We start from the raw sequence: 72,089 nt of genomic DNA on the forward strand, positions 1-72,089 counted from the left end.
TCATCAGAAGGAAACATTACTCGCAAACTCATCACAAAAGGCAACTTCTGAAGAATGGAAATTGCTTTAGGGCAGATGAGGTAAAACTGAGCTCTATGGAATCAAAAAAGGTGTGCTCGCTCCTTGCCAACTGTTGAGCGTTGGGGTGGAAATATTCTGCTGTGGGTTTGAGTGGCAGCCAGTGGCAGACGAAACAAATATTATCCAATCAGTCAAGAAAGTGAAAATGAAAAGAAGCTGGCTTCTATAGCAGGATAAGGATCCAAAGAAAACCTCAAAATCCAATAGGAGCTACTTCAAGAAACACAAGCTGAAGCTTTTGGAACGGTCCTCAGTCCCCTGAGGGAAACATCAGTGAATTTCCGTGGGTAGATCTCAAACATGTTGTGCTGCAGGACAGCCTAAATTATCTCTGAACCTGAAGTAATCTACAGGAAGATTGGCCGAAAATTCCTCAATCAATGAGAGAAAGAGATTTAACTGGCTACAAAGGTGTTTAACTGTGATATCTGCCAAAGGGGGGTGGGAACTATACTGACTTAGTAAGGTGTCCAAACTTCTATACATGTCTGACTCTTTCATTTAAGTTCATGGAGTAAAAGCATTTGATGAAAGGCCAATTCTTACCTCAAAAGTCAACAAAATATGTTATTTTCCCAGAGTTTCCAAAACCTTTGCATGCAGCTGTGTTTTGATTTGCAATACATTTATATCAAACAGCGTTTAAGATCATGTTTTAATAGTAGATAGTATGACTTGGAAAATAATGGTAGTGTAAGTAATCTTTTTATGTCAAAGAAAGACTAGGGTAACTTTACTCTTTCAAATTCTCAGGTTTACTTTGAAACCATAAGTTAAGACTGTAACACTGGTTGAACATTTCTAAGCCACTCAGCCATCAGACACTTAGATCAGAAAATGCAAGCACTTATTGCTTCTAGTAAAGACATTTATTTTTCTTTTTATAACCATGGTTTTTATACCATTCCCCCATACAGTCTAGTTGCAGGTGATGGAGGAAAACTAATATTTGGACGATAGCATCCTCTTGATTTAAAGTGGGAGAGCATGGATAAAAAAAAGATATTTCCTAATTTAGAAGCCTAATTTACATGGAGAATACACAGACACATACTTGGCTCATACTGAAGTGTTTACACTTAAACCTCAGATGATTTCATTATTTATAAGAACCCCTTGGCTGTTTCAGAGGACTGCTTAAAGGGAGTTGAGAGATTAATAAAAATAAGAATTTTTTTGATGTTGCAAAATTACCCCCGTCAGGGAGAGAAGAGAAGAGCATCATGAATTTGGAATTACGTGCATGTTTGAGTGCTTATTCATTACTATAGGAGTATCAATGTCACTTTTCAAGTTATTGGACTGCTGTGCTGTTCACGCGCATGTTTTGTTGTTGTATAATCAAATTTTTGAGGACGTGTTTTAATGCTACATGACTGAGAGGCAACACACTACACAATCTTTCATCAGGAGAAACCCCCGACTGGTATGTCTGGTCTCCAAAATATGGTCCATCACAAAAACACACGTGAGAATTGACAGTGAGTCGACAGAAAAAGACAAATCAGGGTTCATCACAGTTCAGTGGACGATTGTACAGAAATGGAACATTATGGTTATTATTGTCAACTTTTCCATTAGCATGATAATAACCACTAACCCTAACCCAATCGCCAAAAATGACTGAATATTAGATAATTCGGTTTATTCCTGTTACTTTGTGTAACTCATACTCAAACTTAGGCTACTACCAAATTCATTACTATAGTACATTGCATATAAGCAATATGCAAAAGTCAGTGGGGACTCACCACTACATCTACGATTTCTCTAGATATTTAACTTGCTAAAAATGGAGCCGGATGAGGAGAGCCTTTCATATTGCATCTTTGAAGATGAAAATGTTGATCAAACGCAATTTTGACTCCAACCCTTGAGAAGGCGACTTCCAAAATTTGTTGTTAAATGGAATATCAGGCTTAAAAGGGAAAACATTAGAAAGCGGACACACTCCAAGTGCCAAGCCTCACATCTCAAATGTGTTTGACATCAATGCCAGAGCCAAACAGATTTTATTAATTGCAGGATGTGTTGGATCAAACACACATCTCCCATATCATGTTGACAGCAGGAGGAAGGAGAACAAAGTGGAACAATTGAAAGGATGTTGAAGACAAAAAGCAAAGGGAGGGAAACATTAACATGTGTCATACATGCTGTCTGAAACATCTGGAACCACAAGAAACAGAAAATTAAGTTAGGCTGTGCTTGGATTCAATCTTATAATTCTGAGAAGAACAGGTGGACCCTTCAGAAACATTGGCAGCTAATGCATGAGGGGAAGCCCGATTAATAACAACACTTAATGCTTTAAAACATCCCTGTGATTTACATATGATGTCATAAACATGTTCCACTCATGGTGATCACTGTCCAGTGTAAAGCCTTTTTTTCCCAAAGGAACATGACAGTAATGGCTGTACTTTCACCATATTCTCACCATCACACTGTGCAGGTGGGAGGAACACATCCAGGGCAGTCCTCACTGGTGCACCTCCATTAGTGCCCTTGCATTTGCAGTGGGGTCATCAGCAGGGAAGAAGCAGACCTCCACATTTTTATTCTATACCCTGGTATATTTCATGCATCCTTTCCATCATGAACAAGAACCAAAGTCACATGTAAAACAGATTCTGAAACGTTCTTGGTTGGAGACTCCAGTCAGTTAAGGCTGCATATTGAAGTTTTATAGTGATGTCCAGACCGTGTCTGTTGCAACTAATGAATTACTGAAAGTTGGCATCTTTGTTTCTTTGTTAACTTATGAGATAGGTCCTGATTCAAATGCAAAATAAGATTGTAGAGCACTAAAACAAACAAGGCAATTCAAAGTGCTTCACGTAAAATATAAAGGGTATCATCACAACTTGTGAAAGCAACATAATGAAGTACAAAACAGAAGAATTTAGAGATCATAATGACTTATTTGATTTATTGAAAAGAAGGCTGGGAGGTCGTGAGCATTTATTTAAAAAAACTGACCTGCAATTCTCTAGGAGTTAGGGGAGCATAACAACGTGTTGCTGTTTGTCCATGTTTAGATTTGACACTAGGCACAAAGCAGATTCAACATTTTGTATCTTATTTAGACATATTAATATATATATTAATATATATTTGTTGTACAATAATACAATATGATATAAGATATAATATGATACAATGTAATAGGAAATTAATCAATATGATACGAGATACTTTAATGGTCCGTTATAAATAAGGTAGATAAGGTGGCAAGTGTCAAGTTTGTTTATCATGAAAGTTGTAATTCATGACGTGTTTAACAACTCTTTCTTAACTCTACAGTGTCACCAAACAGAAAGTCAATCAGCAGCCTGTTTAATTTGAGTGTTAGTTTAATTTGATTGGCTCTGGATCAGACGGTGCAGAATGGTCAGCAGAGGTAGAAGCAGTTAGGAGCTGGAGCTTTCTTGTAACAGTCTCACAAATAAACCAGTGTGGCAGGAGATCCTTATTGATTCATCTGCCAAAGACCACAAATGGACAGCAGGAAGCCTGGCACCATGTAGTTCACAGACCACGCTTGTAACCTTCACATGCAAAATTTGTCTGGTTCACTGATCAAAGACTTTGGAGATGCAGGACATCCTCCGTGTTAAAGATGTGAGTTTGGGTCTATCTGCAGCCTTTAGAATACCTTTTGTTCCTGGGCCTTACAGTAATTGACAGACAGCACGTGTTTGTCTCTGCTCTGTGTTTAGGATTAACAGGTGCCGGCCTGTCCAGGGGTTTCAAGTCTTGACCTCTACTTAACTTGAGCTCCTGTGAGAACCACATGTTCCTGACCGTCATTTCCATAATCACAAAACCATGACCCCACGGCGTCACGGCACTGAGACGCCAATGTTATCTTATGCCTGAAGTTGACCGCAATAATATTGACAAGTCTAATGGAGGTCAGAGGATCCCCTGTGCTAACAGGTTTGGATTGGCTCACCACAATCCTTTTCAATAAGCCTCAAACGCTGCAGTGCCGTCATTAAAAATATACACAGGCACAAAGCACTGGGGCGAGAATCTTCACTGTATGTGTGCTCTCAAAACATTGATGCTCCCTTCACTTTATTTGGATAGTTTCGCAGCGGGATCCTTGCTTATTTTCACTCATAAGTGCCCGGGCGTAATCAAATCCCAACTGAAATATTTTCTTTGCCGCCAGTACCTTTCTGCCTGCCGTTTACAAACCAGGGATTTAAAGAAGATTAGGGAAAACTATGTAAATGACACTGCTCCTGCGGAGTCAAGCGTAACGTTAGACCCCGAAAGATGGAAGCTGGGAGTCGGGAGGAAAGGGACGAGGGAGGGGGAGGTGGGGGCATGGGGGAGAGCACATCCTCGGGAATTTCCCTCGGAAATCTGTGGATTATCCCACCCGTTTTAATGAAAGTTGTCAGGATTAGACATGCCAGAGTCCACCGACGCTGGTGCTGGGGTTAGGGATAGGGACGGGACCATGGAGGAAGAGAAGGAGGGAGTAGGATCAAACCAGGAAACTATTATATTCCTACATCACCCCATTTGAGGTAATATTTCCATGAAGGGGCTTAGTGATGGGGACTTTGATGAGATGCAGGGGTAAACACATGTGATGATGGAGGAGAAAGTAAAAAAAGGGGCAGACAGATTTGCACAATTGTTGCAAATATCACACATCAATCAAACTTGTGTCTCGCTGAAATGGCTCTCTGGCGAAGGACGGCGGTCCTCTCAGTCATACTGATTAGCTGAAACATCTCTCATCCCACCGCCCTCCATCCTTCTTCCCCTCTCTGGTCTCTCTTACTCCTTTTCCCTCCCTCGCTCCACCTCTCCTTCTGTCTGTGATGAGACGGTCACCTCGGTGTCAGCGGTGATGGCTAAGTGGGAGCTTGAGCACTTTCTTAATCAGCCTGGGTAATAGAGAGGCGCATGCCGACCCCAAACCCTCGCACACACACACGGCCTTAAAGACCTGTCTGCTCTCATTCTCATTTATCCCCACCCCCCCACTGATTAATTGAGGCATTGAGCTCTCGCTCATACACAATGGCGAAGGAAGTAAACAGAAATTACACATTGCTGTTGATACACCTGCACAGCCAAACAGGCACATCACGGACAGATTAGCACAGTGGTGCATGAATTTGCTAACACACACTCCTGTGCCTGGAGGACCCACTCAGACATACACACTCCACTGACAGAGGGACAACAGCTGGGAATGTCATGCATGCACATTCAACAGACAATCCAATAAAAGAGGGGACTCAGCAAGGGTGAATACCTTGATAAGCTTTTCTGTGCTTTGTGCCGGCCTCTTTTAAAGAAGGAGCATTTTGGACATGAAGGAAAGTGTTTGTTTGTGCTGTTATGATGAAGTAGGAGGGGGCAGGAATCAGACGCGCATCAATATCATGGAAATACACAGCTGTGTGAAGTGTGTGCATGTTCTGGGCTCCAATGAAGACGTTCCCCTCAAACCCCCTGCTGTCGATATCCAGCCACATCTGTCCACTTTCCTCAATATACTTCCTAAATCCTGCTTTCTCTCCCTCTGTCAGTTTGTATTTGTGACTACTAACTCAGCCAACTCTTATATGTCTTGAAGTTTTCTCCCCCTTCTCGGTGTCTGTCTTTAAACAAACATGTCTTCCTCTCTTCTTTGCTCACTTCATCCCTCCATCCTTGTCCTCACCCTCTGACCCAGTCCAAATGGCCTCAAGATGTTGCTGCTACTCATTTGCATTTACTTACATCTCAAGTTCAAAACACAGCCAAGAAAAGGAGAAGTGCTGACCACATACTGTATGACCAGACGTGGCTGTGCTGCAGACCATAATGTGTGATGTCATCTGAGGATTGGGATTCAGAAAACACAACCCTGACAGTCCTGTGAAAACACAACCACATAGGTCGTCTGTGAAGGCGTCTTATTACAACCAATAGTTAGTGTTGTTGGGAGACCACAGTGATTATGACGGCAGCAGTGGAGACAGTCATCTGACGTAGTCCAGTCGACAAGAAACTGGACTGTCACACTGGAGACGTTGTTCATTTCATGTGTTGCACAGATAATCAGTGTCGTTTCTTTTATCCAGTGTTGTTCTACGACTTTTTATTCAAGTGGATTTATTGGCGTCTCAACGTAGTCTAGATTGAAAACAAACCTCTCATAATGTCTGCCAAACAGGTTATGTTTTCATCTGCTTTTTATTTGTTTGTAAATTAGCAGGATTATAGGACAGATAACCTCAGAATTTAGGGTAAGGATGTAGAACAGGTCAGGCTCATTTAATTTTGTATCCAGGATTTTTTTTTTTCTTTCTTTAACATAGTCATTTTTTTTTTTTACATTTTAGTTTATTAGAGAATAATTGATAAATCTTGATCGAAGAAAACAGATCGGTTTAGGGGACAGATTTTTATGAGTGTGTGCAATTTTGTGCAGATCCAAATAAAAATCCAGACCTTGTGAATTTTTGTGGTTACATAGGGGAATGTTATGCACTCTATTGAGTGACACTCACTATTGCTTTAATTATTTAAAATATGCATTGTTTCACCATAAAGCATATTTGAATCCATGTTTGCTCGTAAAATTACAATACGCAAGACATACAAGTTTAATTCAGTTAAAATGTGTACATAATTGATTGTAAATACAATTGATTTGAATTTGGAAGTGTATCATGGGTGTAAGATTAGACAGCACCAGAGATAGTGTTATCAGACTTTAATTGAATCCTTAATTTGCTTAAAGTATATAGTGAGCTGGCTATAGAGAGTTGAGTTACTCAGAAAGATCAGTTTGTAACATGACAATATACATTTGTCTCCCAAAATCATGGAAAACAATTATCTTTACATTCCAAGCCAGAATACACTGTACATAGCTGGGTAAGTCTGTGTTTAAGTATTTGAAATGCAAGGACAACAGACTTCAAAACTTTTGGGTTGCTGTGTTTCTGCAGCTTTCCCCATAAACTTCTGATAAACAAAATGATAGTGTTATCCTCTGTCTTACATCAGATAAGTCTGCTTCCAGGAAAACAGAGGATCTTAAGTGGTGACTTCATCAGGTACTAAAAGTTGAGCATAAAAATTCAAATTAAACCTTCACAGATTTTGAACAATCCCACCACTACATCTCACCCATCAAATAAAACTGCCTATCTCTGGCTGAATTCCCGTGGCTCTCGATGTCCAACAATCCCTCCCCCGGTTCTATCCTAGCCAGCATACGGCTTCGAATGGAGGAAGTACACTAAACCAAGGTGTCTTAACAAAGTTATTATTTTATGGATTTTGCCAAGTTCTCAGAGCATGAATGTATTTTGCATGTTGGCAAGAAGGAAAGCCTCATCACCAAACAACGCCTCATTGTCCAGCTGCTCAGCGGGGTTCAGGCTTTCTGGTTATCATGTTTGGACTGGAGAGGCGAGTCAATACAAGCGAGCTGAAGCAACGTCTCGATGCTGATTTAGATACTTCTGGCTTCGCCTTCTCCTCCTCATCCTCCCTGTCCTGGGTCTGCTGTGTGCCAGTCTCCCCTCTCCCAGGGAAGAATTCTTCCCTGTAATCCATCCCAGCTGCGGCAGATTGCACGGCCAATTAAAGAAAAAACGTTTGGTTCGCCCCCAAACGAGCCGACCACATGTTGCAGCTCGCCCTCCGCTTTGCCTTCAACCCCCCCTCCCCCCCCCCCCCCCCCGGGGACCTCACCTCTGAGGGGTCAGGGGTCACAGCGCCAGCCATTTCTTCCACAACGGAGCGGGGAGGAAAACACAGAGACTGCAGACAAACAGGACAATTAGCCCCAAGTCTGACTGAGCGTCTCCCAAACCGGCTCCTGCAGGGTCGCTGAGGCTACAGGTCCGGTGTCTACACTTACAGTAGAGGGCAGCTGTCAACAAGGTGATTTACCCCCCCTCCTCTTCATACTTATCACTCTGAGTCATGTTTTGTTGGTGGGGAGGGGGGGAGGGGGTGAAGGTTGAATCCACGGGCGGACAACAGGGCTGATGGCATGGATTGCTCTGGACATTGAGTAAAACAATGTCTGGCGCTGTGATGAAATTATAGAGTTATTGTCTGAGAAAGTTTTGGAGGTGAGGATGGGATGGAATGTGCACGGCTGGGGACAAGGTTAAGAAATGGAGGTCAGTCGCTCGCAAGCAAGGGCGTCACAGATGCTGGTTAAATGAGTTTATGAATTTATAATGATATCGCACAAGGACAGGACGGGGTATCCCTGAAGGAAAACAAACACAGGGCAACAGATATGGGGCGGTTCAGTCCTCTTATGTCCCTTTGTGAGTGTGCACCCCGGCTGGTGCCTGCATCCATGTCGACCACGGTGTTTGTTTTCCCTTCTAAGCCCGGTCGGCGCCCCTCCGCCCTCCTTCACATCAGGGGCATGAAATTAAAGCAGTGCACTTTCTTCCCATAACGCACAGCATAAACAGGAAATCTAATCACTGCACCGGAGCAACGCAAACCCTGGTATTGTAAACACACATAAGCTTACAGTATGTATACAGCAGCATATATGGGGATATGGGAAAGTGCCCAGTATAGACAGACTCCAAAAGACACTAAAGCATTCCTGTGCACTGAGGTCTACACAGTCTCATGCACGCTAGTAGAACCAGATGCGTTCCATGTAACCATACAATACATGCGTGGCTCTTAGTATGAAAAAGTAAGAATTACCTTCCAAATACAGAGCAAGGACACATGATGTAGAACACAAGCACATTGGGTTAAGGTTGTCCTTTCACAATACAAGCTACATAAAACACAGTAGGATACGCACACTGGATGCAACTTTGTCTGTTGGCATGAGGTAACCCTTAGCGGCCTGCCAAGTAATTTAGCACCGGACACTTTATAAAGCAGTGCTTCAAACGCAGAAGGAAAAAGCAAAGCTATCAAACGTTTAAAAAGCAAAACACATTTAAAACAGCGGCTACAGCTAATGGTCACAATACAGAGTCACAGACGGACAAAACCACCCAAAAGAAAACAGACAGTGTTTCTTTCCCAATTACTGTCTGAGATTTTGATATGAACCAGAGAAGGAAAGCAGTGGCTTGTATATCAAACCCAGATCCCTCATTCCTTGCCTCATTTTTGCAGTCATCTGTGTAATAGCAACATCAATGCGAATGAAATCAACCAACTGTCTCTATTATGACTGTCCTTCTGTTAAATCTCCAACGAAAACAAATGCAGTTCGTCAAACTCTCCCGGGGAAACGGTTTAAGCTGCGGGCCAACTGGTTGACATGTCTGATTCATTCAGCATGCTTTTAAATTGGAAAATGTCCTCCTTTCTGTATCCCTGCACAAATGTCAGCGCCCCTGATTCTTCCCTCTGCAATTCTACTTTTTTCTTCTCTAGCGCTCACTCTCAACCCGCTTTCAATTCCCTCCGCGTGTTGACAGACGCTCTCATCTGGGCGACCTTGCTTTCTTCCTGTGTTTCCAAGTTTGGGGGAGGTTGAAGGGGGGTGAAAGGTGAAAGGTCGGCCTTGTGCTCAGTGCTGTCTCAGCCTCTGTCAACACAACCTCTGCTCTGTAATAGCATTTCTTCTGGATGTTACTGAAAGGCGGGCGATGGGGGGGAGATGGAGAGCGGTCAAGACATTCAATTAGCTGCACTGTTGTTAGCCGACATACCACAGAGTGAGTGGTTCACATTATGCCATACATGCAACGACCTGTGTTATGACCGTTCGTGTACACATAATGCTTACTGATGCATTTTACTGACACCCGTTAAATATCACAATGATCATGTGCTCAAATACAAGAGGAATTTATGGACAACACATGAATCGTATGGAGTAAGTCTGCAAAGAGTGTGACGCTTCTGCAAATGAGGCCAAACGTTGCTTTTTGACACATGTCATCACTGCTCCTGGGGTAAACATAATAGTTAGGATCCCTTTGGAGAAGGGAACGTTAATGTGGGACAGCGGGTAATCCACTAACAAGACGGTCGGCAGTTAGATCCCAGTCTCCCCCAGTCCTTGGGCCGAAAGTGTCATTGGGCAGGACACTGAACATAAATTGCTGCTGACAGGGTTGCATTCTTTTACCGTCTCTACTCTCCTAAATTATCCACCCATAATAAAACCCAACTGTTAAGCAATTACAACCACTCTGTGATATTAACCCAAACACATGAGTAGGACCCGGCTTCTCCCCTCAGCCTGACTCTAACCTGTGACCTGGGCTCATCTGTCGGGGGGGAGGTAAAGTCTTGTTTGACCGCCTGTGTCTTTTCAATCTGACGTGAAAAAGAGCATAAATAGTGTCAGGGTTTTAACACGTCTCTAACAGGCAATCCGACTCGAGAGCTCAACGTAAGACATTTTATTATCTACTCAATACACTGATCAATGTCATTTAACGGTTTCCGTAAATCAGCCCTGCTCTAGCAGGTCAAAGGTCATAGTGATTATGACCATGGACAACCGGCCCCCCTCTGGAATTGCCCCCCTTTTTTGCTTTTAACCACGCCCATCCAAATATCCCGAAAGGTGCTAGGAGCCGCCTGTCACTGTGATTGATTGTCCCTAAATACAGCAGGGCCTGATCGGAGGTCGGTTTCCGTGGTAACTCGCAGCGGGCCATGTGAGTGTTTGTGAATGTGTCTGAGCTGTTAATATTGGTTGGTCTCGTGTACGCCACCCAAAGACCCCTCTGCATATAGAATACCGTGCAAACCCAAATATTGGTTTGTCATCTGTTGCCAGTGTGTGTTTGTGGGTGATTGGGTGTCCGTGTGTGTATATTGTGTCCTGGAATGTGAGAGCAAAAGACAAGGTCTCCGCATTAAGTGACAGAAGGGAATACAGTATGTTTTCCTTGGAAAAACCTGGCGTGTAATGACTCTATGAAATTGGAGTTAAAACAAAATAATCATTAAGGGGCGACCACACACCCACACACACACACACACATTTATAGATATACATGAACAGACACCACATATCACCAGCTGCTTTGTCCTATATTTCCCCTGTGAAAACACTTCTCTGTAACACTTCTCACATTCTTGCTCCCAACATACTCACATAGTCAAAGAGATGAAAAAACACAGGAGCAACACACACAGACACACACACACACACACACACACACACACACACACACACACACACACACACACACACACACACACACACACACAGTCCTGCCCCATGACTTCAGATGACATTACATGGACTTGCATTGATTTCCAGGCGACTAACCCTAACCCCTAACCCTATACCATTGTTACTACTTGCCTAAAACTCGAACTAACCTTAAAAAAATTTGTTCACCTAAGATATAATGATTTATGTTATGGGGACTTGTTTTCTGTCCCCACAAGGAAGAAAAATCCCCATATTTGGACTGTGTAACACACAAACACACACACACACTCATTTCCATCGCGGTCCTTGACTCATATCCCTGAGCTCATCGTTTTTTCCGGCCCCTCAAGTTCTCAAGTGTCACACGGCGTCAGACTTTAGTGTGAGACCATGAGGTAAAAACAACACCTGTGCAACATAAGTCAATCTTTATCCTGCACAAGGCAACAAATCTGGTGGAAATACAGGTAAAAAATTTAAATTATCCAGGATTGGCATAATATAAGATTGATTTAATCGTACCTCTGTGCTTTTAGCCTGCAGCCTGTTTATATTTGGTCACATCTGCATGATGGAGACATATGTGACTTTGGTTACTAATGGTTCCTGTTCACAATGTACAGACAAGCAGCACCTGTGTTACTTTTAATAGATAGAGAAGACAGAATATTTTTATTATGATACAAGATCCAGTGTTATACTGTAAGTAGCATCTTGTTAAATGAATATGAACGTATTCTACTGCTACTACTGGATATAGCAGTGTGTCAGTAAAATATTTTTTAATGTTTACAGGAGTAGTGTGTGTCTGTGTGTGTGTGTGTGTGTGTAAAATAACTCAACAATTCATAGAGTGTATCTCCAGATGATTAATTTTTCCGCGCTGATCGGTCTGGGTTAGGGGGGGGACGACACCCACCTGCAGTAGAGAACCCGAACATGAATGTGCACAGTGAAAGCAGTATCTTATGTGTTGGTGCTGATTCCTGCGAGCCAGCCAAGGAAGGTAAAAGGGAATGTCAGAATTGACAGTTTATCCAGGGGTCATGTTGGTTCAAATTGGATGGCGTCCCCCCCCTCACCCCCCTACAAATCACCCTCTGCAGTGTGTTTGCGTTATGTCTGTGTTTCAGTTTAAGAGATACAAAAAGCATCGCAGCAGACTCATGTATATTCAGAGTTCAGTTCTTATCATAAAGAAATACATATATTACATTAATATACTGTACTTCCCTTGCTATTGTCAATGTTCAGGCTTGTACCAGTCTTTCACAATGGTCTGATCCTCCATGTTCAAGAGGCTAGGCAGTGTCCATTCTAAACCTGTCTGTTTGGAAAAAGGCTGTTTGCTTGGTCTGTGGTGATGCTTGTTGCAGTTTTGATTCTGTAACTGTAAAGTGACCTGCTATAATTGAGCTGCAGCAACTTAAGACCCGTTGCAGGACTCCCTAAAGATATAAAAACAAGGCTATGCTCACATGATTGAATGTTGAGGAATGTAGTGGTTCACAAGAAGACAAAGAAAGGTCTGGATCCAGCCTACCTGAGTCCAGACTGACAGAAAAAAAAAAGGTGCATTAATCTCTACTTCCTATTGAAATTCATAAATACGAAAGTCCGGCTGAGCAATACGAAGCGAGCATTACATTTGTGTTCCCAGATCAATGGTTTAAATTATGACTTTTTCACGAACTGCCGTGAGACCAGGTTGCACCAGAGCTATTCTGTTTATTTAGAGTTTAGTGAAGCACGGCTCAGTACACAAAACCTGAACTGTAGAATCAGTAGTTGTTGTCGTTGTCAGGAACGTGCAGTTCTCGCGATCAACAGAGTCACTTGCAGTAAGTCCCAGCTGCTGCTGCTACAAAGCATGGGTTGACTGTTTATTCAAAGTTTATTAATATTGAACGAATCACTGGTCAAAGGGGATAAGATGAATGGTTCCCGATATATGAGAGCAGCATACAGACAGAGATTTCTGGAATTAGGAGATGGATGATCACATTCTCAGCAACTACATTTTTATCAAGTTGTTGTGGTTGTTTTTGTCTCGACTGTTTCAGTTCATAACAGATGTATGTTTTGTTCTCCCTTCTTATGTGTTACCATGAAAGCCACTGTTCCCAGGGTGAAGTCCACATGGGTTTGCTAGGTAGACATTTTTCTGTCTGTCTTTCCTTTAGTCCCTTTTTAGTCTGTTTCATCACAGCTGTCCACCCCCCCCCCACCCACCCCCCATCCTCGCTTTCTCATACCCCCACCTACTTGTCTCTCTGTCATTTTAACCTTCACTCTCTATCTGTCTGCGTCTGTCAGTCTTTGCCTTCCTCTCTACTTTTTCGCTTTCATCATGTCTCTGTTTTCCTCCAGAGGTGAGTGTTGATAGCTGCCATATTTTCTCCCAGCCTCTTCCTCCTCGCCTACTCTGTGCCGGCCTTGTCCTCCTTCGCCTGGTGCCAATCAGGCCACACATCGTAGCCAAAAAGGCGGGTTTAACAAGGACGTAGCAAACTGCCATTGTGCTTACTTTATTTCACTTTAGACCGCAGTGCTATCACCATAGTCACTATCTATAGGGCCACTTTCAGGTCAGTTTCAGATGACACACTGCAGTTGTACAATACCACAGATGATTTAGGAACTAGTTTCAGTGAGTGGGCATATCAGGCCTCCATTGCAGGCAGTTTTACAAATGATTAGTCTGGACAGCTTTATGGCAGTTTTGGATTTACAGGGGTTTTACGTGAACAATTTGCCAGGTATTTAATTCCCAGGGTAACAGGGATAACAGTTTTATTATAACATAAAATGTATCTTTGTTGAATTCCCTGGTCATGTTCTGTAATATGTTCCTATTGTGATGTCAAATTACCTATAATGCAATGTGACAGGAGATTTTCTCTATATTGTGTGACCTTGATAACTCTGAGTATGATGCAGTTCAATTTTGCCTTTGCCGTTGTTCTCAGTACCTTATCATTTCAGACCCTGCCAATCACTGCTGGCCTGTGGGAAGCACAGACCCTCCCACCTCTCAGTCACCTGAAGCTTCCCCGCCCACCTACTCACCAATTCCTAATTGCCTGATCAATACCTAGTATATTAACTGACTCTCTTCCACCTACTCTCTAACAGGTTGTCCACAGTGCTTTCCACACTCCTTTGCTTATCTGATTTTTGTCTGTTAACCAACTGCCTGTTCTATTGGATTTAGCCTTTTTGCCTTCTCTTGTCGACCACTGAGCCACGCCCTGTCTTAACTAATGGCTCATAACTGCCTACTTTAGTCTGGTTACACTTAATAAAGGCAAACTGCTTTGAAATTAAATTGTATGCGACAGGAGTCACCATATATGTCTGTGTAGTCCATAACGTTTGGATGTTTTTAGATGAACCAGTTTGAGGGATTATTCAGGTTTTGCAACTGGACTCTCTGAGACCCTAAAGCAGGAGGTAATGTGTCATTTTCAGTTAAGATACATGTCAGCAGGTAACGATCATGTTTTAAGAAAGCAAGTCATGGAGTATCAAGTTAAATCAAACAATATTAAGTGTTTTCGTTACAAAGGCTGCAGAGTCTCCAGGACCCCAAAAACAAAATACTTAAATAAAAAAGAGAAAATCCATGAAAATGGGTTAACAGACAGTATAACTGTGTTTGTGTATGAAGAACTGTTGTATCTATTTATGATAAACAGATTTGAATCCAGAGCACACAAATAATTGTGCATGTGTCTTTTTGATCAACTTTGATAAGGAAACATCCAAACAGCCAAAAGCACCAATGAAACTCAGACAAACATAAAGTTTTGGCAAAAAGACAGCACATATTCATCTTTAGTCCCCTTTCTGTATAACTTTCATTTATTTATTGCTTTATGTTCTATAAACCACTGTATTATTTACTTCAAGCATTTCATGTAAACACTTCTTCCAAAAGTACCAAATAAAACGTGAAATGTAACCAGTAAAAGACTCTTGTTATGGTGTCAGCAGCCGTGTTCTCATCCTTCTTCTCCTCCTATTTCACCTCTATGCATGACTGCTAACATCCGACAGTGTCATCAGTGGTGAGCTGTGATATCCCCATCCGAGATCCTTCATCACTTTTGGGTAAGCGGTTCTTCAACCACAGTCTTGTTTTTGGGGATCATAGGAGTTCTCTCAACAGGGTGTCCGAGTCAGTAAGAACATTACATTCCCTCAGTGCCCATGTCTGTCTGCTGCAGCCCAAGCTTGAGTTACACTCTTTAATCCAAGACACAGCCAGGAAAAACAAATGGCATCCTTTTTTTAAAGGTAGCAAACCAGAGCAATTTTTTCCCCCTTTCTCTCCCAGTTTGTCTCCTGATAGATCCTTCAACGTCTCCCTCGTAGTTTGAGCCAGTTGTTTGCCCCGGCCATGATTTGATGGCTTCCAAATGAGTGGGTATCTTCCTATGTTATAATGGGAACAGCAATCAGGATCAGTGTGTGAACAGTGGCTGACAGCCTGCCATAAAGTACAGTGGAGCAGAGGCTCGTAGGCACTGGCATTAACACACTGGAAACCTGTGAATACGCGCCTGTGCACCTCTGGATTTGACTGAATCCAGACATGTGTTTCACAAACACACTCACACACACAAATGTTGCAAGCCTTGTCATTCTTCATCTCAAATCATTGGTGTACTATCAGTGGCGGCGTCAGCCTTGGGACAGTGATAGTTCTTAAGACAGCACTTTTTACGGTTAGGTAAAATGGCCCTGTCGTTCCCAATCCCAGCTCAAATCCATCACATCCTTTGTTCCCGTCACCAAAAAAAACTTAGAAGGAGGAAGAATGCTGATCGCCAACTTGGCAGGCACCCAGAATAATTTGGAAAACGTCACAGGGACCAAAGACTGTTCCAGGAATAGACGCCTTCACAGTGTAACGTGTGAGAAAGGAAATATCATGAAAAATAATACACTGTGAGAATATAGAGCTCAAATCCTGAAGGGTTATTAAATTGTGGCAGTTGTGAAACGACTACATACATTAAAAACAAAAAAACTGTACCGGGAAAAGTCAACTGTGTAACAAAATATTCTTGATGCTGTTTTACTGCAAAGTCACATTAACAAGTAGAGTATTGTTGTAGTTTTAAATGTACTGCCAAGAAACAATAAATCAGAAAATTGAATTAAGCATAATCAGATTTAACATGATGGTCCTATTGGAGTTTGAAATTACCTATTGTAAATTCTTTGTGAGGGACACTTTCAATCATTTCTGATTCCTGACTCAAATACGTTTTAAAAGAATATTAAAACATTTTCCAAATAGTTCCCAAACAGTACTCAGAGGCCTATAATGTAAATGTTTCTGCTGTCCTTTCTTTGTAAACTGACTATACACTTTATAATCTTAGGGAATATCAGAGGATTATTCTTTGACTATTACTGCACGCGTATGTATTTCTTTGTTTCTTTTTTTAAAGGCCATTAAACAAATTTCAAGATATTAATGCTGGTTGCAAAAATAAAAAGTATACATTTAGTTTAATTTGTATTTATTGGTGGTTTCAGATTGTGTGTCACTTTAGTGAAGGGTATTTCTTTATTAACATTGTACATAGGAGAGAATAACTGTAAGGTTCTGTGTGTTCAGGTTGACCCGAGGCTTTCATCTGAGGATCTGCTGTGTGTGCCTTACAAACCACTAACTCTGGGCCATAATCACACCCTAATTCACACACTCATAAATCTCCCCCCCCCCCCCCCCCCAGGCTCTGATGTCAGCCTTATCCACCGTAACACACTGTCCCATACACACAGACACACAAGCACACAGATACGAATAACGCTCATCATAAACTACTGCGGGAGGATATTTTTAACAATTCATTTCAATGCCTTTCCAGTGCCAGAGTTTGGGGCCTTTGAAGTCGGAGTGGAAGTGCAAGAGAGGCCTAGTTTAATTTAACTTAAGTCAAAGGCTGCCAAGGTCCACGAGGACTTTCAAAACCATTCAGACAGCTATAAAATTAAGCCCTGCAAGAAACACAACATAATGAAAAAGAAAGGGTTTCGGGGGGGACTGATTGTGTTCAAATGCGTTCTTATAGAGAAGGTTCAGGGGTGAGATAACAATTCAAAACATTCATCAAATCGATTGCAGGACATACATTCATCTGTTTACTGTGGCTGTGATGATACACAATATGGTGGTACAGTGAAATGAAGAACAGATCCATTTTAAGGGCAATTAAGGACAAACTGACAGAAGATTTTAACTGTGGGGATATACAATTCTGGCAAGTCATATACTTCAAATGCTTTTGAAACAATGTCCAAAGCCCCCTTCCCTTTCTACTTTGTCTTTCAGAAGTCTGGGGTCAAGAGAGCAGGATATGATATAGGAGGGTGATGTAAACACACATGAAAGAAAGACCAAGTAAAGTGGGATGAAAGAGTGAAGGAAACAGTCACATAGGAATGACGTATACAGAATATACTTTTCTTAATAGTAGTTTTTGGAGTTTTGTTGATGTTGACTCAGACAATTTTTCCACTTATTAAAATGGTGTGTAATAACAGCTTTCTTCTATGTATTTCTTGTTGTTTTTTTGTCTGCTATGATTTAAAAGTTTGGCTCATCTGACCCCTCCCCAAGCCACGACAGAGTATGTGGCTGGACTCTAAAAATTTTATTCTGAAAATGTGACTGTGCTGGCAGCTACTGCCCCAAGTATAAAAAGCAGAACACTGGTTAACTGTGGCCTCACTTTGTGCCTCTCACACTGAGCTGCTTTAGTAACCCTGATAAATGCAAATCTTTGTATATTGAATAAGGAGGATTTCTCTGCAATGGCATCTAATGTGATGTATCTATTGCGTGGGCCAGTACTGATTATATTGGCAGCCAAACACTTTTTTATGAGTGACAAAAGAAATTTTTTGCATGATAAACAGATTATGACCTACCGACAGGACGGCCTTTACAACACAGGTACACACACACTAACCCTGACTCTGTCAAAGGGTCATGAATGCTTCTAATGAGCTTCAAAGCTCCGACAGACTCCACGTCTCTCCATAAGGCACAGAAAAGGCAAATCAGGCAGTAGTGTCTCATGGTTTGTTTCGAAATCTTAAATGTTTTATGATTTTGGCAGAGAAGTACCTGGTAATAGCTAATAATTTGCTCCTTGGACTTAATTTTCATTGCCATCTCTTAATTAATGCAAATTTTGTGTGATTTGGACAAGTGATATGTTCAATATTAATAAACACTGAATAATCAGTCATCAGCACTCTGTAGCAACAGCAGCTGGGACTCATCAACATAAGTGATGTTGCTGACAGCATGGCATTCACGACAATAGCGTGTTCACAACAACAGGTGCATTCAGGTTCTCCATCTCTGCGTACTTCACCGGAGTCTGAATTAACAGGTGGACGGCTCTTTGTACGGCGGGGGGGGGGGGGGGGGGGGGTGCATCTTCAGGGCTCTGTGGTCTGAGTCCCCCAGCAGGCGATTACTTGTTGCTGCTCAATAACTGCATGTCACATTTACAGTTTCAGAAAAAAAGCATCAACCAGCATTACTACAGACCAAGCAATCACCCCATTTCAAACAGGCAGGTTTAGAATGGCCACTGTGCTAGTTGTTTAAAATGACAAAAAATATCAATCTGCCACCACTACTGTAAACTGCCTCATGTATCATGTAAGAATGAAAAGCCTGACAGGCATAAAGCAACGGAACCTAATGAATAGTCCACAACACATTCCAAACATGAGACGTAAAAATATTTAAACATGTCACAGCCAAGTATGTGGAGTTAATTACAAACATCTTTTAAAATTTGCTGTATGAACAACACCATCCATCATGGCGGTATGATCAAAGTGTGACCAAATGCATGGGAGGAATGTGCATCATCTGTAAGTGATGCAGAAGAGAGGAAATACAAGAGAATGGAACCTAAGAAGAGAGAGGTCCCTCTCCTCTTCCTCCCCTCTCCCTCCTCTCCTCCCATCGCTCTCCAGCACATTAATTGAGTTTGGATGGATTGAAGATCGATGGCGGGGAGGCCCCTCAATAACTCAGTTGTAAGAGGGATTAAAATGAAATCAATTAGTTTTGTGTCTGCAAACCCTTACCTCTGTGGGAAGAGAAAATCAATTAAGGAAATTAAAAGCTGAAGCAGCGACAAGAAAGTCATTTTCAACAAGCGTCTCGGATTTCATCTTGGTCCAGACACACAGTGGCACTGAGGATCTACTCATGGGAAGTAACGTTACATTTACTCAACTTGTGTACAATTTTGAGGTACTGAATAAGATAAGCTTTTATAAATAAAACAAATTGTTAAAGATTAAACTAGTGTTTTCCAGCCACTTTGATTTCTGTCTTACAAACAGCAGTGGGTTGTCAGGGTCACATTTCAGAAGTCTGTGTGTTAACAGCCCCGCCTCAAAGTGATTTCTGCCTCTAAACATCTCACATGGTTTCATTTTAATAAATGTTCAAATGATTTATTATTTATCCATAAATCAAAGATTAGGACAAGCTAAAACTAAAAACTGATTTGTGTATCAGAACCTTTTTTTATTCTCATCCAGTGTTCATACAATGATCTCTCATAATCACCAGTAGACTGTCCTGTAACACTGGAGCTCCAACTGGCTCCACCTGCAACAGCTACAACTGCACCATGCTGCCCCCACACTTCAGTAATAATCTTATTATTAGTTAATATTAGTTATATATATATATATATATATATATATATATATATATATATATATATATATATATATATATATATATATATATATATATATATTGTGTATATACGAAACTAGTAAATTCAAGAGTAGTGCCAAACTGTAGATCAGTCAGAGGGGCTTAAATGTATTATTTGAGATGTAAAATAAAGCATATGACTGTTCTTTGATGAAACAATATGCTGTTTTTAATAACACAGAAAGTGACTCCGGCCAAAAGGTCCTCACTTCCCTAAAATGTCCTCACTCTGTAGGTTGTAGACTCAGACTGGTCCTCACAAAGATAGCTGTGCAAGAGCACCCACCCACAATCACACACACACACACACACACACACACACACACACACACACACTTACCGTTACAGAGTGGTTGGAGAAAGTCGCTGTACCAGCAGTTTGAAAGCCTCTGAACCACTGGGCTCCTCAGACACAGTTCAGCCTGGCTGTCTCAGCACCAGCACTCTTTAGCTGTGTCCGTTCAGTACGTGGGACTACGAAGTTTGAGCTGTAGTTAAGCTAGTACAGGATCTGAATACTTAATATCAGATGGTTCCTTTATCTCTTTTCCATAGAAGAGGTATAGGACCTTTAAACTTTTGGCCTCCGAAGTGAGACTCCCAGGCTCACCATGGTGCTTGGAACACACACAAAGGAGCACTCACACTGAGATAAAAACCAAACCACAGTCCCAGCTCAAAACTGCCTGCACAAAGATGAAAATCAATAACATCAAGAATGTTTTTTTAATGTACAGCAAGCACAGCCCTCCAGTTCGTGACCTTAACCATTTCAAAATATGACTTTATTCCATCCTGAATTTCACACCAGGCCCAAGCTCCTACACTTCAAACTCAAACTTCAAGCTCAGCTGTCTTTAGATTGGTTCAAATATTCAAACAATCCCCTGGATGTGCTCTCAAGTGGTATAGAAATGTGCAGCATATGCTTCCTATCTCACACAGCCCCTATTCAAGTGTTTGTTGTCCAAAATCACCTTCTGTTCTGTGGCTTCTCATAACTGAGGCAAGAAACAGACATATGGTGATAAAGGTGCAGATAGATGCTGGGGACAGAGATAGAAAGGTTAGAGGTAAGGAGACAGAGCATCTCTTTGAAGATGATACTCTACTTTGCCTGGGAACAGACCACACAGCCGAGTCAGTTGATTGCCATCATCAGCCTCTCAGCAGGGAGTCATCACCAGGGGTCAGAGGTCAGCCGTGGACAAAACAGCAACAGCACTGGATTTACAGGGTGGAGGTGAATGACCTCAACATAGGCTGTCTTACCGTTCAGCAAATGTAAACACATGTTCCAAATATACAAGTATTTGTGTTTTTTACAGGAGAACGATTATATTGTTTGACTTGTGTAACATTGTAAATGGAGGGACTATAACCATTTTTAAAACTAAAATGGTTCCACAATACAGACACCTCTTAGAGGACAACTGAGCAACAGAAATATTGAATAATGTATGATTTTATCTCATCGTTCACTGATAATTTCTGTTTGATAGTCTGCAGTCACCCTGGATGACTGTTCACATGATCTGTAGAACGAATTAATTTCAATGGATTATTATCTGTAGCAAAACAAAATGTAAATTTTCCTTTTAATTATTATTACAAATTAAAATGCTCTGATCTGCTGTGGTTCAGGTGTATTTATGAACGTAAGCACAGCGTTCTGTTTGTTGCTCCATGATTTAGCATCATAGTGGAGGCTTCAGGAATGTACATGGTTTCCCCTCTTGTCTTCCTTAGTTGCATTTTCGATGGTAACAGGCTGATGTTTTCTTATGAAGAATAATCTACACCACATCAGTGATTCAGACAACTGACACTACTTGAATGAGCATGCTGGTTATGCTACATGCTACATAGAGGAGTCATTGTGTGAACAACTGCACAAGGTGGTGTGTCTACAAAGCTTCAACATGTGGTATTTTATGAAGTTGAATGTACAACCGAGGCTGTGTTTTTATTTTAAGTCTCCACAGATGTTAAGCAGTAACAGATTACTTACTAAAACATTACAATAAAGTGATTAATTCTTTCCATGTAAGGAATAATAATTTGGAAATCAGTGACTGCATTACATTTTTAACATTTAACACTCAACGTTAACATTCAGCAGCTCTGGGTTTGACAGGTTGGATGGAAAAGCAATGTTGTGAAGATTATGTTGAGTCTGTTCAATGTTGAGTCTGTTCAAAGGCTGATTAGGATAAGTTGATGGTCCGTTTGAAGGCCTGACTCAAAACTTCTTGTATTTATATACATAATATATAATACAGCATAGAGCCTTTTGATATGGAGGGCATGTTGTTGTATAAAGCAATGGTTGGTGGGGAAAAGATTATTTCCAGACACTGAATTCAACTTACAATGATTGCAATAGGTGTATTTAGCCATATTTGTTACAAAAGATTAGTGTACATTTTTTTTAAAAACTTCCATTTTTTTGGGTCCACAAATGACCCAGACTGTGATTCTAACAGATCAGTGACATTATTGGTTTAATAAGTGATTTACATCACACAAGAAATATTGCAACATGTGATTTTATTTAGAAAAATAGCTAACCTCAATATTGCTTGTATGCTTGAACCCAAAGGCAAGGACAATGGGGCTCACAAGTCTACGGTACCAATATTTTGGGGGTTGGATGTTTAAAAATGAATATCCATTGTATTAAAAGCATTTGATGAAGCTTTGCTGAGAAACAATACTACAGTAATAAAGCTTTTGTAATGTAGTAATGAAGAGGTGGAGTTAGAATCTTAATGTAAAATCAAATGTTGTGAAAGACAGAAAAGAGACAGTTTACTTGTGCATTAATGCATTAATGCTGTTTTACTAAATAGCTTGACATGCAGAGTCATAACTAAAACACACTTTCGGCAGAAAATGATTTAACAATTACTGAGGATTTTTCACTCAGTGGATACAGGGTTGGGGAATAGTGAATTCCCCAAAGTGCAAAGTTTTCTTCGTGCTACTTTGAGTGGACCGATTACTTTTAACTAATTCTGTTCTTAGATTGCATTATATTTATTTTGAAATGCTGTGCTTATAATTACTGTGCACTCACATTGCACCTTTAATGTCTTATGAGCTCCACTCCACATTGTATTACCCACCAACACACACACACACACACATACACACACACACACACACACACAGTGGATAAAGGAGCTCTTATGTCAGCAAGAGAGAAAGAGGGAGAAAAAGCTCCTCCACTCTGTCTCCCTACAAAAGAAGCAAACAGGCTTTGATATCGGTGAAGAGAAGTTCCCTCCGAGCCCAGTTGGAATTAATCTATTCTATACATATAGACACAGAGCCATTTCCCTGCCCTGCACTCCTCCTGCAGTGGAGAGTCTTTCCCAAAAGAGGCACAGAGACAAGCGTGAGCGTGATGGAATGAAAAGAGGGGCATGGGGTAAGGACGTAAAAGGATATGAGAGTAGAGGGGTACGGGGGGGGGGGGGTGAGAGGTGAGTCAGGGGGAGAGAATGAAGACAGAGCGGAGTGTGGTGAAGAAAAATCATCGTATCCCAAAGTATCTGCACCTGAGAGCAATTTGTCCCTAGTTTTGGAAGCTTAATCACACCATTGAAGTGTGTGTGCACTCAAATACTGGCACACACACACACACACACACACACACACGGCAGCAGCAGAATTTGCCTAGTCTGGAGGGAGTTAGACACGCGGATGATGTCTTCTGGGAAAGCTGCAGGGGTCTTTGAAGAGACACCCAGCTTTCCACCACTCTGCACGCTAGATGGTTGGGGCCCTCTCATTTCTATCAGAGCAACTGTACGAGTGTGTGCGTGTATGTGTGTGTGTGGGGGGGGGGGGGGGCTTGAGAGAGAGAGAGAGAGAGAGAGAGAGAGAGAGAGAGAGAGAGAGAGAGAGAGAGAGAGAGAGAGAGAGAGAGAGAGAGAGAGAGAGAGAGAGAGAGAGAGAGAGACCCGGGCTCCTCCATCTTCTGACATAGAGTGTGTTTTTTTTCTTAATAGTCCATGGCCTCTCTTTCATGGTCTGGGCACTAAGCATTTCCCCTCTCTCTCCTTTTTTCCTTCATTCTTTCTTTCTGGTGAAGTAGCTTGGGTGGAGCTCTTCTTGTGATGGTATGGGAAAAAAAAGAGAGAAGAGTGAGAAAGAAAGAAAGAAAGAAAGAAAGAAAGAAAGAAAGAAAGAAAGAAAGATTGCATTTGCCTAATTTCTCAGAGTTTTCTTATCTTTGAGGCGGACACAAGGCATTAGGCTCTGGAGTGCAGCCAACGCTGGCTCTTTATGATTGGGCCAATGAGAAAACTGCCCCCAGCTCAGATGAGATGATGGAATGAACATTTGAGATGAAGGTGGAGGAGGATGAAGAGGAGAAGGAGTAGGCACCGTGTGGGTGAAGGCGGAGGGAGTTTTGCGGTGAGGAGAGTTTGCTTAAAGTGCTGAGCTGTTATTGCAACGGGCTGCTCAGGAATGCAACCGCTCACTTCTCAAACCAGAAGAGTGACGGAGAGCGAAAGGAGAAGAAAAAGGGGCAGAGAGGGTGATTGGTAAACCAGAGTGTGACCAGGGAAACCACATTATGTCATCGGGGCTTTACGATCTGCTAATAACCAAATCGTATTGAAGAAAAACACTCTGGTTTCAATTAGAGTCCACAAACGCTGCTTGACTTTTAGATATAGGTTCCATATCTGGGAATTCGAAGCCAGGGCTAATTGTCAAAGCATGTGGATATAAAAAGCCAGAGATCGTCTGATGCTGGAGCCAAAAAGGATGACAAATGTCTGCACATGTCCTATTCTAAAAGCACATGATATCTAAAGTCCTGTTTTGTTTACATTTATTATAATGCTGCTGTAACATATTTTAAATAGTACCAGTTGTGTGCATGACAATAATTTGAATGTGTATGAAAGAGACTGTAATCCTATCCTCCTAAATTGGCAATTTTTGAAAACATGTCAAGAAAGAAATGCAGAACACTGGATTAAAAAAAAGATTATAATGAGCCCAAAATAATAAATTCTTTACATCCTGGGAAAAAAAAATAGTTCACATGAACAAGCTGTGACCTTAAAAATATAAGGTTCTGTCTAAGTTTTTTGTCAAAAGTTTAGATTTGTAGAAGCCCTGAGGGAATCACAGCAACAAACTTACACTTGGCAGATATTTAAAAGATGATACTGTATGTTTAGACTTTGTATATTTTAACTTCACCACTTTCATAAAAAAACTATTAAGAAGAAGAAGAACAAGAGCTGAATATCAATCTTTGTGAATCACTGTCAGGAATATGACTCAAGAATTTAAAATAAAAATATAGACTTAAGCGTGGAGTTCATTATTTAATTTCAATAGATCTCTGATTAAAGAGTTGCAGAATCTGACCTATTTTGGCTTTTCACACTTTAAGATCCTTTGGAATAACAATATATTAGCTGCTACTCAAAATGAATTGCTCAATACCCATTTACCTTAAGGTTAGGATGTATATTTCAAGCTGTTTTTTTTCCTTAAAATTCCTTTAGTTATCTCACTTTATCAATATGATTGATAATGTGGGACAGGATGCTTGGGGTAGTCTGGGGTCATTTAACTTTTATATATCAGACAGGAGTTAATGGTAAATACAGTCTGTCCCTGTCTGTATAAACAGATGTCTGGTTAGATAACTAGCACATAATCAGTTAGCTCTGTAGGACAGAGATGATCCAAATAGCACAGAAGAGTTTCTGTCCTGTCGTCTGCAGCCACTGGTTTCACCAAATGTGGAGAAGACAATGGGCTAATCAATGATGATGACGGTCTATCACCTGCAAGGACTGTTGGTTCCCTGAGTCGCCCCAATAGAAAATGACTGAATAGATAAACTCTTCAATGTGAGTTAATGACTTTGAATAATATACATTGTCTTATTCAGCTTTCAGTTCTTTTTTCATGATACTTTTTGTAAAATTGGTAATATTGAGCTTGACAGGCATAAGACAAGGGGATTTAGGCTTTTTTGAAAGCATAATACAAGTGTCCCAGATCTCAAGGTGACCTGTCCCAGATAATCAAATTCAGGCAGAATTTAACTTTTTGGCAGAAGAACACTAAACGCTTTAGTGTCTCCTCTGGGTAGGATATCTCAATTCGTTCTACTGGTGTGGTTAGAAAACATATTAAGGATTTCGGGAAACGTATAATATGTTGATCTATTGTGTAAAACAAAATTGCAAAACATTTTCCAGATTACCTGAATTCACCTTGAATTCCAGTTTCTAGCTGACTAACTCTTGAACATTTAGATCATCTGACGCTCACTCATCTGTATTTGTGACGTTATTCAGCTTTAGCTTTATCAGAAAATGTGTCAAGTAAGCTTACTCTGATTAAGAAAGAAATGTTTTGGTTCATTTCCGTTTTGCCAACTAGAATGTGAAAACTGAGCCTGCAAACAGATAACACCAGGAATACATTGTAACAATGCTTAGGTAGTGTTGTGTTTAAATAATATGAAGCAAGTTGTTGACACGGTAGATTTGGTGCGAGGAAGAGGGCAGGTAGAGGTCTGTGCATAATCTGCATATCACTGTATCCAATCATTTTTCATGCTGTATGGCTGCTTGGAGGAGCCTGGAGAGAAAGATACTGGGGTTCTATTTCCCCTCAGACATGCCAATGTTGATCATTTGATTAGGTACTTTTAATTAGTGACTAACACAACCACAAACATCCTGAGACAAATCACTTGGAGCAGCATGGAACCAAGATGGAAGGGAGGGAACTGGGCGGTGCTAACCCATCCATCACCCTGTCTCAAAAGGTCTCTAATTAGCTGGGGCCAATCAAAAAAGGCAATCCATCAGCCCCTCATGTCAGCCTAGACCAATCGCAGAGCACCATTACTCACCGTCTGATAATGCCCAAGCCAATGGTGCGGCTGCGTGATGGAGGTTAGCGAGGGCTGGCTGCCAGGGATGTGGGGGTTTCAGAGGACGAGGGGTGGAATGGACCTTGACAGCTTTATTCATCCAGCGCTTAAACAGCCTCCAAGGAGAAGCAGAGAAATGTCAACGTGGAGAGGACGATTACGAGAGATATCGATCCCCTTTCCTTCCCCGAAAAGAAAAGAAAACACTCCACCTCCACTGCCTCAACACTCCCTGAGGTCTGCTCCGAGAGATGCTGGGAGACAGGTGGAGAGAGGACGGAGGAAGGAAGAGAGGGATGGAGGGAGGATGCTCAGCCCCCCTCATTCATCCTCTCGCTCGTGCTCATGCTGGCTATGGGTGTTTTTTTGCTGGCAGTGCATCTGCTTTACAGCAATACAGATAATGCTTATCCAAGGCCCTTCACTGGCTTCGGAACACCAGAACAACTGTGGCAAAGAGGCCGGGTTAAAATAAAAACAATGAGCAAGGGTGGATGAGTGGGCACTGATGTCTTTTCTTTTTTGAATGTTAAGAAACCACCATCATAAAACACTTGTGACATGGCAGACTTGTCTGTGATGTTTAACAAAGCCAAACACCATTAGGATTATACTTTGTTAATGGTGATTGCTTGCTCATGTTGCTTTTTAAGTGTTTCTTTCCTTTCATTAAAAAACAGTACAGGCCTCAAGGAATAAAAGTGGTGAGGAGGGAATGACAGTTCCAGACACAAAGTCACTCACTCACTGCCCACATCTTAAACACACACTGGTTTCAGTGTGTATGCCCACAATGTGTGTTAAAATGTACACACTCAAAATATGGTCAGATTAGCACTTGACAGAGAACTTTGAGCAGCTGCATGGAAACGTTTTTAAGAAACATTTTGGTTCACAAGTGTTTCGTTGTATTCACACATTCCCATCACTGCACAGAGCCAATGATACGTTTTTGGTTACATTAATTTAGAAATAAATCCTAATGCTTTTTTTCACTCTTTCTCAGTCATTATAAATGTAAATGGGATGTGGAACACTGGTTGTTTTGAGTAGGTCCCTGGTACACCCACAAGAATGTGTGCACACAGGGTGATGCGATACAATCCTCTTGATGATCTGCTAATGGGGCTATATAGACAATCATATAATTAGGAGCATTCTTACAAACTAAAAATGTAATTTAAAATGTAATAAACCTTAAAGCTGAAATGGTCTTGCCAAACAAATGTTCAGACTTTTTGTAACTTTTTTTTTACTTTGACAAACCCACTGTTATAGATTTTGTAATTGAATACAAATGTATTTACCTGTTTTTTTTACATTTTTTATAACAATAATTGTTAAAAGCCTGTCAGATCAAGTCACCCAAAGGATTACAGTTTAACAATGATGCTCAGTATTCAGATTACTTTGTTGTGCAAAAACCTATCACAAATGTGGCGACGCCGGCGAGCTAGTTCTGGCAGGCAACTCGAGCTGCGCTGCGCCAATCATGTTACATACATCATGTGACACGTCATGTGACATACCTCACTCTCCACAACCATCTATAGTACACACCCACCTTATCAGGTGGTCTATTTAACCAGAGAGACATTTCCCATCAACCCCTCTTGCTCGCACTGTTGCTGCAGTATTGCCACTTGTTGCTTCAGTCCCTCCACCACCCCAGCATCCACCTGTAGGCTCCAATAGGGGGGTTACAAGTATTTGCTCCCTCTGCTCACTCCCATCAATCCTGTGTAATCATATGGGGGAGTGATTCAGTTGGAGCCTAGACGCCTAAAACTAAATCTGTTGTAATGCTGCAATAAATGTTTGAACGTGAGTTGTCTGACTGAACTGATAATATAACTTTGGTGGAAACTCTGGAAAGAGAACTAAAGTGCAATAAATGAGAGTAAAGCAATAACTGGTTCAAACACAGACACTTCCTTGATACCATTGAAACACCCACACTTACACACTTGCAGAGTTAATCATAGCCACTAAATGTCCAGACACACATGGAAGCTTCCTTGGGCCCTATTTTCAGCCACTTTCCTTTCTCTCACTCTCTCTGTTACACCCACACACAAGCTCCAGACGCTGCGCTGTGGGTGAACCTGGGCGGTGCTTCCTGATGTCATTAAGCGTGGATTCTCCTGGGCCACATTGCCACATTTTACTCTACTACAGCTGCTGCTTAGGCCAAGTCCAGTAATCACTACTTACCAGCCACTCGGAGCCACAAGCACGCCAGCAGGAAAAGGCTCCAGGACCTAGACACAGGGCCAACTCACTCAGCCCACGTCAATCAAATCCACTCAGGAGTGTGATACCAGCAGAGAATCCGCTGAGCACAAACACATTACATGCACTGAGAACGTTTTATGATTTGGCAGCGCTAATGAACAGATGTCTTCTTGCCAGCCATGAGTTCTTGTGAATTTGCGAGCCAAATGTTGAGTCAATTTTAGGGCGACATTTTGAAAAGAAATTGTCCCCACCATAAAATGGTGGACGGTTAAAGCCACAGAGGCTGATGACAGCCCTCCGGGTTTCCCCCGTCAACCTGCTGCTTTCTTCATTTCTTTCCCCTGCTGCTCTTATTGGAGCTGACCCCTCACCTGGCTGGTTCAGAGACTGCTGCTTCAAAGCGCATTCTCCATCAGCCATTGGTTAAACATCTGAGCCAACAGGACATGACCACACAGACAGGAGACATATTTAACATTTTATAGGAGTTCAGTGAATAAAGGAAAAAGAAATGAAGAGTGAAGGAAAATGCAAAGAGTCCTAATACTCAACAGGAGCTGTTTTTTTTTGTTGCAGCTCGATCTACAGGAAATGGTTCCGAATGCTCTCCAGAAATAGTCTTCTTGTGGTTATCAGCATCTGGCTAGAACAATAAAGAATGTGTAATTAAACTGTATGTATACATTTTTGGAGGGATGTGGGTATGTCTGTAGATTTGTGTGTTTCTGTCAGGATCTGAAACATCCATCGCTGTCAGGAGAGAGCTGCAAATTGAGCTCTCCCACCAAACATCAATACATTTAAGTTGGCCAGAAATAATATTTTTGACATATTGAAAAAAAAGTTATTTGCTTTCTTGAGAGTTGGATAAGAATATTGATACCACTCCTATGTGTAGCAATGGCGTGAAATATGGAGCTACAGCTAGCAGCAGTTAGTCTGGCTTGCTAGTTAGACTGGCTCTGGCCTGTGGTAATCACCTAATAATGCGTTTAAAGTGTCCCATTTGTAATATTTATTTCACATTACCGAATAATAACTAAAAAAAGAAACCTGTTGATCTGTACCACTACAGATTACTTGCTGCTGTTTTAACTTCACATTTTCAAAATAGTTCTTGCAAACCATAAAGTTTAATGGAAGGTATGTTTGAACTTTAGTGGTTGTTTTGCTGTTGCTATTTCAGGTTTAAAAAATTTGAAAGCCTTTTGGAGATGCCAAGAATCTGTTATTATCAAGTCAAAAAGTTGTTCTTTGTCGGTCTGGAAAAAGTGACATGTTTGAGAGAGAAACCTTTCCCCAGACATGGCTGATATTAAACAACATAAGAGAAACAGTCCCTTGCCAACCCTCTGCTGCAGGACTGATGGTAGAGTATTAATTTCATACCTGGAAAAAAAGGGATAACTTTTATAAACGTCCTAAGAAAAACCCCCATCAAAACATTGTCTGCTTCTTGGCAGACACAACTCAAATCAGAGCTGCTAGCGGCACTTGATTCGAAAGAGGACAAGAAAGGGAAGAAAGAAAAAGAGGAGAACAAACCATCTCAGGTTTACTGCCTGGGAGCGAGAGGGATTGAAATACAAGATTCTGCCCTAGTGTGTCGCGTCACTGTCCAAGTATAAACACTCGCTATACGAGCGCTATTAAAGACATAAGAAAAAGTGAGCTGAGACAAAGAAAAGAGAGAGGGGAGTAATTTAATTTCATCCGCACTAAAAGGCAGCATGTTGGCACCGGTCAGTGATTCGCCTCGTTAGCTCCCTACCTCTCTCACGCCCGCCAATGCATATTTCACTCATGAGTAATGTGGAAGACGGAGAATTTGCCCCCCTCCTTCTTTTCCTCCTACTCATCGTCCTCCTTTACCTTTTTGTTCCACCTCTCGTTTATCTGCTCATCCCTCAAATTGCCCTCCCACGGTGCAACTCTTTTAACGTTTAATTCAAAGTGAAGATAGAGATCTCACACTGCTGCAGATGCTCTGTTTTTTTCTGGAACATGTGGGATCTAAAACGGTGTGTGTGTGCGTGTGTGTGTGTGTGTGTGTGTGTGTGTTTGTGTGTGTGTGTGTGTGCTCACACAGTTCAATGGGTTATTGTAGCAGCTCCAGGAAGTGTAAAGGGATCAGTGACATTAAATGGCTGACAGGGTCAACTATCAGATTCCCTTAAGACAAGCCTGGGCAATTAGAGGGAAACAACTCCACACACACACACACACACACACACTTTGAAAAAGGTGCACAGGCATGCACGCACAATCACGCATGAGCAAATCTTCCCATTGCATCTGATAGAAAAGCAGGCGAAACCAGATGCACTCACCACACATACAAGAGACCAGCATGCACTTAGCAGCACACACGTACTGTACACTAGCACAGCCACACAGACTTCTCACTTCATCACCCTGCGGCCTTGTTAAAAGGCAGTTTGCAGCATGCAGTAAAGCACGGCTACAAGTTGCCGCGGCGTGTCAGGTAACAAATTGGCAGGGCTGTTTTCCTTTGCCACTGATTGTAGGAGTGGGTGTTTTCAGCGAGTCTCCCTGTCGAGGCCCCGGCCTGTGCTCGAGCGTGAACAAGAGGGAAATGATGGCAACATTATTCATGTCTTCTCTCTTTCTCCTCTTCCGCTGCATCTCTATGTGTCTTTGTTTGTCTTCATTCTCTCGGCCTGCAGGCCACCAGCCACATTATTAATCTATCACACCCGCCTTCTCACTCTCTACTCATTTGCACCGTCGCCAGGCTTCTCCTGCTACACTTTTTCACTCCCACTCCGTCTCTGTTTAATTTGAAAGTTAGAACTGAGTTTTAATTCAGTTTGCAGACGGGCAGGAGAGAAGGCAGGAAAAAGACTAGGAGCTGTGAGATTCTAGCAACACAAATTTACAAAAGGTTTTTGCATGTGAAGTTTTGTTGAATTCAAACCGAATGACAACACTTACATATTACCACCTTACAAAGTTTGTTGTGAATATATGCGTTATTAAGTTAGTAAGTTAATGTGAATTTGTGCAGTTGCCTTGTTTGACATCCATCATAACTTCAACATAGTATCTCCTTTTAGCTCTGGTTTGATCCCCACCAGCTCCTGTCACAATAACACTTTTCAATAGAAATTATTGCAATAAATTATATAAATGTCTTTATTGTGATTTTTTTTTAAACCCCTGGAATAATAATAATATTACAACATAATCAATTATGCAAGTACATCCTTTTAAAAAGCATGGAACGTAATTCTAAAGAATATTCAGTCCGACATTTGAATTATAATTAAAATATAATTAATAATAAATAAATTAAAAATAAACAATACACAACCAAGACAATAAATTATTTGGATTCTCTGACTCTGTTAACGAAAATTGTTTTTAAATAAACATGAAACCTTTGGCTCAGGATATATGTTAGATGATCAATAAACTGGATGGTTATAATTTAGATGAGCTATCCTTGAGATATCTATTGTTTAGGTTAGTATTCCAGCATCTGAGAGATTGTGTGTGTGCGCGGAGACAGAGACTCTGACATGGTACAAACCAACCACGGCTTCTGCGCTAATCGTTTTGTATTGGCGGTCCGTCGTGAAAACCCTGTATTGACACTTTTTGTTTCCACTGTTGGACATGAACTGCCTCGTTCACTGCCTTTTCTCCCTCATCTCTGCTTCACTGTCCGTGTGTCAGTGTGTGAGTGAGTGGCGGTGGGGCCAGCCCGGTGCCTGTGTGTGTGATTGTAAACCTCACAGAGGAGATGAGATGAGATAGCTACACAACTCCATCAAATACAAAGACACACCCAAATGGTTGCACTCTGGAGCCTTAACTATAGTGAATCCTTTAACTTATAAATTGAATTGTGTTATTTATTGGCCCTTGCAGTGAGTAAAGCCACTAAACTAGCCCTGACCTCAAACTGCCTGTAAAACCTAAACCTCACGAAGGCAAAGACCATATACACATTGGATTGACCCACATTTACATCTTATAAGTGTTTGGACTAAACTACATTGGCTGGCTCCACTGGTTGAGTTGGTAGTTTCATCTGAATGCTAAGTCCCACTCAGCAGTCCTTATCGAGCTCTTATTTTCTTACCAATAGGCACTAATTAGTAACCCCTCTGGCAGGAGGAGCTTTTCTTGAATCATTTTGCCAAAGATAAAGAACATGACGTCTCCAGAGTCATTAGATGGGCAACCTCTCAATGACTGCCGGTTGAGTTGGGCCAACGTCACAGAGAAGGCTCAACGTTGTGCTCCACACAGCCAGCTAGCATCAACCGCACACAGTTTCCAAAAATAGAATTGTGGTTTCTTACAGTTGACAGCACCATGAGTCACTATGTTACCAAGCCTCAACAGTCACTGCTGCGTCCAATGGTAATTGTAATGTGATCAGTGGGAATTGACAAACGTGAAGTTTTAATAAAACTTGATTATTTACAAATAGTTAGCAAGACTTCTTGAGAACTTGTTTTTTGTCTAACTGACATTTTAAACTTGCTCTCATCGATCCTGCCATATTGTTTTGAAACTATTATTTAAGTTGTAATTCTCCTTCTGTCTTAATAGCCTATCAGGTTTCATTCTTCAGGTTTCATTCTTTCATTTGCATCCGTGAAATACATTTCATAGCTTGGGTTACAATAATACAATAATAAATTATGAACATTTGGTTATGATTAATAGAAAATAAAATGAGTTCTACTAGAAATAAGTGTATGATTCCAACTTTCCTATGTTAATGCCTGTTGAACCTTTTTCAAACATATTGTGGCTTCTTGAAATAAAACTTGCACTCAATTGCAGATGTATGAACGTACTTCAGGGCACATACCCAAAGCAAACTGAAGTAAAAGCTTTGAAAACGGTCCATATGGTGCAGGGATTTCTGTCTGGACTATAGCTTAAGGGGAATTTTTCAGCAGAGCTCTTAAAAACATGACAAGAGCATAAAGTATTTACTGTATTGTTTCATCAATAAAGCAACTCTTCAAAAGTTCAAGACGGTCATGAAGATGAAACAGATTCTGTTCAGCTAGCTTGTTATGACTCTGTAAAGCAGTGTCCCACAACAAACGCCTTCCAATAACATGGGGTAATGTTGCCATAAAACCCTCAACGGACTGAAGAGAGAAGAAACCAGAGAAAAAAGGGTTCCGTCTGAAATTTCCTGATGGACAATCACTGGCTGTTCAGGCTCTTCAATGTGTGTGTGTGCGTGTGTGCGTGCGTGTGAGTGTGCATTCCTAATGTGTGACTGGAGGCCAACCTCTCCAAAAACACATTTGATTACAGCCTGGCTATCCAGTCTTTTTTTTTATTCTTTTTTTTTACATCCAGAGTAATGATTGCATGTCCAGACACCGGGATGACCGGCCCTTTGATTGGACACAGGGCCAAGCTGAGGACACGTGTGATTGGATGCAACACCGACAGATGGACGAACAGACAGTGAGGTGCAGACAGGAGACGTTCCTGAGTCCAATTATGCAAGCCTCACTCTCTTTGTTTTGTTTTTTTCTCTTCTCTTTGAGTTAACGCTCCCCGCCAGACTTACTCTCTGTCTGTCTCTACCATCAATCATCGTCCAGGGCGATCAAGCTAATATTAATGCCATCCACATCCCTGTATCCTTCCCTGTCTGCATGCACATCCATATAGATGACATGTTGTAGTGACAGCCAATAATTCTGATGCTCTGACCCTGACACACTGAAACATAAAACACTATATTTAAAGAGCATAAGCTAGTTTTATGGCAATACATGTCAGCCTATGTGCCTATAAGTAATGCACACACAAAAACATACATACACATAGGTCTTTACAATTTATTAGTATACTTTTGAGGGACTTCACAATTCTGTAATGATCATTTTTAACCATTTTTAGCCTAATAAAGACAGATATACAGCAATACGTCAGATTTTTTATTTTTACAATACCGGTTTTCTTACATTGTGGGGGAAAATATGTCGGTTTATTGAAGCAGATGGTGACAGAGGGAGCAAATAAAGGAAAAGGAACTAGTTGTTAGCCTTGTATTAAGAAGTTTATACTTAATGTCTCTCCAAATTGGAGCATTAGGCTGTTTCCTGTCTCGCTCATACTTACATGGCAGCAGATCAATCTCTCCACTCTTTTCAGACGCTTCCCATCTCTTGCCTTTATGTGCTGAAATCTGCAACTTGTTCCTCTTTGCATGTGCCACTGTGCATGAACTCTCCTATATATGTGTTTGCAGACGAGTCAAGTTCAGAGTGAGAAGGATGAAGGGAAGCTCTAAAGGAAATGAGAGCACAGAGAGGCCTGGTGCACCGAGGAGTCACTTCATGTCTCTCCCAACTGGAACACTTGTATCCAGATCCTTGGCATATTTCTCATGCCACCCGGCTGCCAGCTCAGATTTTGATATGACTGTATTTGGAAAGTGAGCACACTCGGTCCTGCGCTGCCAGTCTGCTCTTACTCGGATATGACAGAATGCTTCAGGATGTGTGCCGGTGCTCCATGGCTGACAGGGGGACGCAATGTCTGGATCTGATTGGCCTTCCTCTGCGCAATCAAGGAGGCTTGATTTGGGGAGATGGTATATTTCCTGATCCTGTCATTAACAATTGAACACATCGTCATGACTAACTGTATTATTTTGGCCTTTACATCCACTTTTACTTCCGCTCGACGGTTGTGAGTCGTTGGCCTTCCATTCTGGAGCATATATGTTTAGACTATTACAGTACTGCTGAACTTCCTGCAGTACTATTGTTTGGCTTGATCATGACATTTCCTACGTGTTTTTTCTTTCAGCTCAATGCTTACATGAATGCAGTCTGGTGTTCAAGAGAGAGGAGAGCACAGTGTAAGGGCCGAGGTCCTGTCTAAACAACCGGTGCAGAGATTAACTACCTCTGAGTCTTGTTCTCGTATTAACAAGAGAAAGGTTGCTAGCAATGGGCTGCAGGGAAACATGCTAACATAAGGGAGAAAGCAGAAGGCTTGGCCTGTGTGTGCTAAAGACATTTACAATCTACTAGTATTTTATAAGAGGAGTTTCTGGCAGACCTGGAATCTGTTTCTCCAACCTCATTAGCCGAGGCGTCTTATTTGTCCTATTGATACAATTTAACCTCAGAAACATCTCCACTCTAACACAGTTGTGAAATCCTTTGGATGCATTATCACGTATATGGACCCTTTCAATGACAAACTTCTGCTCATTGTATTGCCTTGTCCTCTGCTGCAGAATGTATTTGGTCATTGCCATTAATATACTGCTTCCTCTTCCTCTAGGAGCCAGTTTATGATGATATATTATTTGTGTGCCAGAGGCCGTCTGCTATTAGCCAAATAACCTTTGCATCTCCATCAACAGATGCTGCTTGATGGAAAACATTGTGTAAACACAGAAATTGTGTATATATGTATTAATATATGTATTTAGGAAAATTCAACCAAACTAAAACAACTTTTCAAGGGGGAAGTGTACTAATATTAAGCCGGTCCAAGCAAACATGACGCAAGTCCAGATCTGAGAAAATAAGATTTATTCACATGTATACATTTTGATGAACACATCAACAAATTACGTATCCAAGTGTTTAATTAGATTCTCACAACCATTTCTAAGCCGTCTATGCAACCCTATATTCAACAACTTAATGTACCAGTACTTCACTTCCAGTATTTTCTAACTGTGAACTAAACTATGATGAACAGTTTAATGGCTTTGTTTAAGGCCCATTTGCGCTGCCTTTATGTGTGAAAAGAGACACATCCACTTATATATGTGTGTATGTAACATAATATAAATGGCGTTACTTATCTGTAAGCTTTCAGAAGACGTGCACAGATACGGACACAAAGAACAGTGTCATGGTTACACGCACACACTCTGCATTTCCTGTTTCGTGTTTTATGTCACATCCTGTTTTACTTTGATACTCACGTTTGTCACTGCCCCTTATTTGTTTCATCTCCTGGGCCAGTTCGTCTCTTCTTGTACGTAGAGTTCCAGCGATATATCCATGTCTAGTTTCATCTTGTGCTTTTGACCATAATTTTGTATTTACCGACCTTGCCTTAGCCTCACGTCTTCTGGATACCTCTGCCTTGTATTTTTTGTCTTCCGTGTACTAAACCCTGACTGGAATAAAAGACCACTGTTTTTGGAAACTGGGAGTTGTGCTTTTGGGTTCTCAGTTCATGTACTCAGCCTTAACACAGAGTACAGAGTGTGGGCTCCATCTGTTCCTGTCTAATGTTTAGCATAAATTATTCTTTAGTCAACTCAGAGATGATGGTTAAGTTTGTGAAAAGTTTATCAGTAAATATTTCTGAATAAAGTCAACTAAGCTGAAGTGACTGAGGGAGGTCTGATGTTAGATATAAAAAGGAATACTGCTGTGGTACACATAGAGTTAATACTCCTCTTTACAGTACATGTGTGATTAACATGACTGAATGTGTGACTTTTTAAGTGGAAAGTTAAATTTACCTAAACACCAGGTTAAACTCAATGTGCTACTGCCCACAGCCAGTATCAAAGATTTTCTGCAACTGTAACCAAACACAGCAGTGATGTCACTGTCTCAATGTCACAGTGTACTGACACACCCTGGAGAAGATTTATGCCAGTCCAATTTAATTGAAACACTGATTCTTCAAATGTACAAAAAACAACAGAAAAAACACCACCTTTTTAGCCTAAGTGTCTGCTGTTATCCTCGTGCGAATGTGGCTCCAGAGGATCCTGTCAGAGGATAATTAGGATAAAACATGGTGTGAATGACAGCTTTTCGAGTTAATTAGAATATTTGGGCTTACAGGAGCAGTATGGAGACATTATGTTATTTTCTGTTAATAATTCTACGTTTGAAGAAGGATTTACCATATACTTCAATTGAATTGGATTTAGCTGCAACACTGTTTACCCATGAAACTCATGAGACTAAAAAAACTTCACCCACCCCTCCATTGGCATAGTGGTGAGAAGATAATGAGTTAATTTTCATTTTTGGGTAAAGTGTCTTTTTAAAACATAAAAATGCTGCTGTTAAGTCCCTTGACATGTGTTATTTGCCTGTATCTAATCACACAATAGATACAAATCAACTGAAAAATGTTGCCAGCTAACAGAAACCAGGATTGTTCCTACAGGGATCATATGAACTGGTTGTGTAATAAACATGTATAACACACTGGTTGTAGTTTTAAAACTATATAGCTGTGAGGAAGAAACCACGTTCCCCATTACGAGTAAAGCAGACAAGTCATCACTTATCAAATAAAGGCAGACAGAACACAGACGACTTCTTCTCACTCACACATCGAACCTGACCATATCTATGTACAGTGCATTAGGTTAGTCTGAGGATTTGGAAAAATGGCCTCAGATTTCTAATTAGGTTCCACTAATCTGTGGAAGAGGTGCTAAGATCTCAGCAGACACAACAATACTTTTCATGGTGTAAGGCATCTCTCTGCTCTGTTTTACTGTTTTATTTAAAATTTATTTGTCTCATTCCTGTGGGCTCGCTCAAACACAAACAATGAAATTGATACACTTTTCAGTTTATCAAAAGGTTTGCAATGCAGTTCTCACAGTCATCTTTCACTGCTCCAGTAAACCAGGCTGTGGTGTTAGTTTCTTGGACTCAAGAAGTGAAGGGTATCAAGGTAGAGAGGCCATTTTGATCCAAGGTTCAACAGTTTCCAGTTGTTGAAGGGGCTGTGTTACACGTTTCAACACCACAAGACATGTTGCAGTTAAAGTACGGAGAATAGGTTTGCTTTCCTTTGACTGCAACAACTTGCTCTTTTGGCCTCGCTATTCTATTACCATTACTCTCTCAGGGGGCTGTAGGAAAGCAAGAGGAGGCCTGTTGAGGGTAAGTGGGCACACGGAAAAAAGTTCACTATCACATCACAGAATAGTTGTTTTAATCGAACAACCTGAAAGTATCCAAGGGAGGATTTAACAACAAGGGATACTGGCTAGTTTGTGTAACCTGCGTTGAAATGATTTAACAATAACAGGAAAGATTAAGAGTTCTTTTTACCCTAATATATTTAAAATTTTAGTTATCTTTACGGATCGGCTGCTGGCTGGACAATAACAGGAAATGCTCTGAACATTTTTTTTGAGTGTGTGTGTGCACGAGTCTACATTTTGTCCGTGTCTGCTCAGACACTGACTGATGGAGACGACAGCGAGGCCTGGCTTCTGTCAGTGGCAAAATGGACGGAGGTCAAGGTTCAGCCAGGAAGTTATGGAGTGATGCTGTCAGTGAGATGGAAGGACAAACACAGACGAAGAGGGAAGAAGATGAAAGCAGACGAAAGAGAGATTGATGAAAGTGTGGTACGCTGACAGAAGAAAATGTGTTTTATACATAAAAGCAAGGTGGTGACTGAGGGAGGTTTGATGTTAGATATGAAAATGAATACACACAGGGTTAATTATCCTCTTTACAGCACATTTGTGATGAACATGACTGTGTACGTGACTTCTTAAGTGGACATCCTTTTCAGATTTGACAGAAATGTAATAGTTTTACTGTTTTCTCTACACAAGTGACAGCACCAGACACTGTTTGTATGTCTGTTCTTGTGAGAACAAAATCAGCAGAGAATGCTACGCAGCATAAGGCACATGACAAATACAGCTGAAGGGACAAGATTGTCTAGGACGAAGTATCAGGTCCACTTAAATGGAAAAGAGTATCTGAAGTTTACAAGAATAAAGTTCTAATATTTCAAAAATAAAGATGTAGTATTATTAGATAAAAAATTGTACATTTACAAGAATTAAGCTGTCATACTACGTGAGGAAACGTATCAGAATAATGTTGGAATATTATGTGAAAAAAGTTGACATTTATGGGAATAAAGTCGTAATATAACAAGAATGAAGTTGTATATTTATGGGAATAAAGATGTAATATTTTAAGATTAAGGTCCTCATTTCAGGGTACATGTCGTGCTAGAGGTAGAATAAAATATCAGCCTGTCGCCTGCGTTGATATGAGAACTGTGGAGTAGCTTTTTAAGTTATGAGGGTTTCACAAATAACAAAATTCTTCTTTTAATCTTTTGGTAAATTAGCACCACATTATCAAAAGTACTTTGAACAGATTGTACAGCCAAATAAATAACCACTCATATTTGGTAATAGTTGGATACATCTGTGAGATATTCAAGGAGTTTTGTTGTTTCTGAAGAAACACTTAGATGGTTTCAAGATTTTGGATCCAGAAGATATGGAACTCCAAGCTGCTTATTGCCTAAACATGTTTGGTTTTTCTATATTCATGTTATATTATGACTTTAGTCTTGAAATTGAGATTTGAGATGTTGAGATCTTTTTTTCTAACCCTAATAATCCATTGAAGTTTTCAACCAAATAAATATTTAGAAATGAATTGCATTGAGGCTCATAGAGAATCAAAATCTTGACCACATGTCTGTGCTGGCCTTTTTTCCATTATAGCCTCGGCAACTTAATGCAAAAGTATGGGGGGAAAAACGACATACTTCTTATGCAAAAAAGCACAGCAGCAGTCATCGAATCTTTTCTGTGATGTTATTTTCTGTATTTTCTCTGCTGTCTGAAAGAATTCTACACCATCCGCTCCTCTCACTTGTGTGAACTAACAATGACCCTTCAACTGCCTTACAGATTCACCTTTTTCCATCAAGCCGTGATGTTTAGCATGAAAACGCCTGGAGCTTATGGAAAACGTTGCTTATTAAAGGTCACTATAACTATTGAATAAACAATGAAATCAGATCGTTTTACAAAGAACTACACATAAGCCTGTTGTTCAGAAAGACTGCTCTGGGTTTAAGGCTAGAGTAGTTACAAATGTCAGTGTGATTTTGGCTCTTTATACATGTGTGAAAGTATATTTTTGGTTTTATTTATTGTTTTTCTTTTTGTATTTGAACAAAGAGAAAATCTCATCCGGTTAAATTTCAGTTCACACATGCAAATGGTTTTGGTTACTATGGTTAAGTGTAAGTATTGTGAAATGCACAGACTTTAACTTAAGAATATTAGAACCCTTTACACTGCTAAGGGACATAGTTGAGTACGTATGTCCCAGCATTTCATTGGGCACTCTGACTCTACAGAACTGAAACACAAACCAACAGCAAGCTGAACAAAACCCTAACAATTTGGGTCCATTGTTCTGTTTTTTCATTAAGAACAAACATTAACATAAAACACCACATCTTACTAACAACAGCAAATATAAACGCTTTTTGAAAAAGCAAAAACAAATACATTTGTTTATAGAGAAATTTATTATTTCCTTCGATCAATTTGCAGGAAGTAGAAATCTGCGGTTTCGCAGCCAGATTGTCAAAAGGATGAGAACTGCAGTGATTTTTATGGGATGTGAATGTTTGTAATGTGTCGTGGGGTTTCACCATATGTGGCTGAGAATATGGGAGCGTCGTGCCGCTCTTTGCCCTGTGTACCACGCGCAAACAAAACCGGATTCATGAGGAAGTAGGCTGCCATAATCCATCATCTTCAAACCTTTATTTACCAGGGAACAGTGTGTGTGACAGACGAGATCAGCCAGCTGTCTGAGGAGAACACACACAAACACAGGCTCGCCGCTCTTCCCACACGTGCATTTACACTGACAAACATTAATACTCAGACACTCACACCCACCAGGCAAACAAGTCATCAGCAGCACTCAGATTGCCATGTAAGTGTGGTATTTCCTGCCCTGCTGACCCACATTCGCAACACACACAGACACATACACGTTTGTACAGCTATCTTAGTGAGGACACTCCTTGGCATAATACATTCCCTTTCCCCTTACCCTAACCATCCAAACTAAATGCTTAACCTAATCAAAACCTAATTCTTACACTAACCCTAAAACCAATTCTTAACCCCCAAAAGTCAATTAAAGGGGGGTCACAAAGTGCGGACTAACCAAAATGTCCTCACTTTCCCAAAATGTCCTCACTTTGTAGGTTATAGACTCAAACTGGTCCTCACAAAGATAGCTGTACAAGAGTGCATGCACACACATACACACCCTTGCTTCCCTTAACTAATGTGCAGAACAGGCCCCTGGATGTATACAGTAGTGCTAACGGTTACAGCTTGTTGATTTAACACTCGGCAAAAAAACCTAAGACAGGAGTGTTATTCTTAGCTTTCCTCAACAATTATCCATACCCAGCATGGCGACGGGAATGGCAATCTGATATTACTCCAGAGGATGTGACTACAAAGGGCAAAATGTAGATGAACTCTCAGTAATTTATGAAGTTAATTGAGTCTTTATTCAGACAGTCATTTTTGCCAATGTGTTTCGTTGACGTTGGCTGTACTTTCTCATTTTCGGGGCCCCACAGGCCCCAAACCTGTACATGATAGTAATTATAGTAATTGCAAATAGGTTTTTTTAAATTTCCATATAATTGGACCATATGTAACCAAATTATATAGAGATGTTTTTTTCATGGACTATGTAAAACAATGGACGATATGACAGCTCCAAAAATTAAAATCATTCTGATTGCCCCCTGGTGGCCAGCAGGAAAGGTCATGAACCCCACCTCATCTTAATCAAGTCCAGTCAAAATAAAGTCTACATTTAATTTCTCAAAAATGGCTTCTGTGAATGTAGGTCGATCTTATTACACTTACTTGTGTTCAAGTGTTTTTTCTGTGTGTTTGGTTCAAATTACTTATTGATGCTATAACAACGGGGGGGAAAGACATGATTGACAGGTGAAAGTGGTTTGGTCGAGTATGTATTAGCTCCACTCCATGACCTTGAATGCATAGACTCTGGCGTTAAATGACTTCAAAAGCACAATACATGGCAGGGTATCAGAGATATTTTCGTCTTCATTTTTGTACAATGGGAAATGTGGAGACATTTTGTCCATCTTTATATAAAGTTTATGGTTTTGATCCATCACTGCCACAAACTGAAGCTGTTTCAGACCGGACCTGCAGGTAAAGTCCGAAAAATTGGGTCAGGAGTTCACCCAGAGTTTGCTCTTTTCACACATGCACAACGCAGCAAGAGCTCCTCTGCACAGATGCTTTCACTACAGCATCAAATCCACCAACTCCCCCACTCGCTCGTGGTAAATCGAGCGGGGGATCCCCTGCTGTGTTCTCACACAGAATTCTCCTGATTTTCTACGGACTTCAAACTAGGAGGCCAGGTGGAAAAAGTCCACAGATAATCTGAAACCTCTTACTCGAAAGTGTGCATTAATACAGAAGATCTGTGGAGTTCAGTGCGTCTCTGAAATCACCTTGAGATTCAATTTGGGTGAAAATAAATAAAATAATAACAAGAATTGCAACAACAACAACAAAAAGAAATGTGTTGTGAAACTTGTTTTTAATATACTGAGTTTGTTTGCCTAAAACGCACTAACACACAAATAATGTTTCAACCTGTTAGCCTATTAGATCCCTCATTACCAAGAAGACGCAAACTGTAAAAACCTACTCACCTTCCTTAAGATGTTGACGATTTGATTTTAATACAAGAAAATCTGAAACTATAACTACATGAGTTATAAGTGTATAAGTGAATGTAAACCTCATAGCAAGCCGACACAAGGTGAGGCGCATGTGTCAGTGATTTAGTGCTTTTTCAGAAGAGACAGGAAGTCAAGAATAAGGGATGACCTCAGAGAGTCAGCTTATCATGTGTCACTCTTCAAACTGATCCCGCGTCAGGCATAAGTAAATACAGTGTGAATCGATAGCTGTCATTAACAGTAACCTTATCTACTGAGCCAGGACACCGCTGCAGTAAATCTACTTCGCGTGACACATCGAGACATGAACTAAAAACACAGGCTCATCCCTCAGCAGCTGCAAGTAGACGGTGATGAATCCATGTTCAGGTTGTTCACCATGAGCGTCTTAAGTGCTTCTATTAAGCAGAACAGAAACCAAGCCATTACTGCCATGCTGCAGCAATAAACTGTGTTAAAGTGTATCACAAAATTAATCGCTTACAATGGAGGGAAACATAGGAGCAAATGGGGAGCAATTTTGTTAATTGGCGTTGTCAGGTGAGAAGCGTGTATCTATAAAAAGTCAACCTTTCAATCTGAAAGCAAGTAAAGTTTGTTTCATTGATTGTAAAGGTTTCACAGGCATGCTGGGGAAGTTTCTCATCCTTCTGTGAGTTTGTTAAAAAAGGATCACAAACACTTATGGTCGCAGCAAATGCAAGTTTGGCTTACTGATAGTAACAGAAATATTTCTGACCAAATAAACCTAAAACATCATGCATATATCTGACGATTGACTTCAATCAGACGCTTTCTTATATTAACTTATTGCTACTATTAATACCATAAATAAAGAAATGTGTCTGTATGTAAGAATGTTTTCCAAAGTGAAAAATCAAGTGAAGTTAGCCTTTTTCATATGAAATAGCCGATAGTGGATATGCTTTGAAACATTTTGCCATTAACATGTATTTATCAATACACATCATACGAAGTGCAGGAAAGAGAAAAGAAAAACTAAATCAATCAGTATTTGCGCTGACCAACTATTGCCTTGTCAAATCTCTTAACTGCATTTGTGCACATACGTTTACAAAAATAAACATAGACTACATATCATGAAAAAATGGCAGCTCAAGAACCAATTGGTGACATCACGTTGGTTGACCATTTGCTCGTACCCACTTTGTCAAGGTACTTGGCAGGCAGATTGTTCCGAGCATCTTGGAGCTCCTCGCCACAGTTCTTCTGTGGATTTAGACCCTCATTAGTGTCTCGGTGTCTTCTGTCTCCTCATGTAATCCCAGACTGTCTCCGTGATGTTGAGACCAGGGCTCTGTGGGAGCCGCACCATCTGTTTCAGGACTCTTTGTTCAGAGGACAGATCTTTATGACTCTGGGTGTATGATCGGGGGGGGATCATTGTCACGCAGTAAAATGAATTTGGGAAATGATGAAACGCCATCTGAATAAGAAAAGTGTCATCCTGTTGATGCTTGAGTTACTTGGGTATTGTAGCGACCAGGGTTTGACAAAAAGATGAAGGCATTGAATAAATAAGAATATAGGTTAAGGATTATGTATAATAATTATAATTTTATAATTTTTGGCACATGATGATGTTTCTTTTTGGTCTAACATTTCATTCTATGCATGTTATATTATTCTTAGGTGTGTGAGATGTGGTGCTTAGCCAGCTTAGCCCCTTACTTACAGTGCCATATATGTTTGTGCTATACAGGACGTCTACATGCAGAAGAACACCGTGCGAGATGGTGTTTTCTAGCAGGGGAATAGACTGTAGAAGGATTGAATAGATTGGCCCATATGCCTTGGATTCAGAGAGATTTGGATTGAATTTACGATACAAAAACACAATCATGACTGTAGATCGGCACATGGGGACATCACAGACACACATGCTCCCTCTCTCCCAGACACACGCATGTACAATGATTTCCCCTCAGACTCCTTGTCCTCCACAGTAGAACACATGTAATTTGTATGCCGCCCCTCCAGCACGCTGACACAACAGCATTTGGAAACACTCATCTCCCGAACACATCCCTGCTCTGCTCCCTGTTATTCCCAGACAGGTGTCCCAGCACGCACACACATACACACAACCACACAATTCCAATTTAGCATTTCCACGTACTCAAATATAATCTGATTGAAAAAAAATACTCATGCATAAGCCAACATACTCAATTAAACATAAACAAACTCATACATATGTTACCTATGCAAATTCACAGATGCTTCTTCATCACACTCCTCTTCTGCACGGCTCTGTGTGACCAAGTCCTCAGAAACACTGTGTGAGGCAATGAGGGGCCTTCAATATCAATGACTAATGTCTCCCTGTTGCATTGTTAGCTCTGTAATATGTTTGTGTGTGTATATAGATACATGCATGTGTGTTTTAGTGTGTTCGACTAATTCATGCATGCATGCAGACATATATATAGTTATGTCTGGATACATTTCTGTGAGACATACACTGCTGACGCAAAAACAACAGCCAGAAGTTAGTGTGTGAGTCACCGAAAAGTCGGCTTATAGCAGTTGTCAGTGCATGCTCATGCGTTTTTGGGCGTAGCTTTGACGAGAGGGCCGATGGGAGGGATGAGATGTACTGGTTGCATTTTTGTCACAGTGAAGCCAGCTTTTCCAGGGTTATCAACCCTAGCTTTAAGGTAAAGGGCAAGCAATACATTAAGATAAAGTCATTGTCACTAAGATAGAAGTAAGTGTGTTTGTGTGTGTGTGTGTGTGTGTGTGTGTGTGTGTGTGTGTGTGTGTGTGTGTGTGTGTGTGTGTGTGTGTGTGTGTGTTGTGTGTGTGTGTGTGTGTGTGTGTGTGTGTGTGTGTGTGTGTGTGTGTGTGTGTGTGTGTGTGTGTGTGTGTGTGTGCAGTGGTTCCATTCCGGCTGCTTTGAGCTCATTAATGTGTGAGTCAGCTTCAAACCCAGGTCACAAGAGAAGGGTGCCTTGGTGATACGGTGATATATCCCCCCACCATATGGAGCTTACCACACACATGCACACACACTAAACAGACATAGAGGTAATTAATAGCTCCATCTACAAATCACTGATACACCCGGGAGACCTGACATTCAATGAGGCTCTCACACACACTTTATCAGGTGGGTGAGGTTAACACTGCGGAAAAAAGGGACATTAAAAGAAGCCTTTTTGATTCCAGTTGTCGTTTATGTTATGGAAATATGTTAATAACGATTTAGGTTTGATAAAAGGAGGTATTAATGATTGTTAATCGCATATGTCAAACGTGTAATGCTTCACTAAACTCCTTATTTTAGTATTTTTTCTGACTACTGCTGCGTGTTTGACCTGTTTGGCAGAGGGAAGTGTCTGTAAGGTGTTCTTTAAAAGCAGTTGCACCCAGCAGCGTTTTTGGCAGAGTGGAGATCTTCCCAAAAGTGAAAAATGTTCAATTTACCAGAAAAGCACAAACAAAGGTCAAGTGCGCATTGCTCAACCAACCAATCACAATGCAGAAAATACTAGGTTCCCACGTGAGAACCAAAAATAGAGAAATGCCGGCAGTGAAGTTGGTCATAGGAGGTAAATACTTTCAAGTGATGTGGTTGTATCTTTAGCAAGTTAAGCGGCAGGAAGTACAACATGGGAAATGAAATATGAAGAGGAATATTTTGGTAACAGAAACAGGGTAAGACATGTGCTCTTTGTCAGGATTTAATCAATCAAACTATGACAGTACAGCCTCAGTCCACGAAGTAAAACTCCAAAGAAAGAAGGCAGTTCACACAAATAACAACACAGGCTGATTCAAATCAGTCTGAGATTTCTGCGCAATACAGAAGAGCTGAATTAAGTACCTGTGGGTCTCAAGGTGTAAGTGGCTCACAAACAATCATATGAGAGAAAAGCAGAAATCTAAAGCAAAATCTATAATGACAAGGGATCCTTTTTTCTGTAGAATCCTCATAATGTGCCAATAGCACTAAAAGCTCAAATATGGATCTTTTCCTAATGTGGAAAGTAGCTGAAAGTAGTTTTCATTGCTGAAAGCGACAAATTAAAAATTCCCTTTCAGGCTGCAACTACTCGATTTGTGCAAACGGTGTAAAGCTGATTTCACATGGAGCAGCAGCACAACCTCACTGTGGTATAAGCCTGAAGAGAAAACTTGCTGGAGCCATTTTTCTTCTTCTCTCTGTTTACTAGAGGACTATAAAAAAACTTCAGGTTCATACTGCAGTAATATTGTGCTGCCGTGTCATGTTAAATCCGCTTTACACAAGTTTTCCTTGACGCTGTAACTTAAAATGTTCACACACTTGTTACGACTGTCACTTTCTCGACTCAATAAGGGGAGAGAGAGAGAGAGAGAGAGAGAGAGAGAGAGAGAGAGAGAGAGAGAGAGAGAGAGCGAGAGAGCGAGAGAGCGAGAGAGCGAGAGAGAGAGAGAGAGAGAGAGAGAGAGAGAGAGAGAGAGAGAGAGAGAGAGAGAGAGCAGCAGAGGCTGAGAGACCTATATGCTGAATAAAGAGAGGGAGCTGTTACGTCCAGTCCGGATTATTGAGGTTATGTTGGCCTGTTATTTATAGTTTATTCTTCTGTTCTGTGTTGTTATTGTTTACTCACCTCTCCTCTCGTTTCAGACTCCTCGTTCCCTCCCCTTCGGTGTGTTCTCCCGCCTTGTTGATTACCTGCCCCGCCTTGATTGTTTTCACCTGTTCGTATTTACCTTGTGTATATAGTCTGCGTGTCCCTGTCGTCTCGTTGCCAGTTCGTCTTAGTTCCATGTGTCTAGCGTCCCAGCATTATTTCCTGATAGCCCTCCTGTTGCCGACCTCTGCTTTGAATAACGGATTACGTTTTTGCCTTTCCCTTTCCGGATTCGTTGCTCTATCTTGGACTGCCTGCCTGTTGACCGACCTTGGACCGTGCTCTCGACTAACCCTGTCGCTGCCTGTTTCCCTGTGAATTATTGCACTCGTGTCTGGACTGCCAACTACTGTACCAATTACAAACAGTAAAGCTTTTCTTGACACTCACCTCTGTCTCCGAGTTGTGCGTTTGAATCCTCTGACTCTACTGCACCCGTTACAGGAGCACCGATAGTGAACACAAGGCAGTGAAACCAAAACTGTGATTGTTTCACAGCAAGTGTGTTCTAAAGCAGCTGGAATTGGATTTATTGTTAACTTGTATGTAAATACAAAGGTGACATTAGCAAAATTAGGTTAACATTTTTTTAGGTTTTTCATTTTATTTGATTATTATTCCATTAACTGAATAATAATCAACAGAAACTCTGCATTCAGTCATAAAATATCTGTTACCATATCCATTTTTAATTTGGGAGAAAAACATTTTATTTTAAAATAAACACAAAGACAGGTAGGTAGATGCACTTTTCAATATAATTCTGCCTTCCGCTCTCCCTCTCAGTTGTTGTATTTTGGTTCGATCCGGCAGCTGCTTAACAGATAGCTACAAAATGTATGCAGGGGGGGAGACGGGGGGAGAGGAGGGAGCACGTGAGCGACGAAACTGAAAATGAGATTGGCCAGATTAGATCGCCTGATTGAGCAATTAGTTAACGTCGCCATCACTTGGCTGAGGCCTGGCTGCATCTGCCGCTGTGGGGTACACAACTGCCACACACACACACACACACACACACACACTTAAAGCATTACCATCTGTGTGGGCATTTCAAAGTAAATGTACCCCGCCAGCTTTTTACGAATGCCCGTGTGTGTGTGTGTGTTTGTGGTGTGTGTGTCAAGCTTTTCATTGTGGTCTATTTCAGAGTAGCTTGCACAAAGCCTGTCAACCACACTCCTATTTTCATTTCCCAATGTTCCTCCATGTCTATCTCTCTCTTTCATTCCCTCCATCTCTTGTTTCTGTTCGGCGGGCTGTTCACTTACTCACTGATGTGTTCTTTCATCACAAACAACCCACAGACACACTTCTTTTATACAACTCTCTCTCCTGCGCCTTCACTTTCTGTCCCTTGTTGTCTTTTTATTTCTTTTTTTACACTCACTGATTCAATTTAGAGCTTGATTTCTTTTCCTCTCATTGATAAAAAGAGTAAAGGGATCAATTTAACGAGCGAGTAAGCACTGTAAAAAAACTAAAGAAAATTACTGTCTTTAAAAGCGGGCGCCATCCATTTCATTTTACTCACTCCTGAGGCCTGGTGAAATTTCAAGCGATTCCACGTAGTGAGCCATAACTTACATTTAGCACCTCAGGTTTTGTCCCATATCCAGAACTGGACTGATAACTCTTAAGAGGGGGTTTCAGCTCTTTCTCTCCACAGAGACACACTAAAATGTGTTTGATGAATTGGTCTCCATTGGCGCTCACTTATTCTCACATAAAGGGGTTTATGGCTCAGGGAGAAGGAGGGATCGAAGACGAGCTATTGCTCCACATGATAAAGTAAAACTCCATCACATGATGAAGTAAAACTCCATCATGTTGATGGTTGGAGACAGGGCTGGACTGGGAGAACAAAACGGCCCGGGCATTTTTTGGCTCAGACCGGCCCACATAATTAGCCGAGCACATCTGCCATTAAATTGACGTAACTTATGTCTTCTAAATGTCTTAAAGTAGCTCATATTAAAAGTACTTAAGTATCAAAAGTATCTGGTGTTGAAATGTACTTAAGTATCAAAAGTACAAGAACTAAAATAAAAAATGCAAAGCTCTTTTTATAGTAGGTCTATACAGACACAAAACAACCCAAAATGTTTCTCCTCAAGATTTATCTCAACTGACTGAAAAATGACAACAACAATATGCATATAATGTATAATTTTACCAATTTTGAACCCTAGATGCTGAGGTTCAAATAGTAATGGACCAGTGCATCTAGAGACAACAAAGAATTAACTATAAACAAGTGCCTCTTGTGTCTGCCCAAGAACATTAATAAACCGCAGTATAACCACTAAAACATTCTGTAAATATCACTAAACATGGACCTCTCATCAGTAGCAAGAGTGATACACAATGCCCCTTATGATAACTCAGCAAAGGGAAACCAGATCTAGGCACACAAAATAAGACACTATCTCTTATCCTATTCTAGAGGAAGTAAAAGTCGTAACAAGATTTCTGAAGGTGAACCTGCGGAGGGATAGACCAACCCCCCCCGACGGCAAACACGCCACCGGGACCTGCACATCTCAGGAGGGAGGGGGCAGCGAGTGAGAGAGCGAGAGAGAGGTGCGCCGTGGGTAGAGGCGTGCGACGCCAACCTCCGCTGCTCAAGTAACGAGCCAGTTTGGAGAATGTATTGAAAATTGAAAATGCGCGCTCACATGTCTGCCTCCACTCGCTCATCATTGTCGAGTCCTCCTCGCTCGTCTCCCGGCGCACCTGCTGCTGCTGGGCTGGTGAACCCGGCACCACATAGGTCCGTCAGTTTGGCACATTTAGCAGCCTCCACCTCCAGAGACTTCTGCTTTTTTTCCCGATGCTTCTCAGCGCCACCCGGGCGTTTTTTTACTCTTATTATCCATTAAGTTAAGTTTCTGTCTCAGCAGCAGCCAGTCCCGCGACTCCCCCCCCCCCGCCCCCGGTTTGTATTGTGATTGACAGCACTGTCAGGGCTCTCTGAGCCTGTCAGCCCATGATTGATTGACAATGACAAACAATAGACCAATAATATGTGTCGATGCTGGCAACACACTGCTAGCCCTCTGTAGCCAATTGGCCGGCCCAATTGGAGGGAATTTAGAGAGGAAGAAGAGAAAAAAAACAAAAAAACAACATAGCGGACCAGACCGGCCCACATTGGGTCAACGGCCCACCGGGATTATGCCCGGTATGCCAGATGGCCAGTCCACCCCTGGTTGGAGAGAAAGAGGGGAGGGATTTCAGGGGGTGGAAATATGTAAGTGTCTGTTTATATGTGTTTACATCGAGGATCGAGTGCATCCGCTCACGAATTACACTTTTTCATGTGTTGAGTGTGTGTGGGAGCTTGCGAGCAAAGGTTCATGGGTGTGTCCCGAATTTCGCACATGGCACTCGCATGTCCAAGTGTGTGTGTGTGTGTGTGTGTGTGTGTTCACAGTTAATCACCAGGCAAGCAGTGAGAATGAGTGATGGTGGCCGTCCCTTGCAGACAGTGGAGAGTTCAACTGTCAAAGTGGGCTACCTTAAGACGGATGGACATCTGGAAGCCATTGGTCTGCAGCTGCAGGAGCTGGTCACACACACAAGCCAAAACACGCACACACACACGGCCATAGATATACATTTTAAGTGCACACATAACTGTTGAGAGAGTTGACAAAGGCCCACGTAGATCTGAGACTAGGAGACATTGAGGATGGACATAAATCACCAAGATCTTGTTCTCTTCTCGTAAACACACACACGCGCACTCACACACACACACACACACACTGCTACCTAATAAGAGAACGATGAGTCATTCTCGGCTTGGATTCCCTCGTCTTAAGTGGCTGAGTGAATAGCTGGCAGGTGCCTACATTGCAGCAAAGTAAATTGAGCCTGGGAGAAAAAAAATTAAAGACGGATGATGATGATGATGATGGAGTGTCGAGGGAATTTAGATTATGTCTATGGCAGTGAGACTCAATAGAACTGTGTAAACATGGCATCGACTTTGACAAATGTTGCTAACAACCCCAAACACAAGCTGCATTGTGCAGAAGGGATATTAGGGAACAAATTAATGTCAGGTATTATTTTCTCATAAAGTAAGAAATGCAGTCTGTCTTGGACACGCAGGAGGAGATACAGATGAATGAGTGCTACACACATTAATTATCCTCTAACACTACACCGCTGAAACATATGGACACACACACACACACACACACACACAGGGAGAATCAATATCACTAAATCCTGTGGAATTCAGATGCTGTCCTTAACACTTGCATATTCCCCAGACACCGCAAAGAGTGCTAGCCGTCTGACACTAAATACCCTTGAGCTCCAATTGATCCAACCCAATACCCCCCCCCCCCCTCCCACCCCCCACAAACACACACACACACGCACAGTGCAGGTGGGGGATGGACATCTGGCTCTGCTCCTAAAGTGCCACTGTGAGTTGACCCCTTCATTTCTTAATTTCCAGTCTGTTTACCATGATGGTGACAGAAATGCTGATTCACTGAGTTCACTGAGCTTGCTGTTTCCACTTTGCAGCTGATTCACTGACTGCATTTATTGGACATAATGAGATGGTATGTGGAGCCTTTTTCCACATAATTATTATTGTTAAATGAATTGCAATGCATGGGTTAAATGGAATGACGCTTGCCCAGAAGGGGTTATTATTATTGTATGTGAATTATTGTAACCATTTAAACCAAAGCAGAGTGGTGGCATGTATCTTAACATCAGTGGCATTAGCTCCATTAATATGTAGACTTTAATAATTTCACCCCTAATTAGTGTTTCATCAAACTGAAAAATGTTAAAAAGCTGTCATCAGTATTTCTACAATAACGATGGATGGAATGACAGTAAGTAATCTAAAATTCGTTGATGATTGACAGACAGGATGAATTTAGAGATGATTATGGTACTGATCTGCAGCTTCTTATACAGTCCCTGACAAAAGTCTTGTCGCCTGGTTACAAGTTGACCTTAAGTGCCCCTCAAATATATTTGTTATCAATTTTTTTTTACAAGAAATGGCTAATTTCAATCCCAACAGCTTTTGAAATAATGTTTTGGTGCCAAACGGAACTGCTGAAAAGCATTCTAACATTCACAGCTTGGTAAAGCCCACTGAGTCAGTTTTTGCAAAGACAAAAGTCTTGTCGCCTTGTCATATGATGCACCCAATCCTAGATTACAGCCTCACCTTTAATCAATAATTGATCAATCAATTAGTGGGTGTGTATAAAATGAACCCCAGCACACCAGACCTTCACATCAACTGCAACTTGACCTCTGACAACATGCCTAAGATTCACCCTGAGACCAAAGCATTGATTATCAAGAGGCTGAAGATCAGATCCACTGCTGAGGTGGCTGACACCTTCAATGTTTCTCAGCATCAAGTACAAAGAATAAGAACAAGATTTGAAGAGACTGGAGATGTTTTTGACAAGCCCAGGTCCGGCAGACACCGCAAGACAACTGCTCGGAAATCCAAGGCCAGCCCCTTTTCCACTGCAGCAGAGCTCCACCAGGCCTGGTCAACTCAAGTCCCCGTGTCAACCAGGACAGTTTGTAGAATTCTGTCTCGAAATGGCCTTCATGGTCGAATCAATGCCCAGAAACCAGCACGAAACAAAAGGCAATTAAAAAAACGTGTGGCCCACAGCCTGCTAAAAGGATGGACGCTGGAAAAATGGCAGAATGTGGATTTCTCAGATGAATCTTCGGTTGAATTACATCACAGCCGCCGCAAATATTGCAGGAGACCTACTGGAGCTCGCATGGATCCGAGATTCACCCAGAAAACAGTTAAGTTTGGTGGCGGAAAAATCATGGTCTGGGGTTACATCCAGTATGGGCGTGTGCGAGAGATTTGCAGGGTGGAAGGCAATAATAGCCTAAAATATCAAGAAGTATTAGCTACCTCTTACATTCCCAACCATACAAGGGGTCAAATTTTGCAGCAGGATGGTGCTCCATCGCATACTTCCATCTCTACATCAAAGTTCCTCAAGGCAAAGAAGATCAAGCGCTCCAGGACTGGCCAGCCCAGTCACCAGACATGAACATCATTGAGCATGTCTGGGGTAGAATGAAAGAGGAAGCATGGAAGACGAAACCAAAGAACCTTGATGAACTCTGGGAGGCATGTGAGACTGCTTTCTTTGCTATTCCTGATGACTTCATCAATAAATTGTATGAATCATTATCGAACCGCATGGATGCAGTCCTTCAAGCTCATGGAAGTCATAGAAGATATTAAATATGGATCTCACAGCACCACTACTTAATTCACTGATGTTATGCAACATATTTTCGTATTTGAAGTAAATTATTTGTTAAATTTTCACATTACTCTCTGCAGGCGACAAAACTTTTGTCTTGCCAAAATCTGACCTTTCTGTGTTCATTAAATGATCAATCTTTCTTCAGTGAAGCAAATTTATTTTAGTATATTAAACAGGGTTTAAGCTTTCATATGAACCATTTCTAAAACCAATGGATAAATTAGAAGTCAGGTTATAGGCTGTTGTTTCTACAAAATGGATAAGTGACAAGACTTTTGTCAGGGACTGTAGACTCTGATATCTTACTGTTTCTTACCAATAACTTAAATGTTCTGGTTTACTCTCATCAATCATTTTAAACTGTCTTTGGACTTAGCAGGCAGCTCAAATCCACTGTGCACAACCTGCCCAGCAATAAAGGTTTGGTGATAAACTGGTGCAAATACTTTCCTTTGCAGATGATAAAGTCCAATTACAGAACAAAAGGGAGAAAGGGGCCATAAACATGACAAATAGTACTGTTGTATTGTATCTGCTGGATATGTGAAAATGCAGACTTAAGGCCGGCGCATGCTTCTGCGTCGTCAGGGGCCCGCAGGCACGCAGCTGTAACGCAGGACTCGTTGTCATTCATGGTTCTCCAACCGTTGCGCGTGTTGCCATGCAATTCCCTGCCAGAACACTAGGCGCAGTAATGTGTGCAGTCGTGTGTTGCACGAAGAAGAGCGATTTATTTACATCGCCACGGCGGCTCCGCAAAGCCTTTTTCTGGCGGAAAAATCCGCCGGTTAGTGACGGGTTATACTAGTGGACATAGTGTCGGATATCTTCTGCCAAGTGCTCCTCTATCTGGTCCATATTCGTTCTTCTAAATCTTCCGTGGTTTCCGGGCATGAACCGGAAATGCGACTCCGGAAATGATGTAGTCAGCAGACCAATCACAGCCCTCGCAGCTGGGTGACGCTTGCGGGGCTTTGCCGGCTAGTTAGAAAAATTGGCCGACGCACGTAAGGACGTAGGAAGGGCCGTGAGGGGCCCGGAAGGGCTCTTGCGTCTCCGTTCCCGTGAAAACGCAGAAGCATGCGCCGGCCTTTAAGGATGATTGAATGGCAGTGTTGTGTTTACAGATATTTACTTTTGCACCTTATCGGGGCATTGTGGTATTTTTCAACCTAGGCCCTAGGTTTATAAATTTGGGAGTATAAAAGGATGGTACAAAACCATATAGAATTGGTAATGGCTACGATTCTGTCAACACTATGTCGCACTCAGTGAGTCTCGTCTCACTCATGACCGCTGTGCTGGACGCTGGCATTTGATATAAATAATAAGGTGCTGAGCGTATCTGTAACATGGCTTTTTTTCTGATAAAGTGAGAAAATAAAATGCAATGTTAGGGGTTACCACCTCAGAGATGTTCTTATGTGTTTACAATAATTATGCTTTCTTTATAGCTCCTCTGACTAATGTGTGAATAATGGATGTTATCATTCAAACAAAAACAGTTGCAGCTGTGAAGGTAAGAAAAGAAAGATAATAACTAACCTCTTCCTTGGGTGTTAAATTGTTTTAGTGGGCAAGCAAGCAAAAAATGTGATACTGACTAAGACTTAAGTGTGAGCATTATTCCCTGTTATACAAAAGCCCCTGGTCTTGTGATCACTTGCTCTTAATATATCTTCTTCAACAGCCACTTTGTGAAGCATCTCTTGAAGCTCTCTCATGTTTTTGAATGAGACCATCGGTCTTTAAAGCCTCAACAGCATCGTAAATGGAGAGCTCACGACCAGGAAGGGAAACTTTGTGTGGTGACGACTTTGGAATAAAGTTAGGAGGACGTGTATTGAAGTGTGTGGGCTGGTACGGTGCATGTATCATTTGGGAGATGAGGCTCAAATAAATAAACACACACATGGACTATAATTAGCTTGCTTAATTTCCTAATCATGGTGACAATAAGAAGGCCCCTCTGTTAGAATTTATCTCTCTCCTCTCCTGTCTCCCATCCGTCTCGCTCCTCTCCCCCGCTCTACCACCCCCCCATCCTCACAGGGAGCCGGTTACAATAAGGCCGAGCTCTCCTCTCACTTTGCTGCAAAGACAGGATAAGAGAAACTTCAGCCGCAGTGAGAACATATGGCTTTCACCACGCACTTGACTAAACCTTGGTTTAACCCACGTTATGGGGGCTCCCTGATGTGTGTTAGTGTGCGCATGAGGAAAGGGAACACTATTATAGGGTAATGAAGAAGAGGGGGGCCAGGAAAAGAAGAGGTAGAGGAAACAGTGCTGATACAAAATAAATAACAAATAGGTTTTCAGAAACCACTAATTCTCTTTGTTGTAGGCTGTAACCGAGGAGACCACATTGCAAAGTGGTACAACAGAGAGGATGAAAAGGCTTAAACCTGACGGTTCACACTATATTAGCCATCCACGAAACCCAAGAAGGATTATTCGAGCAAAATTCCTATTCCCCTGCCTGTCAACTGAAATAGATATACAAATTAGCCCATATGAGCACAATTCGATTCTGCATTGACCCCAATTAGTGGGCATTAACCTAGTAGCACAGTAAGTTAAATATTTTGCAGAGAGAAAGAGAGAGGGGGGAGGAAAGGGAGACAAGAAATATGACAGCAAGACAAACAAAATGGATGTAGCAGCTGTGAAGCCACTGGTTCCATATCTCACCCCCTGCAGGTTGTCATACTCCCCCACCCCCTCAAGAGAAAGCCGTAACCCAATTGGGAAGATGTAGTCCATTTTGGAAGCTCACAATGTTCTCAAAGCATTTAAGTAGAATGTAAACTGGCTTGTTTACTTTTTCTTCCTCCTCCTTTTTCTCTCTTCCTCCCATTGTCCCAAATCTGATATTACAGGCATTTTTCTCCGCATGACATTCGGTGCACATAGGGCTGGCAATTGAAAACGGTGCCTGAAAGTTTGTCCTCTTCAGGTTTCCTTCTCTGCTTTTTACAATCACAAGAGGTCCTTCTATCTTAATTAGCCTAAAAACGAGCTAGCAATGCTTTTAGTAGGGTATTAAACTAATTGCTGTGAGTGGAAACTGAAATGTGGTCAGATTAAAAATGAGAAAGTCCAAACCAAAGTCTTGATTAGACTCTCAAAGAGTTTCATAATTAATTCCCATCATGGTATAGAATTACACCGTGAATTGCATCGGGTTGATGAGCAGGTATGACATGTATTTTCATTTGTTAATTATGCGCCACACTCTATGTAATTACAAGCGTTCTCATTAATTAGATATGTAACTGACTGACTCTTAATGAAACCTTGTACACAAATTACTCATGATGATATATCAACAGCCTTTTTACAGCTCTACCGAGCAACATTTTTTAAATGTCAAAATTGGATCTAAACCATTTTTCTCTTAAGCTGCCTTCAGACATGCACTGAACTCCGGATATACTCAGGACTTTTTTTGGGCTGCATGTGTGAACACAACTGTTCTTGAGAGGGCCTTGAGAGTTTCTGCAGAGTTTCTCCATCTGTCCCCCAAATATAAAGTCATCAGGAACTATGGTGGAGCTGACAACTAGAGAATTTCCCCAGGATTCAATGCAAGGGAGTGGAGGTCTTGATGACTTTTCAAAAATGAAAAAAACAAAAAGAAAACAAATATCTCTGCATAAAAAAGCGGAGCCATACACGTAGAAGACAGAGACAAAGATGTCAAGACATTTCATCGTGTTGAGACTCCAGTGTTGATATGCTGTAAATTAAACCATGTGCCTCTGCCTGCTGCACCACCCCTCACCTGAACTCTTCGGAGGATTTGTTGCTATTTTGAACTCGTTGAATCGGAGAACCTCCCTGTCCGGACCTTTTTTTCCCCATCAATACCACATCAGACTGTAGATCTAGATCTATCACTGTCAGATCTGAGGGCAGCTCCCAGAATCTCCATGTGATTTATTGATCTGTAAAAAAATAAATTGCCTTGACTTGACAGGACACGATTAGAGAGAGTTTAAAAACTATTAAAAAAAAACCTTAACCATTAAGTGTGACAAGCCCACTTCTCTGTCATCAGCAAAATCTTTAAAAGTTCAATTAGAATCTAATTAATATATTGAGTTAATTAGTATTTGTGACAAACTTATGTCGAATAATGCATAAGACATAATGGTTTTTTTTATGGTTAAAGGTATATTTCTAGTTCTTATACTTAAGTTCATATCTATAAACGGGGAGGGACTGTATCCAGCCAGCACACCCCTTAATCCTTATTCTCTCTCCCCCATCACTCTATACTTTCCACTTCTCTCAGCCCTCTTTCTTTCCATCCTTTTAATCATTGTAATAGCAGTCCTTGTGTCCTCTATAACTCTCTTGTAACTTTCCACTCAGAGCCACTCTCTCGAGCATGTTTCCTCTCATCACGCTCTCTTCTCTTTCTAGAGTCTCTCTTCTTCTCTTCCACCTTTCCTTCTGCCAGCGTAGTCGCTGTCTCTCCACAGTCAGTGAAAGAGTGATGCTATTCATTTGCACCCTAGACCAGCCACTTCAGAACCAACACTGACATCCACTCAGTTCAGAGGAGGAGGCAGGCAGGGAGAGAGGGAGCATGGGAACCCGTTCAGCACAAGAAAAGGATTTTAGGAGAGTAGGAGAGGGCAGCAGACAAACTGTCCATGTCTTCTCTCACAACGCACGCATGCACGCACACACACACACACACACACACACACACACACACACACACACACACACACACAAACACCTCAATCCCGCTGGTCATATCCACTTGTCTCCCACGGGTACAATGTAACACTATCTGCCTCAGCCACTCTCCGGTCCCAAGCAGACAGCTTGGTCTTCAGAGATTCCTCCCTCACTTGCTCCACTGCTGCAATTTTCTCCCCACAGGGACCAGAAACTAAATATGACAGCTACACCAGAGAGACAGGGAGAATGTCAAACTCCTCCAGCCCACATGATGAAGCTCCTCTCCTCATCTCAGTCATACTGTGCGGATGACGGCAAGACACTGTGCCCTTTGGTGTGTAGAGGAGGATAAAATCATTTTGGCAACATTATCCTGAAAAGATATGTATTTCAAAGGAACACATCAATATTAAGGGACACTGATCACTGCTTTGAGGCATATTTACACTTGCATAAGAGGACTGAATATTGTCTGAAGAAAATTAAATAAAAAAAACTCTACCAGGTGAACTGCGCACCATATACTGAGGCTCAGCACTTCCCAGGTACAAACGTTGCTCTCAAGTGCAAAGATTCACATTTATTACATGTGTAGATACAAATTTGGTTAATTATAAAACTATATTAGGACAAATTAGAATATGTGGGCACAGTCTAGATAATTTATGGGAAACACTGGAGGATGGAAACGACCCAGTAGTTTGCTGCATGTCTTGCAATGCCCCCCCCAATATTTCATACTAATGCTGTCCAATCCAGGAAAAAAAACTGTTGTGCTTCTTTTGCTCTTAATAGGAGACAGTGGAGAGATGATGAGCAAATCACTACATGCTGGATAAAACGGTGGTTTTCTACGTGAGTTGTTAAATAATCAACCACTACTGTTACATGATATGGCCGAAAGTATGGGGATACATAATCATAATACCCTTATGTGCCTGTTAAACATTTTCTTTCATTATCTTGGCTGTTATGTCCTGGGAAGACGTTCCATAAGATTTCACAACTCTGGGATTTTCTTCCATTCAGCCACAAGAGCATTACTGAGGTTGACTGCTGATACAAGACGATAAGACCTGGCTAACATCCCAAGTTTCTTTGGGATTTGGATGGGGTTGAGGTCAGGGCTCATTGCAGGCCAAAAAAATCCAAAGTAAAAACATCTGAAGTGTCGCTGATAATCCAACTCAGAAAACCTTTTTAGGTAAAACAATGTTGTAAGTGCATTTGCTCAAAGTTGATGGATGTTTACGTTAGATAGTTTCAGTAATTATGTATTTATTACATTTTCATGGGGTTTTAAAAAGAAAATATTTAAAACCTGACTCATAACCTGAAAGCTTGTGTCACCCCATTCTCAGAGCTAGCAATTAATTTGACCACAGCTTAATTATCATTCATGGCAATAAATAACCCAGAATCACCTCTAAATGACACTATACCCTGCTAAAATGTGTTCTCAACATGTTATTTTATGGAAACAAGTGCCACCTGTAGAAAACACATATCCAGGCCTATTATAAATGAATTATCTCTAGAGAAGAATAATGAATCTGAGGTTTTCATTCCTCTTAATGTCGTAGAAGGTCAAACTGGCCCTCAAATAATTCACTGCCAGCGGCATTTGCCAGTTTTGGCTGTTAAGAGGATGAGATGCTCCAGCTCCTGCTACCAGTCCAAAGGACCTCTACGTTTCCACTAGGGAAATGTCCCCTCTGCCTATTCCCCCTCCGTTTTGTGCATTCTTAAATGCTTCCTTTCTTTCCTGTCCTCTTTCTCCCTTCCTCTTAATCTCATCATCTATCTTTTAGTCGTCCTTTGTCACTGGTTCTCAGCTCAGTTACACCTTCCTGTGAAAGTTGCTTCAGTATGACACAGAGGGACACACTAAATGGTGACAGTTTTTACTCAGTGGAACAAAAAAGTCCTAAATGGAGAATAGGGGTTTGGGGAAAGGGCGTGGGTGTAAACGGATTATTGTAGAGGGGAGTACTCTGATTGTTCTTCTAATGCATTTTGTTGATATTCTATTTCAGGCCCTGGTGCTAGGCAGGATAATCAGCGGAGTGGAAAAGGGGCGAAGTGGGAAAAGTGGTAAGGGATGAAGGAAAGTAAAAGATTAAAGGTGGCACCAAATACAAAGTGACATCAGTGGCTCCAGTGTGTGTACATTCTGGATTATGTGTATCAACTCAACAGTATGCCAGAAATGTACAGTATATGTTGCTGAAATTGCACTGAGGCCTGACAAGGAAATTTAATTTGTTTAGTGCTTTTCAATGACAATACAGTGTTTTTAGAAATTATAAAATGCATCATGACATACGTAAAAGTAGAACTGTTCAGATACATGACTGGAGTTAGGTGTTGTTCTGGTTTTATGGGTAAAGGTAGGTGGCAGAGTAGAAGACTCACAAAAAAACAATGTTAACATGTCATGCATGTCTGCTTTGGGTGTATCAAACTCCCTACTTTAAAATGCAAACTATGAAACACATTCACTTTTGAAAAAACAGTTACACAAACATCTCCAAAGAATACCTATTAGCAGTAATATACACGCAACCCAACGAAGCATTGAGCCACTCTCTTCTTCTAAAGGCACATCCCCTGATTTCAACCGGGACTTGGATGTCATTACTAGAGGCAATATGTTAGACTTTCACTCTGTGTGTGAGTGCGTGCGTGCATGTACTTTCATGCATGTGATCATACTGTGAGCATATTGTCAATATTGCTTATTAATGTCCTCTGAATTGTGTTTTCTGGCTTACACAGCTCATATCAAGCCGTGTGTGTGTGTGTCTGTGTGTGTGATTAGATAACAGAGCGCTGATGCACGGATGTCCTTCAGGTAACCAAATTTGTCACGCTGCCGAGCATGGCCATCAGGAGGCGACGCTAAGCGGCTCAGCCTTGCCACCGAGGTCACCGGGATGGTATCCCAGAAACACCCTGGAGAGGCAAAGGGGGTGGGGCAGCAGATGGAGGGAAGGCAGTGACATACTAATGACAAGACACTAATAACATGATGGCGCCGCTGGGGTCGGTGTACAACATGCTATTAATGTGCAGCCCGCTAGGCAAGCCAGATTACGCCGATCCACTAAACCTATTAGAGTGCCATGGAGCATGTATGTGATGTTCTTCTTGTACAGGAGCAGTGAAATGGTGGGCTGAATGGATGAGGGCTGAGCGGTGCAGCTGGGGCTTTGGAATGATAAGTGTGTGATGCTCGTGACAGACTGAAAGAAAGTATGAATATTAGAGGCAGGGTAAGAGAGGAATGAAGAATGAGAAGCAGTGTGTCATCCCATGTCCTTCCTGGGGTTCAGCTGATCTGCATTAGGTTGAAAAGAAAAAGAAAAGCCCCTCAAACTTTTGATCCTCTGATTGAGCACTCAACCCCTTCTCCCTCGCGAGTCTCTGATTAGAAGAAAATTGTTGATTTATGGAGAATTTCTCCTCATCTCACTAATATTAATCCGTTCCAGAGGTTGGTTATCAAGAGGCAAATCACGTTCCTTGGAGTTGGATAAAGAAAATCCAATCTGGATCCAGTGTGGAACTCAACGTTTTCCTAAAATGATGATGTACAACACATTGAAAAGTCTTAGTGGAGAATTGGCCTGTGTTTGTTGTGTCTTTGTGCCACAGATGAAAATTGTAGTGCATTACCATAATGTTGCAGGAAGTTGACAAATGATACTGCAATGAATTCCAGGCAGCAAAGCCAGGGATGAGCTCTTCCCGAATTCACAAGTCCTGTCCACACTCCCCCCCCCCCCTACACACACACACACAGACACACACACACAGACACACACACACACACACACACGCACACACCCACACACACTCACACACACACACACACACACACACACACACACACACACACACACACACGAGCACCCTGCCCTCATCATCATAGCTTTCCCATCTCAAAGCCAAGGGCAAGAGAGAGAAAAAAAAATGACGGAGATAGACAAAGGTTGATTAAATTGGTTTTCAATTCTGGGTGTCTCTCTCCCAGGCTACTGCATTAATTTGCTCCATTACATATTTGAGAGCCAGTGAGTGTATTAAGAGCTGTTGTATATCATATCAGTGACTGCTCCGAGATCACACTGCCAAAATAAGAGGCACGGGTCCATCTATCGGAGCATTAGCCGAAGTGACTCAGCACTCCCAGGCCTGAATACCTCTCATACTTTATGTGAGAGAATCTTTGTTGGCTGCAGTCGTCTCCGAGGCTGCAGGGAGGCTGGCACGAGTCTGCTCAGTAAGTCAGGCTCTACACGTGTGTTTATATCTGAGTGTGTGGCAGCAGCTGATTCATGATGACAATGTGTTTGCAGAGGATTCTGCTCAGCATCAGAGTCAAAGCTTTACTTATGTATCAAAATGGAGTTAAAAAAGATTAAAATCTGTGTAGAAGATTTCCTGGCTCAGCAGGACTGAGATTTTAGGTAGCTGCAAAGTTGCTGGTTTAATTCAACAAATCTACCTTAGGCCATTAGCACAGGAGCTGTGTTAGATTTATTGGTTCTCTATCTTCCCCTCTTTTGAAGTTCAAAAGGGTAAGTGGTAAAAATGCTATAATGTTTATTTATAAGAAAATTATTATGAGAAGGTTAAGTTAAAATATGAGGGTGGGTGGTAGACAAATGTTGGATTCACTGGGTTAAAGGAGAACATTTAAAATGTAAATTCAGTTACTCAGGATTAGACCTCAGCTCTGACGTAGATCTCTATAGCAGAAAAGTGTTCAGGCATTTTGACTGTAGGAAAGCAGAGGTGTTTTTATTTAACATTTTACTCTCTGTGTGTCCCCTGTGTAATCTATCTCATATCAGAAATAATTTGTACCCACACCAGGTCCTCTCGCCCCTGCCAGTGCATTGCCAAGGTGGCGAGCGTTGAGGATGAGAAATGTCAGACACCCAACATTCTGTGAACTCATACAGTGCTGTGCATGTTGCTGTGAAATTGTGACTAGACCAGGACCCTGAAAATGTAGTAACTTAATGGAATCAAGCCATTATCATCAAATGGTGATGAAGGTATAAGTATTCCCTCCCTCACAGATGCAGCAAAACTAACAGGAAGATGTCGATCAAGTGTATTCAGTACACACTTTCAGTTCCTTTAATATTACAAGTAACTAGTTTCTTAAATATCTCTTATATCTTTTCTTATATCTCCCCTGTAGTTTTATATACTTACTATTGTGGTAATAACATGCATATATAGAGCACACTTAAATAGAACTTAACCAATGAAATAACCCAAGCTGTTCTAAATTTGGCAGAAGATGTTGCATTGGCTCCATCGTTAAATGTAGGAGAAGCAGGTTTTTTGGGGCCATGACACAATCTTGGGAACTGTAGGGAATTCCAATGTCTTGTTTTGACAATCAGCAGTGAAGATTAATTCTTGGGTTGTTCCTTGCCTTTCAGTTCAACAACCAATGCTCAGCAGTCAGGTGTCAGTGTATCCTTAAATTTGTCTTAAGTCTTTGCCCTTGATTCTAGCGCCACGTGGCAATTAAGTAAGTTTGCGAAAATCAGTAAAGGCAACAAACCTTTACTTTGATGGATTACCTATCTCAAGTTTGTTTCAAGTCTCTCCAGGGTGATTTTCTTATACAAAATGAAAGGAAACCAGCGGCTGCCTGAGGGTTGGGAAATCAATCTAAAAACCTACTGTATGCTTTTGGAACGAGCAGGAATGTAAAACACAGCCGATTTGTACTTAATGGGCTGAAACATGTAAAAATATTGGCACAGTCCTGTCAAATAAGCATTTGGGTTACGGCCTTGCTGTTTATTAAGAGTAATAATAAATTACCCAAATTCTGTGTGAAGATAAACTGCAGGAGTTTCCCTCTTTTCTTTTCCGTCAAATGGAGCAATATGACTACACTATAAGCAACTAACAGTACAAGTCACACTCACACACACAGGTTGTTCAATATCTTGCCCGAAGACATTTTGGCATGCAAAGAAGTCAGGGTTCGAACCACTGACCCTCTGTTTAGTGGATAACCCACTCAAGCTCCCTCCTGAGCCACAGCCGCCCACTTTCACTCAACCTGTGGGACACACTCATTTACATAATGGATTAACCTGGTTCCTAGCCCCAACCAAAATGCTAATTCTAACCCTAAAACCAAATCTTAACTCTAAAAAAAAATACAACCTGTAGAGATCATTGTCCCCTGTGACATGTGTCCCCATGGTTTAGCAAATATTCAGGTTGAAGTCCCCATGTGGAGACACAAATAAGCTCACACACACACACACACACACACACACACACACACACACGCGTCAGCCCCCACCTCTCAGTATTTGCTCATGTGAAAAAGATCATGTCAGGCCTGTCACCAGTCTTTCAACAAGACGGTTCATCATGTTTTTTCTTTCGGAGTGTGTGCAGGTGTTTACTGTACGAAGGAGAGAAAAGAGATGAAAACAAAGTCAATGCCGTGAGAGCAGATGGAGAGGAGGGAAGAAACAGACGGACACTAGAGACCAAGTAAAATAAAGCTGAAAGAGACAGAAAAGGAGTCAATGGTGAGCAGGAACTAAAAGACATAGTCCTTCTATCAACAACATCTGAAAAATAGACAATCTGAGTTTAATGCTAGGGATCTTACAGGCCACACATCCATAGGTGTAGTTTGAACTTTAAGTTTGGGGGTTCACAAAAAGAATCCTATGGAAATAACTCAACACCTAAGGTTGAAGCTAATTAAGCTAAAAACTTAAAGGGACTCTTACCTTTGTTGCATTTTTACACTTTTTTTGGAAAAGGTTAAATTGGTATTAATAAGGTAATGACACTCTAAAATGCAAGACAGACCCACCAGGAGTAAAAACAAACAATTATTTCACTCTCATAATATTTAGTGAAAACTTCAACCAATAAAATTCTTCGGACCGAAGGAACTTATTGGCCGACAGACCTGTCTGTTTGCTGCATGGACATGCAGGTTTTCCGTCTGCTTCTTGTGGTGCATTCGGGCCCGCGTCATCAACTTACCGGTGCTTCTGAATCCGAATCCATTGCTTTGGTAAACAAAAACTCACGTGCGTGCGCGGAGGCAGTAGGTTCTAAGTCTGCTTGTAAATAAAGTTTCTTCAAAAAAACACCGCGGATGGGAACGAGGGGGTGGGGCATTGGAGGAAGGCGGGATGATTTGAATGTGCTGTAATTCTCAAATGCAACAAAGGTGAGAGTCCCTTTAATGTATGTTTTGACAGAATATCGATTTGGCAAGACTTCCCCTGCAATAGAGTGAAACCCAAAGAAGAAATCTTATATCATAGTTTGTGCTGTACGTTTGTAAAAAGATGTTGGATCATTCCAAAAATGTAGTGGAGGGTGGCTTCCAGAAATTAAGCCTATTTAAAATCTGCACCTAGACCTAAAAAAATGTATCTAAACCTATGTTAAGAAGAAAACTAAATTGGTTCTTTGATTTAAAAAAGTCCAGCCAAAAGCCAGCGTACATAAAACTGTAAGTAGAGAAGTCATTAGTTCTCTTATAACGCTATTCATATGTGGAACATTCAGTCCCTAATCCAAAAAGTATAGTATACTATATTAAAGTAGTATACCTGTGATTCCCAGGCTCAGGGTCCCTATAAGGGTCACGAGATGAATCTGAGGGATTGCAGACACTCAGAGGATGCCAGAGCAGAATCAACTTTTTTTATTTTACTGCACAAATCCTTTAAATTTGTACAGGGTTTCTCCTTATTCTTGTTTAAGTGAACTGCTCGATAAACTTAACTTCATGGGCTCTCAAAGCTATAAAACTGAAGAAAAAATGTCTCATAGCTCAGTGACAACTGTAAACACTGTGTGGGGTCACTGTGTGAATAATTCTTCAGTAATCAAGAGCCAAAAGATTTGAAATCCATTTCCACATCTTATATTTGATTTAATAGTGATAATTGAATAAGTTTGTCAATCATCTTGGAAACCTTGTTTTGATTATTTTGCAGCACTCAAAATTAGCTAAAGCTTGAAACTTTATTGTTATATGTACAAAATACAAAATGTACAAAATGTGGTATTGTCTGGCTCTTAAAAACCTCTCTTCGATGATTGTGAACATTTTGTCTTTTCATGAATTCCCTAAGTTTCCAGACTGTGGAATTAGAGAAGTCTTCTTATAGAATTTATCAAATCTGAGCATAAAGCATCAAAGCCATAGGCCAGACAGAAACCTGCTACACAACACGAGCCATGGATAAGAACAATTTGACTGTACCTTTCCTGCTGGTCTCATGAGCATGAACTTTTCTTGCACCTTGTGCTTGTTGAGCAAGTCACAGCAAAAACCAAAAGGGTACCGCTAATGTCATTTGGCAGGCTGGATGGCGAATTAGCTGCTCAGCTGCACCACATTAAACACATGTAAACATACCTGCAAATGTCACTGTGGTCCTTTACTCTGCAACACCATAAACAATAGTGTCTGGCTCTGCAAGTGTGTTTACTTTTCCTCTTGTTCTCCTGCTGGAACGTTTCTGATATTTCCCCTACGTCCTGGTTTCCCTCCTTCCTTTTAATAATAAAAACTATTAACAATGCATTGGAAAACCCTGCTGACTTTATTTCTGCCCACACAAAAAGGAGACGACTAAATGTGATTTCAGTTGGACTTTACAAGAATGGGAACGGAATCAGCAGCTCTTTCCACTTCACAGCCCTCCCCACTGTATGGCTTACATTAATACTTGGCCTAACCCAACCCCGACCATAATCTAATCTAACAGTAAGCCCAAGTCATACATCCACATGTCATCGCCTTGCTGTATTTTCTACAAATGTGTGTTCTTTTGATGACATTTGGCCCAAAGTAAGGAAATACTATAAAGCTCAGAAAAAGGGTAAAAAACACATAAGCATACAGCCACTGCAACGACTGCTTTCATTTCCTCTCCTCACTTGTTGTTGACTGTCTGGCTTCAATCACTCTCAGGGTCAAAGGTTAAACCGACATTCCCTCAGGCAGTCCTTTTGAATCTTCGTCCAGTTTCTCTGGCTTACGCTACACGCCTCCTAATCAATAAGAGGTTTCTGGCATTTATGTGTTTGTAGTCGTATCGTAACGGTAACCTGCATTCCAGCAGTCGGTGAAAAGTTTGTAAGTTCAGTGTTATCTCAGGAAGATAACTCCATCTTCAACGTGAACTCTGAACATCCACCCACACACAGCAATATGTGTCATAGTGTGTGTGTGTGTTTGTTCCCTCCTCCCTTTTTGTAAATTCTGTCACATTAGCCTAATGAAAAGTAATAAGAGCGCTCCAAATGATCTACTCCCTGAGGGTGCCTTGGAGCTGTGTGAAATAAGATAACATAAACCTGAGTTATATAGCCTGCCAACGGGAAGAGCCATAACAAGACACACACACGCACGCACACACAGACGCACACACACACACCTGACCACACACACATCCATCTCATCTAGTGTTTACTCTCCAGCAGGGAATCGTGGTGGCACACAGACACCATAAACAAGCAGCAATATGAAACAATAATAAACAGTATTCATATAAGCAGCAGAGTAAATATACACATAGTCTCTTCCTGGCTGTGTGTGCGTGTCTGTGTGTGTGAGTGTGTGCATTTGTGTTCCCAGCCACCAGATGAAATCCATTGATCAGTCTCTTTTAGCTCTGATCCAATTTATCACAACAACCTTGGTCTAATAAATGAGGCTACAAATTAATTTAATCAAACCCGATATTTGTGACACAACTCAAGTGTATACGCCTTGTAAACATGACAAAAGTGTAAATATATGAAATGTGAGTATTCCCAGCAGGAAAAAAATATTGAAACAATCCTCTTCATCCTCGCTTTTATACGTACGCAGTTCAAAACAACAGGTAAAACGAATGCAGGGAGAATCCACAGAGCGCCACATCAAGGAGGAGGATGGAGGGATGGATCTGCACTTCAAACCAACCTCTGGTGAAGACGTCTACGGACGTCTCTCTCTCATGCTCTCTTTCTGTCTCGCTCTGACAGATTTATTAAGAGGCAGGGATCAAAACGAGTCCCCAGCTCCTCTTCTTCATCGACTGACAGCGTCTCCTCCCTCCTTCCCTCCCCACTCTCGTCTTGTCCCATGGCCCAGGTTTGTATTCCAGAACCCGCATAGAAAATAAGACAAATAAGGGGATGAGCGAGGAGATGAGGAGGAGGAGATAGAAGAGGAGAGGATGAATATCTTCTTGCCGCTTCTTTGGCCTGCTTTCACAGGGGATTTTTTTCGTAGTAGAGTAAGAACGGTACTTAACCATCAGTAGCGTGCATAGGCTTATCAATCAATCATCAATCAAGTTTTATTTGTATAGCCCACATTCACAAATGACAATTCGTCTCATAGGGCTTTAACATGGTGTGACATCCTCTGTCCTTAACCCTCAGCAAGAGTAAGGAAAAACTACTAAAAACCTTTTTAACAGGTAAAAATATGTAGAAACCTCAGAGAGAGCCACATGTGAGGGATCCCTCTCCCAGGACGGACAGAAGTGCAATAGATGTCAAGTGTTAAGAAAACATCATCAGGATTAAAGTTTTTAGCAGCATCGATGAGGGTAAACATTTTTTTCAATACTATATGTGAAGCAGTCCTGCTGCAATCATAGTCTCTGGTCAGCAGCAAGATCACGATCCAGCATCAGGATGGGATCCACTATAGTCCACAGTTATTGTCCACTGCCGCCAGTTAGAATCCATTATCAGCTGCCGCCTCGGTCGTGGTCCACCATCATCCGATGCCAACGCGACAAAGGATCCTCCATTACCACTACGATCAGCTGGCACGATACAGAATCCACCGAACTGGATCCACCATTGCGACCTTTGACGCGCGATCCACAATCATATCCATGGTGCGGCCACAGCTGTGGCCCTGCATCCGCGGGCGCTAAGGCACAGAAACTCCGGGAAAGGGGTCAAGTTAGTAACATGTACTGATGAGATAAGAATTACCTTGATGTGTTAGGGATGGAGAAAAGGAAGGAGAAGCAGGAGAAGCAGGAAAGAGAAGCTCCGTGTGTCTTGTGTCATAAATTCCACTAATTAGCTCTAACTATAAGCTTTATCAAAAAGGAAGGTTTTGAGTCTACTTTTAAACGAACAGAGCGTGTCTGCTTCCCTACCTGAAAGTGAGAGATTATTCCACAGCAGTGGGGCTTGATGGCTAAAAGCTCTGGCTCCTACTCTACTTTTAGAGACTTTAGGGACGACAAGTAAACCTGAATTCTGGGATCGGAGTGCTCTAGTAGGTTGATATGGTATTAACATCTCTTTAAGGTAAAAAGGTGCCATATCATTAAGGGCCTTGAAGGTGAGGACGAGAATTTTAAATTCTATTCTTGATTTAAAAGGAAGCCAGTGTAGCGATGCTAATACTGGAGAAATGTGCTCTCTTTTCTTAGTTCTTGTCAGGACACGTGCTGCGGCATTTTGGACCAGCTGCAGAGTCTTTAACGTCTTACTGCTGGAGCCTGATAATAGTGAATTACAGTAGTCCAGTCTCGATGTAACAAAGGCGTGGACTAGTTTTTCTGCATCTTTTTGCGAAAGGACATGTCTGATTTTTGAGATATTACGCAAGTGGAAAAAGGCGGTCCTAGAAATTTGTTTTAAGTGACTATTAAAGGACAAATCAGGATCGAAGATCACTCCCAAGTTCCTGACTGTTTCATTGGAAGCAAGGGCAATGTCATCTAGCGCAGCTATATCATTAGATAATGTTTCTCTAAGGTGTTTAGGGCTGAGTATTATAACCTCAGTTTTATCTGAGTTTAATAAGAGAAAATTGCGGGTCATCCAGGTTTTTATGTCCTTGAGACATGCTCGAAGTTTAGTTAATTGATTACTTTGATCAGGTTTTATTGACAAATATAACTGGGTGTCATCCGCATAACAGTGAAAATTTACCGAGTGTGTCCTGATAATGTTTCCTAGTGGAAGCATATATAATGAGAATAAAATTGGGCCGAGCACAGACCCCTGTGGAACATCATGGTTAACTTTGGTGCGCACAGATGACTCATCATTAATTTGTACGAATTGGGAGCGATCAGAAAAATAAGATTTAAACCAGTTTAGGGCCGTTCCTTTAATGTTAATTAACTGTTTTAGTCTTTGTAATAAAATTTGATGGTCAATTGTGTCGAATGCTGCACTGAGATCTAACAGAACAAGGACAGACACAAGTCCCTGATCTGAAGCGATTAGAAGGTCATTAGTGACTTTTGCCAGGGCTGTCTCTGTGCTGTGATTGGTTCTAAACCCAGACTGAAAGTCTTCATATATATTATTTTCCTGGAGAAACTCACACAGCTGATTGGCTACAACTTTTTCTAAGATTTTAGAGAGGAAGGGGAGATTGGATATTGGCCTGTAATTTGCTAAAACCTCTGGGTCTAGGGTGGGTTTTTTGAGTAGGGGTTTGATTACAGCTATTTTAAAAGACTGTGGTACATAACCTGATGATAATGACAGATTTATTGTGTTAAGTAACAAGCTATCTATTAGGGGCAGAATTTCTTTAAGTAATTTAGTTGGAATCGGATATAAGATACAGGTTGTTGGTTTAGAACCTGAGATTATTTTGGTAAACTGATCACGGGTGATCAGAGAGAAGCTGTCTAAGTAATGGGAAGGATTCTCAGCCGTTTCTGAGATC

The sequence above is a fragment of the Limanda limanda genome, chromosome 6, assembly GCF_963576545.1.
Source record: "Limanda limanda chromosome 6, fLimLim1.1, whole genome shotgun sequence".
In the NCBI taxonomy this organism is placed as follows: Eukaryota; Metazoa; Chordata; class Actinopteri; order Pleuronectiformes; family Pleuronectidae; genus Limanda; species Limanda limanda.